Raw genomic sequence first — 52,316 nt, 5'->3', positions numbered from 1 at the left:
GTGTGCCGACCAAGTTCTTCGATTGAGATAGTGTCAGTCCAGCGTACTCTAATGATTCGACGTAGACAGGTATTGACTAAAGCTTGGAGCTTTTGGGTGAGAGTGAAATTACTTCACCTTGTGCTACTCTCATATAACAACACAGATAGAAAACTGGCGAAGAATAATCTCAACTTGATTTTAGACAGTGCATCGAAAGCGGATTTTGCGTTGTTAATGCGTCCGGCAACATCTGCCGCGCGAAAGAAACCAGGCTTTCGATAAAAAAAAGAAAAAATATCGGTGACAGGATGCAACTCTGGTGGACTCCGCTTTGGACTTCAAAATCCTCCGAGGTTTTACCTCGGTGCAATATGTGACATTTTCCGTCATTTTATGTCGCTCTGATGTTAGCTATTAGTTTTTCCGGAATGCCCCTCCTATGTAGAGCACTCCAAATACACTCCCTGTTCACGGTATCGAAAGCTTTCTCGAAATCGATGAAGAGCATATGCAACGAAGATCTAAATTCCGCGCACTGTTCGAAAATGATCCGTAGGGTGTTGATATAGTCGATGCAAGAGGGTCCGGAGCGGACTCTAGCTTGCTCTCTGTCGATCAAACTTTCGCGATGTTCTTTGATGCATTCGAGGATTACTTTAGCTATTATCTTTGCGACGGCAGGGAGCACGCAGATACCCCTCCAATTGTCACACTAAAAACGTTTGCCCTTTATGGAATCTTAATGATCACCCCTTTCTTCCACCCCCTGAGGTATCGAATTCCCGAGATTTTTGTACGAATGGAAGCAGCAGTTGTGCAGTAACTGCAGGTGCAACGATGAACTCTGCGTTAAGCGTTTTACTCCTTTTCTGAAATAAGGAAGATATTTCTGAATATTAAAGGGAATATCAAATATTCACACGAATCTCACAAATATTCAAAAAACTATGTGGAAAAAGTCAACAACCCACGAAAAAAATAAATAATAAATGAAATGATCTTCATAAGCAAGTACAAACCTAATGAACAATTTTTAAAGAAGGGAAATTCTATGAAATAGCACAATAACATACTTCTTTCGGACTTCGTAAGAAACCCAATTAGTGAAAATTAATAATCGGTATGCCAGAATTGTTTAAAATTGTTTTCAAAAAACCTTAACCGAGTTCAGAGAAAAACATTATAGCGATGACTCTTCTCCCCATAAAAAGTGCATAACAACGATAACGGCTAACAAGGAACAGTAAGGAAATGATTGATAGGCTGAACAACGTCATAGTTATATAGGACGCCGAACTGACTCTCTTTTTCAAGATAAGAGCGCTAATCCCAGGCGTATCAACAATTGGGACATTTATTTATTTGAATAAGTGAACAAGCACTTAAGAAGAAACAGCCGAATGTAAAGAAAAAACCAATCTACATAAAAAGTTGGCAATAAAGTATATAAGCAACAAATGGGATAAACATTGGCAACGCACTTTCGCAACTTCTGCGAATGAATTTTCGTAAAAAAGGTAGACAGCCAATTTCTAGGAAATGTATGCTCCCTAAATCTTGCGAACGGTGCGCAAACGACGCACAGTGATTCAAATGCTGTATTTAGCGCGAAGAAAATGAAAAAATCGATATATAGAAAATACATAAAATGTTAAGTTAATGAAACTGAAATGCCCACAGAAGGTAAAAGCACAAAAAAATGGTAAACTAAGCATGTTACGCGTGCCTAAAAGAAACCAGTTGGTATGCAGCTATTTTGCAGGTAGTTTTTTCGAAGTTTGTTACTGATAAAGACAATAAAAAATAAAAAAATCCACGCAATATTTAGTAAGGGCTTATATTGTTTGTTTTTTTTTTCAATCCCCTGCGTATGAAGAATTTCGCGTATCTATTTGATGCTGTTAGTGCCGTGTATGTGATGCATGGGATATGGAAAAACCCACAAAAAACCATGTAGTCGGCATCGACATACGCGCAAGTTACCCACCTCGTACCTAACCTGTGTATATGCAATGACATTCCATGCCGCCTAGAAACTCGATTTTCTCTCCTATATGTAGGTGAGACTAAATTCGAAATAGAAGGGTAGATACCAACAAGGGACACGGGAATTAAATGTTTCAGGATACATTTTTATTCTGGTCCCTCATACGTACATATGTATTGACTTACCAATATCTACCAAGATTTCCATAACAAATTGATTATTAACAAACAAATTGTAATTTGTTAGTTCCCAAAATATAATGCTTTGCGGAATATAGTGTTTTTAAATTATATTTAACTATTTATAATTTTTTCACACGTCAAATTTTGTGTAGTTCTTTTTTTCTTATTGGGAACTTAGAAAACATTTCTACATATTGGGCACGTTGATTTGCTACTTGTGGTGAACCATTTGTACTGAAAAAAAATCAAAATAATTATTTAATGTTTACATATTTTGAATAAAGAGATTTACCAGGCATGGACTGTGGAATTTCTTGCGACAAGTCTTGCAAGATAATTTTGGCAATTGGCACGTATCCTGATGTATAACACTGTAACAAACATAACATTCTTCGACTCCTTCGAATTTCTTGTCCAAATTCTTTTTCCATAAGGACAAAACATCAAAGATTGAGCCATTCTGCGGGTTTCATAAATTGGAATTCAAGTTACTATCTATCTACTAATCGGTTCTAATTATTATTTATTACCTGATGTGTCAGGAAAATAGTAAGTTGTCGAACCACCACTCGAGACTGTAGACGGCCACCTATCTGTTTTTCACTTTCAATTTTTGCCGATCCTAGTGGATGATTCGGAGCCAAGGAAATGACTAATTCCATTTTTGCTTCGTCGATACTGTATACGGCAATTACTTCTCGAGTCGAGTTGTGTACAGTTATCTAAATTGCAAATATCAGAAGAAAAGGATTATAACAAATATTAATCAGGTATAGAAAATGGTACGAAACCACTACAAAAATTGCTATTGAGTTCGACTGAAAAATTGCACTTATAGTGCACTTACTTATAAGTAAAAAACCCAAGGAAGCGTATTCACCTGAATGTTCCATATATTATTTTAAAAAGCGAAAAGGTGATAAATTTAATTTATTGGTATATGCAATATATCTCTAAAAAATGAATGCGTCAAGCTTTGAAGGTCAAAAATTCTATTCTATTTTTTGAAGCACTGTCCTAGATGGATATATACAGTCGAATCTCACTAAGTCTAAATTCCTCTAAGTCGAATTATTCTTTAACTCGAACTTTTCAGCCTTTCATTCGTGTTCCCGTCATTTTCCTTTATAAAATTCATTCTCTAAGTCGAAAAGCCCTCTTAGTCGAAGTATTTTTTCTTAAATTTTGTTGAAATATTTCATACATTAGGCCTAACTATGTTGTACTTAAGTCGTTTCAAAGTTTCTCCCACTGCTTGGGAATGTACCGAGCGAACTATGTTCAACTTTATTCGACTTTCGCTCAACGCTTTGTCTTCCGCTCAATCTTTAGCTCTCGTCTTTGGATGGTAGAATTTTAATGAAAGTGCGGTTATGTTGATTTGAAATTTTGAATTGTGTTGTGAGAGTAACACACGATGTTACTCTTTAATAATGGATAATTTAGGAATTTAGGGTAATCTTGCTATATTCGTGGAAACAGTGATTGAAGTGGAGAAACTGAAAACAGTTCGGGAAACCGGAAGCTGGACGCTTGAGGTACGAAAGGTTTTGTGTATTTCTTAGTACGTAGCACGTAATATATCCATATATTACCGTGAGAGTATCCACTTTCGGGTGATATTGACATTCATAGTCTTCAATTTTCAAAGAAGCAACAACTTTGACGTATTGTAGCTTTGTTAGTAATAATGCGATTTACACTAAACTTGGTAAGATCATGCTCTACATTATAGCCTACACCACTGCAAAATTTCGTGGAGCTAGGATGAATTTTCCAGTCAATTACAAAAAATTATAGTAATATACTATTATTAACTTTACCTCAAGAGATATCGGTAGGGAAGGTATTTCGGGGCCCAGGCACCATATAGTGGTAGCCTCCTGATTTTTTTCGGTTGGGTAGTTTCTGAGAATGGCCCCCTTAAAGAAATGATCACTTTCAACCCCCCGCACTCCCCATCTTTCCAACAAATGTGAAAACTAAGACAGGCTTCGAAAAGTACTAACCGATACCTTTAATTTGATATCCCACATGATCATATTTAATGAAAAAAAATGTAACACCCCCCTTTTGCATGTATGGGGACCCCCCCTTAAATCCAACGTAAAAGGATGTAACTCACTGTATGTGTGAGCCTTCACAGTTCCCACCTTTCTACCAAATTTGGTGTCAATCGCTATAACCGTCTCCGAGAAAAATGCGTGTGGCGGACAGACAAACAGACAGTAAACCGATTTTAAAAAGGTTTTATGTTTACACTTTTCTACGAAAATACGCCCGAATGACAAAGGTGCTGATAAAACCTATTATTAGATACAGAATCCCCCTTAGTACTTTATCTGCCATTTCGGCAGATTAAAGCAGCAGGTTTGGAAATGTTAGTTCTAGTGGAGGTATTAAAAGGACCGGAGCATGCAAATACCAAACAGTTGATAGAGCTGAGTGGTTCAGTTTAGGGAGGCGCAGTAATCACCAGACAGGTGAACCAATATCGAAAGAAAAGGCCCTAAGAGTGGCAAAAAGCTTGAATTGTCGTGCTTTCAGACCCTGCGGCGGTTAATTAAAGCCATTCAAAAACAGACTTGGGGGTTGAAGTTTTTAATAATAGGGAAGGGAGAAGTAACAAATCTCATTCTTTTCAACAAATAAATTACCTAAAAGTTCTGTAACAAGCGAAAATAAAAAAAAAATCATTCCGTACTCAAGATGCCATGCCTATCAGTAGCAGTTTTCGAGCAATTTGAGTGGAATGACTGCCAACGATACTGTACTGTGTCCAGATTGAAGACGATCCCTGATTGCTAACAATCTTGATAAACCTCAAATTCTGGAACACGTTTGCCAAATTGAAAGAAACGAGAGGGTGAGAATAATAACGGCGCTACAATAAAAACACCCGATAGGGGAACAATCAACCATTCTATCACTAATTTGCAAATTATTTTCTGGGTCGCCTTTAGACAAAAATAACAAATTACCTTCAAAATTTTTGAGATTATATAATACATACATACAAGTACACGTGATTGAAAGTTTTAATTTATTAAGGTGTTGCTGCAGTGTTAAACGTCTAAAACAGGGTGTCATTTTAATCACGTTATACAAAAGAAAAAAAAAACAGTAAAAGCTCAAATTCTTAGGATGAAAATTGCATGATTGGAAAAAACTAAATTGCGCCCGCAATATCGAGATATTACAGCATGAAAACACAAAGAGCTATCTCTAACGGGCTAGCTAACGGGCGAGGTAGTATCCAGATTTTCCAAGTGAAAATTAATTCAATAAAAATATCTCTTTAGTTTTGGTCATACATTTTGAAATTTGGCAGTTGGCAAGCTTTTGAACATAGCATTAACGATTTATGCCGCCGCTTCTTATTGGCAGTCTTCCTAAATTTCCAATACTGGATGTATTGGTCTAATTTTTGGTGGTTATGCCATAAATGTGTAAAATAGTCTGGATTAGATCGGTTCATTCGATTTTTTTGTGTAACCCAGCGCATCAAAAAAACATGTTTTGAAAAAAAACCTTTAGTATGATTTCTAGTAAGACTGACTAGTCTGACCCTGACCAATGTGCAAAGCCAAATAAAAGTACGGTCTAGGACAAGACGATGCCCCATCTTGCGTCCTCTTTAACCTAGCCCTGGAAAAGCTGATCAACGATGCCAATATTAATGCAAGAGGCACCATCCTCTTCATGTCCACCCATCTACTGGTCTAAGCTGATGATATTGATATAATGGGATGATATGACGATGAAATCCGCGCGCGGTCGTTGGCTGACATTAGTCTATTTCAGCTTACAAAAACTGTTTCGCTTGAAAGGTCTCACCATAGGGGCTTTGACCCCTTATTGTACAAGACTATGATCTTACCAGTCCTTATGTATTCCTCGGAAACCTGGGTTCTTAGCAAAAAAAATGCGAACTCTTGGCCGCGTTCGAGAGAAGGATCTTCCCAAAAATTTTTTGGCCCCTAAATGAGGATGGACTATTCCGTAGCCTACATTACAAGGAATCGATGTCACCCACAGGTTGCGGTGGGCGGGACAATTAATCCGTATGGATGAGGTTGATCCAGCCCGGAAAGTCTATAAGGACAATATCTATGGTAGAAAAAGAAGAAGTGACAGATCCTTCCTCAGATGGAGCGATGGTGTAGGTCAGGACGCCAGACAGCTTTTAGGGATATCGAATTGTTGGACTTTGGCGCAAAACCGCTATGTCTGGAGTTCCTTATTAAGGTAGGCCTACACCGGATACCAGTTGTTGCGCCGTTGATGATGATTTCTACTGGAAGGGGACTGCTTATAAACTTAAAACCAAAGTAGATCTCAACATGATATTTTACACATTTATTCTTGGACGTATTATCTATCAAAATATTTTAACACTAAAATAGCCCCATAAGTCGAAACCCCAATAACTCGAACAATTTTTCTTGGTAAATGAGAATTCGGATTAGAGAAATTTTACTGTATAGTCCTTTTTGGAAATAGTTTTCTCAAAAGAAACGCTCAGCACTGGGAGAACCAACTCACTTTACAGGTCGAAGAAATTATTATTTGTACTCAAAACGTGAATATTCGCCAAATGTGGTGATTAATCCATCAAAAATGGAAGTAGCGGCGACAAATTAATAAGCATAGCTAAGTGGATGTAGGGGCAATGCGCTAGCATTCCTTTACCGCAATAAAATCGAGAAACTATTACGTAATTGTTGCCGTGATACATGTTAAGGAGAAAAGAGTAGTTGGAGCCAATAATGTCTTAACTCAATACACCACACGATGAAATAGCTCACATATGGTCGTAAAGCTTCCGATCAATTCCGATCAGATTCCACTCACATTTACTAAAATAACTATTTACCGAGTAATGCGTAATGACCATTGTAGTTTTCAAGTGAAAGACAATCGCTAAGTTGGAGTTTTTACCACCTTCTATTATTTATCACTAAAAAGTTTCGGGATAGTATATTCTGTCAAAATGTGGAAAGAGCTGGCATACATATTACAAGGGCGGGTAATCACTTCGAGTGTGCATATATGCCAAGTCGCCAGCGAATACTTCGGAAGATTTAAACTTATCAAAAACGTATTGTGTTAAAAAAATTTTAAAAAATGTTTTATATTTGTTTTTTTGAAAAGAATAGTTTATATTTCAATAGTAGACTTACTTGCATGTTTTCATGTTTCTCCTTCTTATTTGTTATTGCACGAAGCTCTTCTTGGCATAATAAGTTCGATACATAGTTTGTTGTTAACTTATCAACAAATGTTTTCTGACGAACATTTGATTCATTCCACCATTTTCGTACAACTGCAGGCAAATGCCGCAACATCTGTGTATAAAGATGGCATGCATATCGTTCGAATAATAAATTTTTATCTGTAATTGAATAATAGCATTAGAATTATGAATTAAACAAGTTGAATTGAAGAACAAATTATAAACAGTAAGAACTTCCTTTGAGTATAATTGAGTATATTGTTATAATTGTTAAGAAATGTGAATTGCTGCCAAATATCGGTGTGTTTAAAATAAAATCAACCATCATCCTCTGGAAAAAGCATAGCGCGTCAACCATACCCACCCGCTGTTCCTAGCGGTTTCCGGAGATGTAATTTACCTCCTTTCAGACCCTCGAAAAGCATACACTCTTCCTATATTATTCTGTCCCAGGTGTTTCTATTGCGACCCACTTGTCGCACATGCTGAGATAGTGAATGATATTAGATAGCATAACCTGCAATGGAGCCCTTTCTTAAAGTGTGACTATACATTGCCATTTTCGCTTTCTAATCACCGCGTGCACCAGTATTTGGCCCGTACGCGAACGTAATTCTCCGTTCGTAATTGTATCGAGCCAGAGTACATTGATGGCACTTATTCACAGAGTACTAAGTATCAAAGTATCTAAATCGGATTAGAATAAAGCACATTTCAGCGGAAAAGAAGCAGGAACAAATAATTGACGTCATCTGCGAAAATCGATCACGGGCAGGCGAGGAAAGAGGGAACTCCAACGGAGGAAAAAACGGGATAAGTAATCATTCAGACATTCCGCAGGATCAGCGGGGGAAATAAGAATTGAGTAGAGAGATGTTGGGCCATCTTGTCGCAAAATTTCGTAATAATAGGTTCAGCCGTTTCCGAATATATCGAGTGTGACAGACAGACGGCCATTGAATTGATTTTAATTTGTTTTCGTTTTACACAAAACCGGTAAAATGCTAATAAATACACATAGAGAAATAACTTGGTCTAAACAAACCCAAAGTCAGTGTAACTGCTATTCTTTGGAATCACAATATCAGATAAACAAGCCGGAACACCGGAAGCTCGCGCTTCAGGTATAAAGGTTTTGTGTTCATCTTATGTAAGAAACTTCAACGCACATTTTTCTATCCGTATAAAGCTACAAATCCAACATATTCCTTCATATTTTTCCAAACCAAAGGACATACGTATATATTACAGCCATAAATATTATCATCACCCTAAACAAACTGCCTATTTCCGACTACTGTACATATATGGCCGTATATAAATTGATTGTACCCACGTGCTTCGTGCACAAAAGCATACATATGTACATATTTAGTACACATATTATTATAAATACGGCTGGTTTAATGAACAAATATATCTATTTTAATTAGACAATCCGCAAACTTCATTAGCACGCATATACTATATATCTACATACAAACATGTCTGTTTTGAGTAATTGATATTCATATACCAATGACTAAAAAACTAAGCCAAAATAATTTTTTGTGACCCCATTCTCAACTCACTTCGTTGTAGTATTGACGAATTGATATGAGATGATGACGTCATACACGTTGTAGAATGCACGAAATTCACAAAAACTGGTAAAGTTTCACCGTCTATAACTTTGTTAATAATAATTGGATTTTCTTCAAGCTTGACCAAATTGTGCATTAGATTATCCCTTACACCCATGCCAAATTTTGCACTTCTAAGATGGACATAAGGGGGGTTGCCGGGTAAATTTCTAAAATGTGGAAATATACTGTTCTTAACTTGTATGGATGTATCTTGAGGCCTAGATTTCGTAGAGATGCACTACTGTGATTTTTTTCAGATTTTTAAGTTGGATAGGTTCTGAGAACGAGACCTTTTACATTTATGAGCCTTCACTCCCCTATGTTTCACCTGATATCAAATATGGAACTAGTTTTGAAAAGCACTAATTGAGCCCTTTCATTCGATACCCCACATGGTCACATTTTATGAAAAAAATGGCACCCTCCATTCACATGTATGGGGAGTCCTCCCTTAAACTTAACACAAAATGACGTTACTTGATGTATGTAAAGGGAACAACAAGGGAACAACAATTTTCGTGACAATCGGTTCAGCCGTCTCCGAATAAATCGAGTGTGACAGACAGACAGACATTGATTCGATTCGATTAAAAATTGCCTGATCTTAATCTGGAAAAGTGATTAATTATTTAACTGTGTTCCCGGTACTATCACGATTGCAGTCCAGTCCAGATTGTAGTCCAACTCATGAACTATGTGGCCATACACTGTGACTTTGTAGAAACATTCTCAAGAAATACTCAAAAGATACAGGATCAATAGCAATTTGCAACGTTCAGGTAAGTGACGAGTCATGTCAAACTCAACAAAGATTGCTTGTGTAAGGAGCATATCGATACGGTCAAACTTAATAATGGATAATATAAACCAATACTTATGATTATTCCCTAATATAGAAACGGTAGTATAATTTTGTTTCACGTCATATTAACCTAAACTTCGTAACGACGAAAAAATTTATTGGACAAATTTGACACTTTCACACATTTCAAACATACTCAAAATATGCACTTTGATTGCCGTTTGGTTTTTCTAATTAGATATTGCACATAATAGAGGGCCTTGAACAAATATTATGAATATTGGCAACAAAAATCATCAGTTTTAAATCATGAGTGATGTAGAAAGCGAAAATTTCGAGAACGCAGATTTAATATCTTTGGTTAGTGTTGTTGAGCCCCCGAAACCTTCCATTCAAGATGAAATTGGTCGTGGGCAGAAAATTTACAGGAATCGTCGAGGTCTAAAGGAACAGTCAGCCGCAGAGAAGATCCTACCATTATATGAGAAACCTGGGCAAACGAAAAAGAAAAGCTATAAAACCAGACCTTCTTATTACTACAGGTTGATCTGTGAAGAATTAAAGGATGGTCGTCAACGATCTTACAAAGCTTGCAAACATTCTGGAAATTGTGTTTTAGACAGAGATATCCTTACAAGGCGGGAGCATGATACGTTTCTGGCGCAGCCGCGTCTGGTAGTTTACAAATTATTTCTCATAAAAATCAGTATAACACAACTATCCCGTTTTTCCTGTGTAGGTGCCAAAAACCAAAAATGTACGGCCGTATTGCTATTACGTAAAAAAACATTTTGTTCCTTGCACACACCGCATTGAACAGTTGGCTCTACCCAAAAAGCAAAGACTTGTAGCATTGTGGAACGAAAACGCACACAAAATATCAGCACAGCAATCCGAAAATATTGCACGAATGCTTATTGATGCCAATTTCACTAGCATTGAACGTGCCATGGAATTGTGCAACGACGAGAACCAGAAACATACCATTGCGAAAAGTAAAATTCGACGCGCTGCTTCCAAAGTCAAAAAGAAGATTATAAAAGAAAAGAAAATAATTGTTCGAAAAATAGCTTTAAATATATTTAAAGCAATGCAAGAGTTCTTATTAACCAACCAAGATGTCACGTTCAATCAACAAGCAAAAGCTATTTCTGATGTCATTGCCGACAAGATAATTCGGTTTGGAGGTATTATGCAAAATACAAATTTCGTTACCAAGTATTTTGAAATGAAATATTAATATTTGCACATGCAATCAAACTCCATTTATTTCATTATTTCAGGATATGATGCAGTTGAACGCAATTCTGATGATATTTTGGCAAAATGTATCTATGGACTTGCAGACAATCTTGCCATCTGGATGCAAAAAATTACTCAAGTTTGTAATTTTGGAAGTGTTATGGATGAAGCAGGCAAATTAGGACCTTCACCAGCCATCTGTCCGTGTGGACCACAACAAACAATTGTTCAGTATCCAATTGATGATTTCATAGAATATGAATCTTCCGAAGTGGAAACGGATTATGCTACTTCAGATATTGCACCAGATATTTCCGAGGCAAGATTCGAATTTGAAGGAGAAGAAGGCGAGTTAGATTTATCAGAAGTTGATAATGTTATAGCTGAAGGTGACACTGAACCTGCCCCTGAGGCAGAAGCTGAACTAGCAGATGAACCGGATGTTAAGCCAGCAATTGAGCCTGATGTTGAACCAGCTACTGAACCTGATGTTGATCCAGCAGCTGGACCTGGTGTTGATCCAGCAGCTGGACCTGATGTTGATCCAGCAGCTGGACCTGATGTTGAGCCAGCAGCTGAAGCTGATGCGGAGCCGCCTGTTGAACCTGATGTTGAGGCAGCCGGGGAGCCTGAGGCATAAAGAAACTGTGGCTAAACAATTTTTACATATCTTACCTTTAATTTGGTTCCAATCGAGTTGTTTGAATATGTCATTGTTTACTATTTTTGAGTCGTAATTCTTCAGTATTTCTATCGGCATTGAACGTATTAAAAATTGTAATATTGACTGTAATAGAAGGAAGAAAATTTCGTAACCTATGTAGTATCAATTATTTTTTACGAATATTTTTATTTATAGGCAACCGCAAATAAGATTTCCTTTAAGCATTAAAATATTGAAACCTACCTGTTCAAATTGGTGTATAGTTATCCACTGGGCATAGAACGATCTGAGTTCTGCTGACGCTTTCGAACACGCCAAGATCACACAATCCCATAAAAGCAAATATCCCATCATCACTTCATGTTCGACAGGTGATAACCCACAAACTTCGTTTAGCTTATAACTGAAATCAAGTTTCTTTCCATTAACAATTGTTCTGACATATCGAAATTCATGAATAAGTAAGAAAAGTTTTATGATTCTCAAATGTTTTTTACTTTTAAGTGGCTTTCGTTGAAGAGAAGAAACTAAATTCCTTTAAAAAACATACGTGATTAAACATACGTATTTAAACTATTAAATTAAGAGTTCATGTTCATTTTCAAAAATTGTTGTCAAACAATAAGAAAACTTTACACAGGAAGTGAAACTACTTAGGCAAGCCTTGAAGGAAAAAAAAATGGCGTCCGGTGGGTGGGGTTTTTCAACCAAGATCGCCGCTGTGTTGCGCGCATCTTTATTGGTATTGATTCTCATTTGTGTGATGGTGTTAGTGCACGAAGCTGCATTTATAATATAAATTTTACAGCTTGGCGCCAAATCAATCGTAGAGGGCGGCGATCCGAATAATAAATATTGTTGTGCCATTTCATCAATTTGCTTGTTTGGATTCGCACACGTAGAAGTGCTATAGAAGCAAGCCTCACAAAACCTTAATCGATACACAGAACGCACATTGGCATATTTATAAGAATGCTAACCGAAAAACAAAGAAGGTAATCGTTTTTACCCGAGCAGCGCAATACAAAGATCTCTATGATAAACTGGACACTCGAAATAGCGAAAAAACATCTGTATCGACTTGGCAAAAACCGACACTATCGCACATAGAACATCGAAAACTTTTCTTGTACTAATATAAAGAACGGTACATTTTTACCGACTGACGAACGGCTACGCATAGATGGCGGAAATACTTCCAGCAAATTTTATGGGAGAAATTTGTTCATCCACCACTTCCCGACATTTGGAGCATTTATTCTTTGCGATTGACTCGTCAACGAGCATCTCAATTACAAAATCAACCGCAGTGTCGCCCTAAAACCCTGGTTCCTAGTGATGACCGACTATTAAAAATAATGAACGGCACCTCGTGGTAGTGGAGAAAAAGATAACATGCGATAATAACGTCCGCGATTAATATGGGGTTGCACTCATGAAAAAATTGCGAGAGGTGATTTTGATAGTAGGGTCAGGTAACCTGCGCTGACGACAATTCACGAGCTAAAATTGGTCTGAAAATTTAGTTCGATGCCAAAGGCCCAAAAAGCAGACCGTAACGTTGATGGCTTCATACGCTAGATGGTGTCTACAGAGCCTTTCGGCTCCAACCGAACCAACACTATGACCGGGAAAAGTGGTGGATTCAATCTAGACGGGCCGACTGCACTACCGAACGGGACAAAAGCTAAAGAAAAAAACAGAAGGAAAGTATGTGGCCAGATCAAGAGGATACATGAAACTAGGGTAGCTAAATAATAATTCAATTTTAAAATAACTAACATGTATAAACTAACCTGAAATCTTGCAGATATTCATTCACCGCTTTCTCATATTTGCTCAAAAATGGATGCATTTTGCACAATAAATGCCAATTGTCGTCTTCTACTTTTTCTACAGTTTCGGATCGTTTATCTAACTTTTCACTGTCCTTTTTCACTAGATGTTTTAGTAGTTTACGAAAAATTCCCACAGCACTTATTCGAATATAATGCTTTTGGTTAAAGCATTTGTCCAACAGAAAATTGATGCAATCATCCAGAGATATCTGGAATCCTTTCTGGCAGGCCTGAAACGGAAAAAAAAACTACATAACGAAAACAATTTTTTTGTGATAATAAAAAAAAATTACGTCAAATATAAGACCATAATCCAATTGCTCCATTAGAGGACATACAGCATCATAGAAGATATTCTCACCAATAGAGGCTTTATCTGTAAAAACAAAATCAAATATTGTTTTAGGCGTATTGAATAGGAAACAAAGAGAAACTGTGAAGAAAAGAACACATAGATGGAGGGGAAAGTCGATTCTTTATATACAGTACTTTTGTGATTTTAATAACACAAATTCTAGGCAAGCATACGATCCAATTAAACCATACCAAGCAATATAATCCTCCTGTGTGGATTTCTCGAATATTTCATCGTATGGACGAGAGAATGTTCAGCCTATGCGTTATAAACATATAAATAGGCGCTATGAACATGCTTGTTAACAAAGTGCTTATCTGTGGATAATAATTGGTTATGGGAAGGATACCTACAGAAACAAACCAACAATGGACCAAAAGAATTCAAGTTTTTGACAGTTTCGGAAGTGTGCAAAGAGCTGTTGGCCAGTGATCACAAGGCGTCAGTAGATCGACATTAGATTAATATGGTATTCAATGCTGTAAAAGATATAGTGAAGTGGAAAGATCAAATTAACCTACCACTGACAGTGGACATCAGTAGGATTTTTCTTCGATCTTTGCTAGTGTCGAAAAATATGAACCGGTTCATGAAAACAGTACTGCGATCCAGGGACTAATTTGGAATCAAAATATGATGCTGCAGATTCATTTATATAAAAAATAAATACGATTGGAATTACCCACTGAAATAAGAATGGCTTGTCAGTACAAAGTTGTAGGTATATTGCTCTCAAATGTATGACGTTGGTCTATTGAAACTCCTCTCACAGAAAAAAATAATAACTTCTATGTGATACTTAAGACCCTGAAGAAGAAACCAGAGGCGAATCAACAATTTTAATTTGACGTCAGTTCAGTTACCATCCGTTGGAAGGAACTAGAAAGGACAGAGAAGCTCGTTTTACCTGAAGATGTGGTCAAGTTTACTGCCCGCAAAGAATAACACAGAAACAGTTCGCTCAATCCTTTAAAACCTTAGGAAACAAATTCATCACGTGGGAGATTTCAATGTCGAACATACCCACTACAATTTAAAGTTCTCCTAAAGATAGAGAACTACAATTTTAGACAGTAAGGTAGACTACGTATCGTCTGCCTACTTATTGGCCGAGTGAAATCAACAAGACATCAGCACTAATCGATTTAAGAGTGTCAGAATGTCAATGTAGAATGGGACAAATAGTCTACGAACTATCCTCATAAAATTCCACCATAATCATCATAGCATATAATAAGCTGCAATTCAATAGTCCACAAAATAGGTTGGCGAATAAATCTACAAATCAAGGAAACATTAAACCAGGAAATCACCAATGGCCATTTAATTTTGAAGCAAACCTGACATTGATGATTGAGTGGCTCAACGAGGTTATATTGGAAACCGCCTCTACAGCTCCACCAATATTTTCAAAGTACTTCTTTGAAATTCATCGATGATTTCAAAAATTTACGCATTAAAGATGATTTGCCCTCAAATTAAGTCTAACAAACCGCTTTCTTCTATACTTCTCTACTATATTGAAACAGTCCTCTCTTCTCATATGTAACGATGGCGTAGACCATGGCGCCAGACACCTTTTAGGGATATCGAATTGATGGACCTCCGCGCAAAACTGGGATGTCTGCAGTTCCTTACTAAGGAAGGCCTAGACCGGATGATGATCATTGAAACATTTCTGCTCCAGAAACTGTTGCCAATGCTAGGTAACAGGAACATTGTACCTGGTCGTCAGTTCGATTTTCTCAAAGAACTCGACTCCTTTATCCTACGAAATATCCCAGATAAGTTTATGTACCCCAAGATTTTCGTTAGTGGAAGTAATGCTACCCTATGCAGCTGGAGCACACAGCATCAAAGATCTGTTGTCTGATGTGTACATAGGTGGGGCATTCACATATAAAATGTTTCGTGAATTCCGCTTCCTCGTTACAGGAGAGACACGAATCATCATGTATAATTCCTGTTCTGAACATATGCGCAGTGTGTGAATTATGGTTATTCAGAATGCCCACAATACTCCTGCAAATATGCACAACACTCCTTGCAATATGTTTGTTAGGTTCTGGCAGGAACAGTTTTTTGTGACTAGCAGCATTTAGGTTCTGCGACCTGTCATTACAGGAAGCTTGTTTTCAATTATTGAAAACAGCGTTAGCCAATGCCTAACGCTCCAATTAGTGGTTCCGGTCTCCCTCGACGATTACCTACCTTGACGTGGTGAGGGAGCTCAGTAAGGAAGATCCTCCAGGAAACGGGAGGTGACACCTGAAGCCAAGCGGTAATCAAAACCCCAAACCAAGGTGTGACTACCGTGCCGAGGGCTGAATGGTCACAGGGATTAAGATGTGGCCGTAAACGGTGAACTCTGGGTACCAGGCGACCCCCAGTTTCAACTAGCCTTGTCTCGGCAAAAAGGGGCTCTGCCGAGATCGACTTACTTTCCCCGGAAAAATTGAGGCCATGGCAGCCAACTATGAAAAAACAAAAAAACAAAAACACAAACCTACTAAGCAAACACAATTAAATTTCGATCGTGACGATCCAACCCCGAGTGAAGGGGCAACCCTGAGCTCATCGATGGAGAACCTGAGTCTAGACTCAGATTCCCCACTTATTCCGGGCAAACCGGCTCCGGGCAACGCACAACCAAAGAGCTGTGCCAAGGTTGAGGGGAAAGGAGCGTTCAGGGCACCTGCGGCTAAGGGGAAACCGAAGCAGGCAGCAAAACAGGAGAGAGATCCGATAGGCCGGGAACTTTTCTCACTATCGGCGTTCCCGAACCTGATGTTAAGAAAGTTCGGGAAAAATCGGGTTGCCGGCTCTACTATGGGCTGGGGACCGTCACGTTACAAGTGTCGGCTCCTAAAACCATTGAAGGAGACATGCAGCCCCCGGCATCTACATCTGAAACGTAAATGAGATGCCACATTTCTCAAGTAAATTTGCAGCATTGTAAAGCGGCGACTGCACTTATCAGTCGTCGGATCAATAGCTGCAAGACATTTATATACCTCATACAAGAACCGTGGGTTGTTGGTGGGGCAGTCAGGGGCCTAAACTTCCAACATGCTGACCTATTGTATGCCAATGGAAGCGAATTACCCCGCAGCTGCATGGTAGTCTCCAAAGACTTCCAGGCTAACCTGGTTAACGATCTATGTGATGGCGACACCACATCGGCTAAGCTAACCATAAAAAGTCAACAGGGAGATAAAGAGATACTATGGTACTCTGCATACTTCCCCTACGACGCAGAAGACGTTCCCAGTGGAACATTCATCAGAGCTATCCAATATGCCAAAAGTAGAGGCATGGGGGTAATAGCAGGATGTGATGTCAACGCTCACCACATATGCTGGGGAAGTTCGAACATCAATGCAAGAGGATCGAGACTACTGGAGTATCTAGTAGGAACCGATTTGCAGATCCTAAATGTGGGTAATGAACCCACTTTCTTCAACGTGGTCAGGCGAGAGGTCATCGACATCACGGTGGCATATCCTGACATCGCGGCTCTGATCGGAGAGTGGAGAGTATCAAACGATATCACACTCTCGGATCACAGACGCATTGATTTCGTTATGGGCATGGATCTACCTCCACCCACTCCATTTCGGGATCCGAAGAACACAGATTGGGTAATGTATCAAACAGAATTGAACGCCCGAGTCACGATCCCTGGGAGGCGCATCAAATCCATTGCTGGAATTGAGAAGACAACCCAGATGATCACAACTAGCATGAGAGGAGCTTTCGAAGAAAGCTGTCCACTCAAGATGCCAAAGAAGGGTAAAACACCATGGTGGAACTCGGATTTGGCAAAACAGAGTCGAACGACAAGGATGCTCCTTAATCGTGCTCTGAAGGGCGAATCAAGCACTAGCTGGAATCGCTATAAAGAAGCACAGAAGGCTCTAAAGAAGAGCATAAGATCGGCCAAACGATCATCTTGGAGACGCTTTTGTGAAGAGACTAACTCTCTTGAGGCAACCTCAAAGCTGAAGCGGATTCTGGTCAAAGAGCGTAGCCAGAAACTGGGTTACTTACGTTTACAGAATGGGAAGTACACAGAAAGCGATGAAGAAACGGCAAATCATTTGCTTGAAGTACACTTCCCAGGCAGCATCCAAAATCTAATCTCGGGGCCAACAGGTGCATACAGCCCTCAACCGAGAGATTGGAATCTGGCATGCAAAGTAGTATCACTGGAGCGAGTGAAATGGGCATTTAACTCATTCCACAGATATAAGTCTGCAGGTCCGGATGGCATCATTCCTGCGCTAGTAATAGAAGGAATGGATGCCATGGGTCGACACATTCGGAATATATATCGGGCATGCCTAACACACGCTTATATTCCAATTATATGGCGGGATGTGAAGGTGTTGTTCATTCCCAAACCAGGAAAACCCACCTACACAGACGCAAAAAGCTTTCGACCGATCAGCCTAATGTCCTTTCTGCTAAAAGGACTAGAAAGATTAGTAGATCGGTTCATAAGGGATACACACATTCCTAAATGGCCACTTCACCATAGGCAACACGCCTACCAGAAAGGCAAATCCACGGAGACAGCACTCCATGAACTTACGGCAAAAATTGAAAAGGCGATGTCCGATAAAGAATACGCTTTAGGCGCATTCATGGACATCGAAGGTGCCTTCAATTATGCCTCATTTGCGGCAATTTGTGATGCGGCAAGACAGCATGGAATCGAACCGCTGCTAATCAGTTGGATCCTTCACATGCTAGAGTGGAGAAAAATCCACATATCGGTCGACCAGAAGTCTATTGAAGCAGGATGTCTCAGGGGCTGCCCACAGGGAGGGGTTCTCTCTCCACTGTTATGGCTCTTGGTGATGGATACCCTGCTGTGGCTCCTGGAGGACAAAAAAGTCTTCGCGCAAGCATTTGCGGACGACCTAGCCGTAATAATTACCGGCAAGTTTGCGGACACAGTATGTGACCGTTTGAATGCAACTCTCCATGTAATCCACAGCTGGTGCCTCCGCAATGGACTCACGGTGAACGCTAGAAAGACTGGACTAGTTATGTTCACTAGAAACGTCAGGTGGGGCAGCTATACGCTACCCACCTTAGCAGGGGCAGAAATCCAGCTGGCACAAACATTCAAGTACTTAGGAGTACATCTCGACTCCAAGTTAACGTGGAAGCATCATATCCAGGAACGATATCAGAAATCCTGCAGATTGCTCTGGTGCTGTAGGAATGCGATAGGTAAGACCTGGGGACTTTTACCTAAACGGATATATTGGATGTATACATCCATAATAAAACCCATTTTGATGTATGCATGCATCGTCTGGTGGCCAAGACTGAACTTTGCTAACAGCAGGAAGCTGCTAACAGATTCAGAGACTTGGTTGCCTTAGTATTGCGGGAGTAATGAGTACTACGCCGACTGCGGCACTTGAAGCCATCCTAAATTTACCCCCCATCCACTTGGAGGTGAAACGGAAAGCAGCCAACGACGCATATAGGCTCGATACCATTGGGGCGTGGAAAGGCGGCCAATCCAACGGGCATGCGTCTATATGGAAATTCCTTGAAAAACATCCGGTAGCCCTGATGCCGACCGATCATATGGTTTTCAGATTCGTCTTTGAAAAGACATACACTGTCGTAATCACCGAAAGAGAAGAATGGTCGACAAGTGGCCATGAGTCTTTTCAGATTACAGACCTAATAATCTTCACCGACGGGTCAGTCACGGAGGATGGATCGGGTGCAGGCGTGTTCTCGGAGAATCCGATTATAGAACTGGCCCGACCCCTCGGAAAAATGACGACCATATTCCAGGCGGAGATATATGCCATTTCATTGGCAGCAGAAGAATGTCTGCGACAAAAATGGAGGGGTCGCACCATTCGAATCTGTTCCGACAGTCGGGCGGCATTATCAGCACTAGATGGCAACAACATATCAAGCCAGTTGGTGTGGAGTTGTCATCAGGTGCTGCTGAAACTTGGCCGACTGAACGAAACATTCCTGATTTGGGTGCCGGGGCACTCTAACATCGCCGGTAATGAGGGGGCTGATAGACTGGCTCGCCGAGGGTCTGGATCCACAATGGTGGGCCCAGAACCAGCTCTTGGAATCCGACCATCTACTGTCAAGTCTACTCTGAAGGGTGAAATTGCAAGGATTCACGCAACCGAGTGGAGAAATTTTGACTCTTGCCGGCAAGCGAAAATCCTTGTGAAGGAGCCTAGGGCCACTAGAGCGGCATTTTTGTTGTCCCTTAAGAAGTGGGACATGAAAACCCTAGTAGGGCTTTTGACGGGACACTGCCCCTTAAACTACCATATGGAAAAGATTGGGGTAGTGGTTTCGGCTGTGTGCAGCCAATGTGAGGAGGAGGAGGAGACTGCCCTGCACTTTTTATGCAGCTGCCCGGCATCCTCAGATCTCAGACGAAGACACCTTGGCAAGGTTTTCTTCAATGAAGAATCTGCACACTCTCTGCCTCTTGAGAATGTTCTCAGATTCGCTAAAGCCTGCGAACACCGTAGGCGGGAAGCCATTGAATAGGCAACTTACGGGGATAGTACAATGGGCCTAATAATGGCCTGAGTGCTCGGAGCTGCGGCTCCCCCCATTTAACTAAACTAACTAACTAAATGGTTCCGGTCACGATATGGGGGATGCTAAGGCATCCAAGATTTCATTTGCTCCTACAGCATAGTGACCAGGTATCCAGAGCAGTTGTACCGTATTGAATTTAGAAATAGAGTTCAATCTGTTTCTTCATTACTAAATGATTTTCGAAGTGATCAACGGGCTACTCATTGATCTCAGTATCGCCTGGCTATCGCTGCAGATTGCGATACGCCTGCCCTTCATCTCATAACTTCATACCTTATACCAAACAGATGTATGGCGACCCGAGAATCAGAAGCCATTGTAAGAACTGGAATCAGTTTTCCCAACAACCCTTCCAATGCTCTGTTCCCCTCATTTTCGCCCTTTCCCAATAGATCTAATCGAATTGGTCTATGAGCTGCTCCCATTGCAGTGCTTTGAATATATATATATATCCAAGGACTGCAAATTGAGTAATGTATCATCATGTATGCATAAGCGAACGTCGGTCCAAAGATAGCAATATCCACATTACTACATTATATATACATACATGTACATACAAAGGTCCGCCTGCACAGCCTATATGCTGTGAGACCTGCTTTTATCATATGAATACAGGTAGAGTACCTGCAGCATGAAATGTTAGTGTCATGTTCATGTGAATGCTCTGACATTAAATTCATATACAGGGTGTCAAAAAATTCAACGATAATACTTAAAGGGCCGATAGAGTAACTCACAAGAATCCAGAAAAACATTAAATGCCCTTAGTAAAATGTTCATGGATTTGAGATATTGTAAATTCAATGGAATTCGTTAAAATCGGTCTCGTAGATCAGATTTTCGAATTTTTTTATCCATCATACATTTCTTGCAACATTCAGCTTTTGGGCTACATTACCACATATAAACCATCAACTTTTTACTAAGGGCATTTAATGTTTTCCTGAATCCATTTGAGTTGCTCTATCAGCCTTTTAAGTTGACTTTTCGGACACCCTGTGTATCATGACTTGCTAACTGTGTACAAATGAGAACGACATGTAATTATATGTATCATATATTACATGCATATGAAAAACACAAAGCCTTTGATACTTAAACCGACTTGTTTAAATTGGATATTTTTTGCACTCTCGATATGGACGTGAACTTCATTACGTTATATATGTGTATGCATCTAATGTCTCCGATTCAATGATAAATATTTTTAAATAATCAAATATATTACAGTTCCTGGAATAGGCTTTTGTATGCTGTAATAGAGAAAAACTACTGAATAAAAAAGTACACTCACCAGAGGATGACAGCAAAGAGTGAAAGGATTTGAAGAGTACAAGACTCGTTTCTAAAGCGAATAAGTTTTCCCATTCATCAATGACATTTGTTAACATAACAGTGGAACTTTTTTGTTTTTCCTCGACGAAAAATTGGAACATTGCAGTGTGCAGCTTATAAACAGCAGATATGAATACTGAAACCTTGTGAATACAAATTGTTAGAATCAAATACTGATGATATTATCAGAAGAATTTACCTGTGGTAATTTTACGGAATCGATAGCTTTCGAAATCATAAGAATCCAGGAGCTCAATGCTATACGAATAAAATCCCAATGAGGTACTGTCAGCTCCGTGGGGAAATTAGTCAATACCTCGGTCAATAATTTGGCTATTTCAGCTGCAATTAATACTTCCTCAAATGGTAGCTCGCTTACATTCCTTTTTTGGTGGAAGAAAAGCATATATTACTTACATAATATCCCGATTCGAGTGATTGCTTTTGCAAATTAAATTGAACTGTATTACTCTATTGCAATTTAAAATAACAGCTTTGCAGTTTTATTTATTGGGTTGGAGAAAAAGAGATGTCGTATTTTGTCAATAGATGGCGACACTTAAACATATCTTGTGTTGTACTTGTCGCATCGGGTCATACTATATGGCGATTTCAAGACGACAATCTGTGCTACAAGTGTCTCTTTGACAGTGATATGATCGTACGTTTCAGTCTCAAGTTATAGCGCGCCAAGATGCAGTCCACCAAGCAAGAAATTCGTCATATTTTACGTTTTTACAACCTGAGAGGTAAAAATGCAACTAAAGCGGCCGAAAAAATTTGTGAAGTTTATGGGCCCGATACTATAACGATTCACTCAGCACAGCGTTGATTCGATCGATTTCGTTCTGTGTGTCAATCGGCGTAGAAACCGATCAAATCGTCGAAATCATCCAAGTAGACCGGCATATGAGCACTCGCTCGATTGGTCAGGAACTGGGTATAAACCATAAAACCGTTTGGAACCATTTGCAGAAGATTGAATTCCAAAAAAAAGCTGGATGTTTGGGTGCGACAAGAGTTGACGCAAACAAATTTCTTGGACGCCTGCGATGCACTGCTAAAACGGAACGAGTTCGACCCATTTTCGAAGCGGATGGTGACTGGTGATAAAAAAGTGGATCACATACGATAACCTCAAACGAAAAAAATCATGGTCGAAGCACGGCGAGCCGGCCCAAACCAGCACCAAGCCCGGATTGAGGGCCAGGAAGGTTTTGCTGTGTGTATGGTGGGATTGAAAGGAAATCATCTACTATGAGCTGCTCATCTATGGCCAGACCCTCAATTCGGTCCTCTACTGTGAGCAACTCGACCGTTTGAAGCAGTCGATTGACCAGAAGCGGCCAGAATTTGTCAATAAGAATGTGTTGTGTTCCACCAGGACAACGCTCGGCCTCACAGATCTTTGATGACCCCCAGAAGCTACGAGGGCTCGGATGGGATATCCTATCGCACCTACCGTATAGTCCGGACCTGGCACCAAGTGATTACCATCTCTTCCGGTCCATGCAAGGCGCTCTTGGTGCTACTAAGTTGGCCTCAAAAGAGGCTTGCGAAAACTGGCTGTCTGATTTTTTTGCAAATAAGGAGGGGGTGTTTTATAAGGGGGGAGATAATGAAGTTGCATTCTAAATGGCAACAAGTTTTCGGACAAAATGGCGCATATTTGATTTAAATCGGATAATTCTAAGTATGTTAAATAAAGCGTCAAATTTTGATCACAAATACGACATTTCTTTTCCCCCAATCCAATATGATTGCAGAGCGGGAAGGTAAAATCGAATATGTTTTTGTAAATATGTATTTTTGAGAATAAACCTTCCAAATTCGGAAAGTATGCACTGTATAGAATTTCACTTCATATTAATTATTTCTTGTTCCTTTTTTCTTTAACGCAGATAGTTGATTTGAGTTAAAAAATATGCATATTAATTGTATTCAAATTCTATTGAATATATAGTTACTCACTTATTATATAATAAGAATTCACTGGATGATTTCTGTCGGGCAGCTATCTCTGATAGTAGGTCATGGCATAGTTCTATTACTTTTTTATCGGAGATGGCATTGTTTTCATTGGAAAAGTAGTTTTCAATATATGCTCGCAATGTTGCGACACGAGCCAGGATATCAACATCATCAGAAAAATATTCTATTTTCACGGGCAGGGATCGTACTGGTAGCGTTGGAAGAAGCGCCTGGAATTATACATGTAGGCATTATGTTTTTGAAAATTAAAAAGAAGATATTGTAAATAAAATGTTTGATGATTGTTGAAAGCCGTTGATATGAATTTAATTGAAGAGTTTACTATGAAAAGATGTTTCGTCAAAGGTGAAATGAATCTTTTATTGTTCAGTCATAAATTTAAAGTTTTCATCCTTGGTTATTACTTTATAATGCTGGATTATACTTGGCTTATGAGTGTGAATTTCATATAGGGTGAAGCACAATTCGAACCTTAGTAAACGAAAAAACATACACTTTTGAAGAGCATTCATAATAGTTCTTTAGTTAAGGGGGGACAGCGCTCTACGAGATCGAAAAAATCGAAAATTTCCACGTCAATTCTTAGTATATTTAAAAGTATACAAAGTTACACAGTCTAATATTTCTGTGTAAATACAAATGAAAAAGCTGAGTGTAAGGTATTTACGGTGCGACTGAATGCCCAGACTATAGCATGCTCAACTTTTTTTAAGTGTCTGGCCGAATAGTGCGATTTCCACCATACTTGGTAGGATCACGTTCTATGCTATAGACTATATTGTTACAACCACCACATTACGTGGTGCTAGAATGAACTTAAGGGGGTTTTGTAGCCAGTCACCAAAAATTATAGTAATATACTATTATTAACTTTATTTGAGTAGATATCGGTATGGAGAGCATTTCGTAGCCTAGGCATCATATAGTGGCAGCCTCTTGATATTTTTTCAGATTTTTTTGTTAGGTAGTTTCTGAGAATGTGTCCGTTAAAGAAGTGATCATTTTCGCATTCCGGGGCATTCCAGAGAAACTAACAGCCATTATCAAAGCGACATACGATGGCACAAAATGTCGCGTACTGTACCGAGGTAAAATCTGGGTTGATTTTGAGGTCCAAAGCCGAGTCCACCAGGGTTGCATCCTGTCACCGAGATGATTTCTTCTTGTCATCGGTGACGTTCCTCATGCTGCCCTGTCCGGAGGACGTTAAGGAATTCAATAGACGATGATACGTTTCTTCAAATACATCGTCTACGCTGATGATATCTGTTTGCTCTCTCACCAGGACATGGACCTTGGCCAAATGGCTCTAGAATTGGAAAAAGAGGCAAGTATAGTTGGACTGAAGATGAAAACGAACAAAACCAAGGTTCTTAGTCTGACGGGTCATCACATTTTCCCCATCTGCATTAATGGACAGAGCAGCGAAGTAGATGTTGCCCGATACATTAACAGCACTAGATCCGATTTCGCTGCCCTGCCTAAAATCTGCAAATGTTATCCCAACGCTAAGATCAAGTGGAAACTGTTCTGTGCTAGTATTCCTTCTGTGTTGCTATATGGGAGTAAGGCATATAAAGTGAACTCCACTCCGCGAGCAATGGCGCGTAGATGTGGTTGACACGCTAAAAGGCAACCATATTCCTCTCCAAAAGTGTGATACGAATTACTTCGAATCAAAACAACAGCAGTTAGCATCGATAGTTGGGATTGTTTGATATGTGCTGAAAATTTCTATGCCGGGGAGTATTTTAACTACGTATATATCAAGCTTTTGTAATCCTAAAATTGAAACCCGTCTGATTTGAACAATAATAGCAGATCAGGAAAAAAAATATAGCACGTGCACCTTTAACTATAGAACAAAGTGGTATTAATCATTTTGGTTGAACATGTTCCAATGATTACTACCGCTTAAGGACAACTTCACCTTAATGACACATCAATGGCCGATTGAAATGTTCTGAAGTTTCAGAGACGAACAAAATTTCGCAGACCCTTAGACCAAGATATGTTCTTGTCGTTCATACATATCACGATAAGGAGACTCAGCTAACCAACCGTTCTTGTATCATGTATACAGTGCGTGGTATAAAAACTTGACATTTATGCTATTTTGTTAAGATATCAGCAAGCGTCAAAGGCAAATACGCGATCAACTGATAAAGTGTTGTATAATTGTGTTTAATTTGTCACATTTACACCAAATGGAGCATTCGCAAACATTACTAATCTTTTGTTTTCATTTGTGAAAAACCCCTCATAAACGGTATCACTTACTTCAAAAGGCTTATGACAAGCATGCTCGATCGCACGATACGTATGAAGGATGGTTTCTAGATTTAAAAAGAGGTGATTTCGACAAGAACCAGGAAAAACTGAAATAGTTTGAAGATGTCCAATAATGCCTGCATGATTCACAAACACAAGGACAACCCGCAGAGCAATCGAGCGTAAGCCAACAAAATGTTTCCAACCATTCACGAAAGATGGGGAAGATTCAGAAGATCGCAGATGGGTGCTATATGACTTGAACAAGAGAGAAATGCAGAATCGAAAAAGCACCGGTGAAATTTTGCTCGTACGAAATGTGAATGTGAATGTGAATGAGTACCTGAGTCAAACCAGGGTAATAATCTCGGGCGAGCGCAATACTGACCATATTGCTTTCTACAGGGCACTGTAATCCTGTAGTGTGCCGTTACGGTGTTGAACGAAGTGCTCTAACACACTTGAAGGCCCTGATCTAATTGCCTTGTTGCGCCAACGATTGTTATTATTTGAATTTTTGGTTTGAGATTATTACAAATGGAGATATGCTTCTCCACATTGAAAACATTATATATTTTTGTTGTCAAAAAAAAACCTAAAAAGGGTTGAAATATCGAGCGTCGTGTAGGAAAACCTCATTGATGCGTACATAATACAGTAAATTAAATTCCCCTAAAATATGAAGTGGCTTTTATATTACCGCTTTTTAGATCGGACGTTCATGCACAACTATGATAGTTCATCTTTTCCAGAATGATCTGATACATAATATCTAATAAAAAGCACTTACCTGCAGGATGTGAACGTGCACTAAAGAATTCTGCACTGGCAAACTGTCTATAGATTTTCTATAGATCAGTACGGAGCTGTTCTCACTTTCAGTATACGGTTTACAATTCACAAAAAATGCAAGCAATTTAGCCGATAATTCATCTCCCGAAATTACGTTCGTCAAAACTTTTTTCTCCAAAGCAGTACGTTGTTCGTCCGCGATATCGTTAAGGAATACATCTGCAGTATCTACCATGCTTGAGATAATTGCTGCAACGTCACTGTTAACCTGTAAAGTCAAAATATATTTCCTTAAACATTGCAGAAGTATGATTCTCGGTAGAATAAAGTCGATCACCTCTCAACGGTACATACCAAATCATAGACGTTCGCCAATGATGATCCTACTGCTGTAATTTTCATCGCATTTAGAACGTACTCATATATTTCCTCCGACCAAATTTTTATCACCTTCTCTGTAACTTCTCTGTAATCATCTGCACTCTCTAAATCATCCTTAATACTGCCATCTTCATATTGGTCAACAAATTCTGATTTTATGTTTGGTTTTGTGTCACACGTCAGTAAAAACATGAGAGAAAGTCGGAAGTAGAAAATTGTAAATAGTGTCTTAATATCTTTGCAATCAAACTCTTCCAGGGCTTCAATATTTCTCGGAGTGAGTGTATCATGTAAACATTCCGTGTATAGGCAATAATTTTCTAATTTACGCACATTTTTCCCAATATCATACTGGAACATAATTCTCAAGAACGATATAACTTTTGCTTGTTTTTCTTCATCATTTTCACAAACTTCGTTTGAGCAGGAAAGTAAATGTGATGCCATCTTAGCAATGTGCAGTACATCTTCACTTAACAAATTGTCATTGACCAGTCGCTTATGAATTAAATCGGTGCACTTTGTAATAAGCTCATCATCAAGATCTATATCCTCACTCGATATAGCATCCTGCCAACATGTTGTGATTTCCCACAGGGTGTCTTCTGACAGTTGATTATTTTTGTTCATATTTATGCTGAATGCAAAGAGCTTCAAAAATACTTCACGTTGTAAATCACTGGTCGAGTTCTTGGAACAAATAACGGGCATAATTTGAGCAATGAAGCTTGCGCAGGTGTCCATCATGTCAATATAAGCTTCGTTGACCATGGGCTCTGATACAGTATTTATGATGCCACGGACAGTGTCTTTACTGATCAAAATATCTCCTGATTCATTTTGAAAGAAACATTTTTGCAATAAATTTAATTTCTCCTTCGAATTTTCAATTATTGTTTCCTTCGCGATTTCAAGAATAATATCCGAAACATATTTCTGTGAAAGTAGATTTCGAGTCTCCGCTTCAAGACATAATGGATATGACAAAAGGCGTTGCAGTGTCCACTGTTGTACCGAAGTACTGTTCACCTAATATAGGAAAGAAATGATTATGGTGAAAATGAATGCACGACCCAGGAACCCATGTTTTGATACATTCGTTTTCTAATGTGTGTTGCAAAATAAGTCAATTTAAGATAACAGTAAAATATACAAAAAGAAACACCCAACTTTACAAAAATTATAGTGCCCCAAAATCTATAAATGCCTTGATATCCATACCTTGAGTAAATCTCCGAGATAATTTGTTCGTCGATCTCCAGGTAAATGGTTCAAAATTCCGAAGATTATGTCAATTATTATTTCTGACGAATCGTCTCGTAGAAGCCAATCTTTCAGTATGTTCAAAGTTGAATACAAATCCTCCTTCGTCGAAATTTTTTCGTAGAATTCAATGTCGTTAAACATTTCACACAGACTTTTCAAATGAGTTATAAATTGGTTATTCCCATTTATAGTTCTACTAATAATAATTTTCGCCAGGTTCATGCAAATTGGTTTCAATTCTGCATGCAAAACAGAATTTTTGTTTGTATTGTTTTCCTTCTTATCCACGGCTGCCTCGTCTAGTAGAAATTTAACTCTGTTAGGAGCGGGTTTCTGTGAGCAAGCGGTCAGACAACCAATCAATTCTATTAGGCGATCAAGCTTCTTGTCTATTGCTTCCTGAGTTTCAAACGTTTGTACTAAAGTAGCTAAATTGTTCCAGAATGATTTCGTTAAAGCTGAAAATACTTTGGATGCATTTACATTTTGTGACCAGCTTGTCACACAATTCGAAATTTCGCCGTACAAATATTTCGATATTTGATTATCATTATTTACGTTCCATGTAATCAAGTCATTCACATAATCATCCAACAACTTTTGAGAATAAGCTACCTCTCGATCTCCATTTGATTTATTCATAGATTTCTTTTGTATCACATATCGCAGACATTCGAAAAATGCACTAACATTTGCCGAAATTTCAGATTTGCTTGTCAAATTTTGTTGTATTGACATAAGCCATGTTTTTATTGTCCCAAAGAAATCATCATAAAACTCTTCAAGTGAATAACCTTGAATATTTCCTTCTGATAGTTTCGAAATAAATGGCAAATAATGCGGACAAAGTGCAGTAGCATTTCCGAAACCTCCATTCTTCAGTAAAAGTGAAAATTTCGGCAAAATAACTTTTTTGAAATTTGCATAGTTGTACCTGAAGAAGAATATCTTAAGATGTGCAAACAAGAACGCTTTCACTTTCTTACCAATCATCGAACACTTCCTGGACTAACAACACACAGCTCCATACGTAAGGAAGAACACCGGGATCCGTGTCAGCTATATGTTGAAATACAACATCGATCGTCTGTTGCTTGTGATCCGCTAACAGCTCAGGCGCATTTTGTAAAAGAGAAGACAAACATTCATACCATGCAGCTCTAGAAAGAAGTAGTGATGGATATAAATTTAATTATAATTTAGTTTGAATAAACTTATAGTAATTAAAATGGATTGTAATCATTGATTATCGTACATCCTTATCCTAATATGGGGGGGATTGAAGGTACAATGTGCAACAGTTGCAACTGTTTTTTGAATTGTGGCAAAGACATTTTAAAGTTATCGCCAACAGAACTGGTTGGTTCCCTTCTCTTCTTCTAACCATATAAGACGTTACCAGTTTTAATAGATTCATTGATGTAATTGGAAGGTTATATGAGACACCGATTTGTTGTCGAAGGAAGAAAGGAGGGACACCTACTTTAATAATCATAAACCACCAATGCAAATAGAAAGAGCGTGATGGCTAGTACAACTGAGAACTTTGGTTTATGGTGGTGTTTATCTTCAGTTCGATTTGTGTCTGTCTTCTTGACTTAGTCGTAGACGTAGTCGAGGTATTTAAGAAAAGATGGCATCATCCACTGAATTCCTCCACGTACTCCAAGGTGATAACGAGAAACATCGGGCTCCGAGATTTTACCTCGATGCAGCATGTAACATTTTCCGCCGTCATATATCATTCTGATAATATTTATTATTTTCTCTGAAACGCCCGTCCTACGAAAATTATCATACATATAGATACATGCTGTGCAAACCTTTCTTGAAATTGATGAAGAGCAGGTGTTAATGTACGCTGCGAGAGGATCCACAGCAGAAACCAACATGACCATTCCATGTTGCTTTCAGATAATATTTTCGCGAAAGCAGAAAGCTCAAGACAAGTGCCTTTCTTTGGGATCTTAACGATGGTCCCTCATCACTCCTAGGAAAAGATCTCAGATTTCCAACATCTACGAATGAATGGAAGTAACACTTCTGCATAGACTGCAAAGGGCGCACCGAATATATCCGCAGGGAAATCGTCGGCGACTTTACTTTCTTTGAAATCATTAATAGGAAAGATAATTTCGTTCCTATATGGAGGAGCAGTCCGTATCCGCATGAAGTGGTGGCTTGTCATATCATCCAGAAAAGGTTATGTGATTAAGAACCGCAGTGAAGTGCTCTCTCCACCTCTTCATCTGTACATCAGCCTACCAGTAACATCCATTATAAGTTAAGTTTTTAATGATATGGTATTCGTTCTTATTTGCCACAATTTCTGCTTCCCTCGCCAAATGGTGAACTTCGTTTTGTAACGGTATTCGCAAAGTAGCCACAGCCAAGGCTGTCGCGCGATTCAAATTCCCCTGGTGGCAGTGGGAATTGTATCGTGATTTGACGTCGGATACCAGTCGACTCAGCTGAGAATGAGTAACTGAGTCAAATCAGGGTAATAATCTCGGGCGAGCGCAATACTGACCAGATTGCCTCCTACAGGCTATCGTGTAGTGCACGCTCTTGCATGAAGTGGTTTAACACACTTGCCCTGATCCAATATGGATTCTTACGGCAACGAATATTATTATTATACTTTGTGCAAAAGTATTCAAAGTTGCAAGATTGCTTGTTTAAAAGTTAAATTATGGAAGAAAGTTTTTGTCTAAAAGAAGAGAATCCGCGTACATAAAATTAAATTACGGGAAAAATCATCATCATTTGTATCCACAATTTCGAAATTACCCAGATAAATTTTATGAATATGCCAGAATGTCTCCTGAAACGTTTGATTACATACTAACTATTGAAGGAGATATTAGAAAGCTGAAAACAAAGAAAAAAATAAGCGGAATCATCAAAAGAAGCCCAAGAAGAGTGTTATGATGCAGGTGTTGAGGCCTGTTCTGAATGCATTAATATCAAATTTCGCATACGTAGTTTTTGTATTTGTGTAAATTGCTTCATAAAAGTAAATTTATTTTGGAAAACAAACGGTCTTCATTTCGCTCTCTCATTTCCAATACTCTTACTTTTTTATCTTCCAAACGAATCATCTCCTCAGTATCCCTATCTCTGGTGCTCTTTAATCGCTTTCCAACTTTTGGTATTCTTTTCCCAGTCGCCTTAGCACCAAATTGAATTCCAGTTTGAATTTCAGATAATTCTTATCGCTCATGTCCCAGACGGCACTTATTAATACTTCGCAATCCACCTTCACTTCTAATCAAATCAATCACGATTGCCACTTTCTACGAGTTTAAAAATGCAAACCAAGCGGTCGTTCAAATTACGCTCATCTGCCTAACGCTACGCTACGTTTGTGATATGCGCAGTATCAAAGAAACAATGAATTTGAAAAAACGCCCACTTACGTTACGCTCTTAATTTGCGCTCGCCCTTAGGCCTTTGTTCAGAGGTTGTATCGTTGGGGCAGTAAGAAAGTTTTCCCGCTGTTAGACGATAACCGCATGGAGGAAATAGTCACTTTTGGATTTGTGAGGTCGACATTATGTTCCTCTGCGAGCAGACGCGGTATCAATACGCAAGCGAAGATGGTTTATAAGAAATTTTATGTAGTTTCCGAAAATGGTATCAAATCTGGGATTAAATGATTGAGGGAGAGGGAAATTGCGATTTTTAGAGAATGTCAGGCTTTTTGAAACTATCAACGAAAAACGCTTTAACTCTGTAACGGTAGAAGATAGAGTACCCATTCAATAGACCAATCTTCCTCAAACAAGTGGTACTATCCACCATTAAAATCGTCGTTAGTGCATAGCGCAGCACACTTGTAATGCTCTTTATCCTGGACCGATGTTTCACAGTAAAACATGTTAGTGATGTGGTGCCCGGAAGCCAACACTGGATTCGCCTGTGCGTGAGTATATAAGTAGAACAGAGAGGAGTACTCTCAAGAGTCGCACCATCTCGCTTTGTTCAGGAAAGAAGGACCAGAATGTCCAGATTGTTAAAATATATATCCTCACAATTTTCGCACCGGAAGCAGGCATTCTCGAGACCGTCTATATAGTTGACTAGGAAAATGCACCCATTGCAGAAATCAATCATAAACCGTAATTATGAGGTCCTTATCTTTGTTAGTGAAAATCTTCCGAAATTTACAGATTTGTTTTGTACTGCAACCATGACCCTTGGGACTTTTTCCCCTGTGCAGAATAAATATTGTTTTGCTAGATCTTTGGAGTATTATGAATATACGAGTAATGTCCATTCTCATCTGTGTTTGACACGAGACGTTAATTTGTCTCTGTTCCTAGGGGGTACTTTTTGACTGTTTTTTAAAAAAACAAAAACCCGTCGTAACAGAAGTACACAATCTGTAGTAATAGTATATTTTCTCCATTATTGGTTGTATCCTGGAACCCCCGGTTAGTGACCACTAGAAATCTATCGGACGAAAACGTTGTATATTAAAAAACAAAACATCGCCGCTAATTTTCTGCTGGTGTGCGCGTAGATGAGCATGTTAATGCAATGAGTCTCTCTTTCAACTTCTTTTTTCCTCGCGTAGTTTTCATCGTATCGAAAACCATTTTTGTAATTCCTTATACGATCGGCGCCAAGAAAATTGTTGTTACTTTGTTATGAAGTCTATGCCGAGACTCCGCTTCGCTCCTTCTTGTATGATGTGCGCTATTGCGCTTCAATTATATTTATTTGTGAAAATCTTCCGGTCGCCATTATTTTACGCTTTTTTACACACTCTTTTTTAATACGTCGAGACCAAATTGAGAGTAAATAAAAAAGGCGTATATAAAGAGAATTCGCAACGAGTCGATGGAATGACAATGTAACTAGTTAAATATAGTGGCGACCAATTATATCAAGCAACAGTTCACCAGCTGATGCTTAAGGTTCGGGTGGCAACGGAATATTATTTGTCCCATATATAAGAAAAGCAATGCAGCATTTATAGAGGTATCACGATCATAAGCACCAACTAAAAGATATTTTTTGGTATCTTGTTATCCTTAGATAACCCATAAGCGCAGAACATCCTCCGCCCATACCAAGGGGACTCCCCTCAGGGCAAGTGAACAACAGATTAAATTTCCTCTTCGTGGTTATGAAAAAAAATCGATATCTCGACAAAACTTGGCACGAAAAGCACAAATGATAACTATAAGGAAATCCGCCCACAGTTGTTTTCGGCTAGTAGGAGGCATTTCAGCTGACAAAACCGGTTTCCCCGAAATTTCACCAAAACCCCGTATAGGAGAATGTATGGTTTATTCCCCAGCTTAAGTAACGGTAAATTTTAAAAGCAACCGCTTTGATGAGATCTAGTAGATGGATAATCTAATATGTAAATGTAAAGATAATTCAGTCTGGAAAGTCTACAAGGACAATATCTATGACGGAAAAATTGATAATGAAAATAATGAAATGCAGAAAAGACAGTTTGGAGGAAAATTTAAACAATTCAGCTGCTATCACATGCCAAAAAAGATTACTGGACTTTTGCTTCCGCAACATCTTTAAAATTAACGATAACTGAAAGGTTTTTGTTAAAAACTAAGGCACCGAACGACGCAATCCACACAATCCGCACCGCCCAGCGGCTCATCGGATATCAGTTGTGAAACAGAGCTCTCTCTACATTGCATTGGCTTCCTTTAGAGGAGGCATTTTACTGCATTCCATGCAAGCTCATCTGATATGCACTGCAACAATATATAGTGGCAGCAGCCTGCTGAATTAAATTGTTCTACCGGAATTCTAAAAACAAAATTCGAAATGTGACGCATTGCGGCTCCTTCTATCTATACCATCTCTCTGTCCATCATATGACCTAATTTCTAGCACGCTACATATTGCTATGTGCAGATAGCTTGGCTGTCTTGTAAAGATGATCATTGACATAATTTGTAAATGAGGATACCTGCAGCCATCATTGCGTCACATCCATCACTAAAAAGTTATAAGAGAAGCACTTTAATTGGTACGTGTTATTCTGACTAGTGATAATTTTTTGGTTGATATGCGCTTGACAAATAAAGTTAGTGGAAAAATACTCAAAAATCCAGTTGAGTTAACTCCATTAACAACTAGAAAAGTACTGAAACAAGTCGGAATACCGGAAGCTGCAGCTTCGGGTATAAAGGTATTTTGTTCATCTTATGTGAGAAACTCTCTACGCATTTGTACATAGTTAAAAACCCAAAATAGTCCTTCATACTTTTTTCAAACTACAAGAAATACGTAGATATAATGCTCATCCTAAACAAACAAACATTGCATATTACCAAATACTATACTTATATATGCACGTATATAAATTGATCGTACACAGATTTCGGATTTACTTTACTTTGTGTGGTATTGACGAATTCGTATTTGATAATGACTAGAACGTGTATGACGTTCTAGAATGAACAAAATTCACACAAAATGTAAGTTTCACCTTCATAATTTAATATGCGCTTGCTCTTGCGCTTGATCAAAAGAGTGACAGCGGAATTTCAGCCCAGAACCATATTTTGCAGGAATATAGGGTGCAAACTTACGGGAGACATGAAGCAGATAAAAAATCAATAGGCACAATATTTTGAAGAACTATTCAATGCCACAACCCAATATTTGCACAACGAAAGAGCAGAGGCCTTACAGGTACCTCTCCTACCATCTACTTTCGAAAATATCAAAGTTACATTAAAAGTGCTAACAAATAACAAAGCGCCGGCTGTAAATGGAATATTTACGGAGCTACTAACCGTAAGAAGTGTGAATATGGCGACCATGCTGGGAAAACTATAGAGAGATATCTTTGTCTCATACATATAAGAAAGTGCTGTCAAAAATAATCGAAAGAGGATTCGGGGTCTTCCCATAAAATATCGTTAGTGAATACTAGAAGGGATTTCAGATATTCTCAGTAAAGCGATATAGATTCCGGATTAACACAAGGCAATGGGCTGGCCTCACCATTGTTTAGCGCCTCTTTGGGTATATAATCTAAAAATTGAGTGTGGATACAAATGGTACGTTTCTGTATAAGTTATTCCAGATGTTGTCCTATGGCGGAGATATAAATATCTTGGAACGATTAAAAGAGAACGTAAAGGAGATTCTGGGGAAGCTTGACGAAATAGCAATAGGAATTTGGCGAAACGAGGAAAATACCAAAATCATGACACAAACCAGAAGAAAGAGAAATAAGAGAAAATACGGCAATAAATGATTACAACTTCGAACAAGTCGATAGTTTTGTGTAGTTAGGTGCAACTCTGGCAGAGGACAGGTGTGACAAAGCAGAAACATACCGACAGGCAGACAGATATTGAATCGGTTATAATAAGATTTTGTTTCGCATAAAACCTCAAAAATGTATACAAAAAAGTATACAATATACAAAACGAAAAACCTGGAAACAATTGAAAAGACTCAGTGCTCAATACAAGTTAAACACGGGCGCGGTTGCTCGATCAAGGATAAATACGAAGACTTCGGGAGGCTAAAGACCGACATCGACTGTAGCATTGAAGCAGAAAAAAAGAATTTGAAAGTAAAATCGATTGACAATAACTAGAATGCAAAACTTTGAAAAGGCGATAAAGATTCGGGGGAGAAAACAATACACAGTGCATCGTCGAAATAACGAGCCCCCAAATAGCGAACGCCTGCTTCTTAGCATTAGGTATTTTAAATAGTGAAATGACTCACTTTAAAGAGCGAACACAATTTTTAGGACTTTGACAATGCGCCATCAATGGTATCCTTCAACAGAATGGCCTGAGGATATCCAGTCAGGGAGGGAACCTCGAACGCCGCGTCTCTAACATTTGAGGTAGGGTTAAAGCTCGCGTGATGTTATTTCCGGATCTGATACGGACCCACGCATCGGAAAGGACCCGTGATTTTTTGTAAAATCTTACATGAGGGATCGAAGTGTTCGAAGGAAACCGAATTATCAATAAGTTGTTTCACTTACCTTACATTTGCATCATCATGCTTAGCGAAATTCCAAAATTTCTTGCTTTGAAGAATGTCTTGATGCTTGGCTTTGACCTCCAAGGCTTTGATCTGCTCTATCTTCGTCAGGTACAGTGCGTACCCGCGAAGATTCGAACTAACTACTCTTTCGTATTTGCTTTCGATTTCTTTCTCTGTCAAGACCTTTGAATTGCACAAAGTTGCGGCTGTGTGTACCACCAGGTTCCTCACTAGATAATCCATTATCTCTGCCTGACAAAACGCGAACACTTCCTTTTGCTTGTTCGGTGGGAAAGCATTCTTGAAAGACTGCGACGCCAAGTTTGCCGCTGGAGGGTAAGCATCGAATTGGCTGGTGATCCATACTGGCACTAACTGCTTCAGGACTGGTGCGATGTTTTTCCCGGCAACTTCCACCACTGCCAGTTGAGCCTGCTGCGATGCCTCGCGAACTCTGTGCTCAATGTCATTTGCCACGCTATGGTAGAACTTTGGCCACAGTGGGAGGATCGCTTTCACTGTCGCGATGTCGGAGCTTTTGACTAATTCAACAAATTCTTGAAGCGCTTTGGTTTTTGTCACTGGATCTTTCTTGGACATTTTGCGCAAGACCACCTGAAACTGAGGGTCGATGTTTGAGTCGAAATTATCTGGAAGTGGCTCCAGGAGAAATCCAGGGGCCACAGGCACGATGCCCAGTCCTGAATGTGCAGAGAAGCCAACGAATGATGGCACTGTTGATCCTAAGAGTTCTGCGCTCCGTCCACTGTTCGACGGCTGCAAGTAAGAAAAGGTCGGTAATCTCGTTTAACACTTGATATAAGCAATTGCGCGTATACCCTCGCATTGTTCTTAGTGCGCTGCGTTTGCTTCGCCTTGCCACCCATGGTTTCTAAATAATCGTAGCAATAAATTAGGAAAAAAATCTGACGAAACACAACCCCAAACACCGAAAATAACTGCAAGAGTGGCAGCTGTCAGAGCAAGTCCGTATTTGTGCAGCTCAACCGAGGTTTTATGCAAACAAGCAAGGGAAGCAACTTAACCTAGAACTTGATTGTCAACGTCAATTTGAGTGAGTGCTGAATTGAAAGGAGTATGGAATATCTGCTTTTGCATCCTTTCGACGAAAAAATTTAATAAATAACAAAAATTTCAAATGCCACTTCGAGACTGGTTTACTGTTACGCCATCTGCAGTTCAATAGTGATTCAAATAGTTTATTTGTCAGTTTGACATCATCGAACGCCGAGCCCATTTTCAGAACAGTCGCACTTGATTTCGGTGTGCAATCTGGTTTCTTGTGTTGGCTGGGACTTTGAGGCGGTTGCCTTGGCAGTACTGACTTGTGATATTGGAGAGGTGGCCGCACAATGGTTACTGATTAGAAATTGTCGAAGAAAACAATTGTGTCATCGATTCCGCGTCTAATTTTTCATGCACTTTAAACTATACGCTTAATGTTCGTTGGTTGCCGCACTACGTCGTCCATAATTTGAATGTGTTGAGAGGTTTGCAAGTCGATCTAGAAAATGGCCAAAACATATGATTATTTGTTTAAACTGCTGCTAATTGGGGATTCGGGAGTCGGGAAAACTTGTATCTTATTTCGTTTCTCGGAAGATGCCTTCAACACCACCTTCATCTCAACAATCGGTAAGACATTTGAAGAATTTGGCAAGGTTTTCACTTCGCAGCCACTGTGAGGAGTGTGTACTTATGAATCATCCGTACTTGAACTTTTATGTAAAAGCAATGTCGAATGTTGTGTCGGGAACAGTCACTCGGTCGAGATGAAAATAACCTAAGTGGAATCTTGGGGTTTGGGCACGGCGACTGCTGGATGGCCGTGGTTTTTTCCAGGAGCGCTCCCTTTGTTCGCGCCGGGCCCGTCTGTGCACGGGCATTGGAAACGGGTTCCGTGGAGGTGTTTGGACATTTGGAGTTGCGTGCTGAGTGGTCCGGTGAAATGCGAGATGGGAAATGTCATTCAACTCTGCCTCCCTAGACAAAAATGAAAGTACCGCTGCAGGCTCGCTGGGGACACGCCAGGCCTCGCATAATTTATTTAGGGGGCACGGCCAATGCTATCATCTCTAAATTAGGCCCAAGTCGAAGTTTTTAGTTTACTTAATTTACTCTCGGTATTGATCCCAATTCCCAGACACGCAACAAACATTCGAAAGCAGGTGGAGTTGTTGATGCTTAGGTTTGAGAAAGTAGTTTTGTGTTCACAAAAACAACTAAAATGTATGGTTCCTATTTCATTGACGGTTTCCACTGTCCTAATCTTTCATGCACTATTGAAGGGAGTGCGGAGGAGCATCAGATGCCCAATAATTCTAAAACCATTACTTCATTCGTTTATATGCAAAGTAATGTGAAAATGTGGACCGAGGATTCAGCGCTTCAATCAATATATCAACTTTTTTGTTCCGTCATTGGGATGAGAAATGATTAATCGAATGTGGACGAAAGGAACTATGGAAATGAATTGTGTTCTGAGTTTTGGGCGGTTGGCGACGACAGCTCAGGTCAAATGCACAACCATAAATCCAAAATGACCGTTTTGTCGGTCGCTATATTATTTGAGTGGTAAATTAATTTGAATGACATCATAAGGCGTAATTTTATCAGGTTATCCCGACATGTTGCGGCAGGACTTTTATGGGCGTCTACGTAAAATATTTTTCACGAATTAAAAGTACTGGATGGATGTAATTATCGTCTTTAATTTATGAAGTAATTTTTCACTAAACTTCGGATTTTAACGCCCCCGAAAAGTTAAAATTGAAGCTGATTGGGTTGGAGATAGTCTGATTTGTAGGATCCTTAAGATCCGTCAATACCTACACTCTTGCACTGCTGAAAGTAACGAAAGCTCATTAATTCTTGTAAAATTATTAGTTTGCTAATAATTGTTAGCTATGTAGAAAAAGGACTGTGCATTAAGTCGTGAAATATCAATAAATTGCCGGGTTAGAGCGATGAACGTATTCTAAAATCTGCAAGCAAATCATAACTAATGAACCGCACACCCACTTCCCTTACGAACGCTGAAGGCGCACCATGGATTTGATATTTAAATATTTTTTAATGATTGATATAATACATAAAAATATGTTCTTCGAATGTGAAATGTAAAGATTCCTCAATTCAAGCAGCTCTTGAAAATTGATCAATTGAATGTAACGCTTGACAGTGATTAGGTGTATTCCATCCACTAATATTAACCATCAAACAAAATAGACATAGGAGAGAACCTTTGTTCAGTGCAAATGTTCTGAAACCTAGCCATGTGATATTCTTAATTCAAGAATATCAGGGAAGCACTATTGCATTACTGTAAGTTGCAGCATATTAAGGAGATATCCGTAAATATGCCCCTGCTCCAGGAAAAGGCCAACTTTTTCGCTAGGCGTTTGAAATCTTGATATTGTCCTCGGTACAATTGCCGAAGAATCCTTGCTGCTTTAACAGAAGGATATGAGAGAGTGACCAACAAAAGTTCGGCCTTAATTTGCGCATGCAACTTCTATGTCTCCTGTTCATTCCTTTGTGGAGTTTTCTCTCCTCAATTTTAAGTATGTCTGCTTCATTTTCATTATTATCATACTTATGGTGTACGAATGATAAGTACATAACAGTCATTATTTTACAACTGACATAAGATCAGACCCCTCCACACCCAAAAATGTACGGTCGTTGGGAATAGTTCATAAGAGCAACCGCAAGTGGTTCCTCGCTCGAAATCGAGAACTACTGAAAAACCAAAATAAAAATCTCCAGCATATCTATAGTGATTTGAGAAGCATAACTTTTCTTTTTCGTCCCAACAAAACGTCGGTATCCAATTCCAGCCTCGATATCAAACGTTCGCAGAAACCTCATTGTGAAAATTGACAAAAGTCTTGATATAAATGAAGATGCCAGCGCCAAGCACCCAAAGATTATGGTGTCCAATGTTATTCTAATAATTTACGATGTCTGGAACAAATTTTCATCGACAACATAAACTGTTCGCGTACCTCAATTTCAACTAAAATCGAATAGGATGACGTCACGTTCCTCGTTTGGGGAAGAGTTCATGATAATCAACCATTGAGATATATGCTTCCCAATATCGCCCGAATGGGGCATAGGGAATCGACTACATTTATGTGCCATCGTTGCCGGTTTGCCGAAAAGTGCTTCAATTCTCTCTAGGTCTTCACGAAGAACTCACATTTTTCCTCTACTGTTCTGCTGCTAGCTGTGCCATGTCCACGAGTGGATCGCCTAAGAAACACTTCACTTCTAAGACGATCCATTCGCCGGCATGGCAAAACTAGCAATGGAGTTGTCATTCTTTCTTAAGATATGACCTATCGACTGCTATTTTCCCTTTCTAATCAATTTGCCTATTACTATCTTGCACGTGTGCCGACGTAGCTCTTCTTTTGAAATAGCGACAGGCCAGAATACAGAAATGACATAACGGAGATAATTATTAACGGAGGCTCGAGTCTTTCCATGGGCTGCTCATATAACATGCATGAGAGACCATTGGCGCAGAACAACCTAAAGTTGACGTTATTCGTGTTAAGAAATCTGCATTTTCAAAGAATACGTATTTAGCGCTGTTTGTGCGTCGTAACATTAGGCTCGGTGCTACCTTCAGCCAAAACGACGCAACCAAAGGAAACAAATTGATGAACGCCTTAGATGTTTTTTCCATTAATTTAAATAGGAAAAGTCAGACTAAGGACCTTGGTTATATTAGTAATTATTTTGAGTCCAAATCTGGTTGCTTCCATTTCTCTCGAATGCTCTGCCCCTGAAAGTAGCGGCTCTATAAAGATTGCAGGAACTGCAAAGAACGTTGCAAAAGCAGACAGTGCAGTTCGTATCCGAATATTATAGTGGCTAAACATTTCATCCACGAAAAGTAGAACTGTATCAGATGTAATACGGTCGATAAAAATGATGGAATATTCTTTCCATCTCTTAAGCTGCAACTACCTGTGTGCTCCCTCGTAATGCATTATATTGTAACGTAACTATTATTTACGGCAGCTTCTGCGTTTCTTATCATCCCAATTACAAATTCCTTTTTACCACGGTACACGCTACGCTGCATTTCTCAAGATTTGGTTCGGTATAGGGATTCAAGTACATTTCGTTCGCTCACATTCGCAGCGGCGTAAGAGCCTTAAGTTTCGCACGCTCTTCGATCCGCTTCCAAGTTTTAGCATTAAGTAGAAACTCAAGTTATCCTATGGCAGGTTCGAACAAAATGCCATCAATGACAAGGCGATGGAAGTTGTGCGAAGCGATAAACGTTAGAAAATTGTCATTACGTCCCCAAGCCCGTGTTTCCCCATCACATATTCGAGCATGGTGTTATCAGAACCAACCTTAATATTCAGATAGCACGATAGCAATGTCGCCTTTAGCATGTCTCTGCTGGATTGTATTCCGTTGCTGATAGAAAACCAGCTTCTGCTCTACATTGGAAATCTTAATTGATGCCAAACATTATGCTATTGAAATGTTCTTCTTTCTAAATCTGAAGTTGATACTGGCTCCCAAGGTATAGGGACACGCTTAGCGGATGTGGTAGGCATTAATGCGAAACGTCACGCTTCGCAGACCTCTCGGTGTATAATAGCATACGTGGGAGGGGTCAGAATGTGTAGCCTGTATCAATGAAATACTCTCTGAAGTTGGAACAAGCGAGCATTCTGGAAGCGTTTGCACATTTCAGAATCTAATCATAAACCGTTGTCGAAAATAAAAGTTCATTGCTGAAATATATGTCTGTTTCCGTGGCTTGATAGCTATTTCAATTAAAAAGGATTGCAATTTGCAGGTTATTCCTTTTACTCGTCTTTTACAACAAGCAGCACATATTTTGAGTGAATTCTAAACCCCCTAGCTCATAGAGGTAGTGATTTCAATAGGGTAGTGACTTCTCGCCTTAATAGTTAATACTATTAGTTTGGGTGGAGTTTATCTCATCTACTCCGTAAGACACTCATGTGTTACACGACCTTTCAGACAACAGTGATGACTCCCTGATTCTCAACGATAATAATAATAGCTATATTGAATTGAATTGTTAGTCATCATCATCAACGGCGCAACAACCGGTATCCGGTCTAGGCCTGCCTTAATAAGGAACTCCAGACATCTCGGTTTTGCGCCGAGGTCCACCGATTCGATATCCCCAAAAGCTGTCTGGCGTCCTGGCCTACGCCGTCGCTTCATCTTAGGCAGGGTCTGCCTCGTCTTCTTTTTCTACCATAGATATTGCCCTTACAGACTTTCCGGGTTGGATCATCCTCATCCATACGGACTAAGTTACCCGCCCACCGTAACCTATTGAGCCGGATTTTATCCACAACCGGGCGGTCATGGTATAGCTCATAGATTTCGTCATTGTGTAGGCTACGGAATCGTCCATCCTCATGTAGGGGGCCAAGTTCTTCGGAGGATTCTTCTCTCGAACGCCGCCAAGAGTTCGCAATTTTTCTTGCTAAGAACCCAAGTTTCCGAGGAATACATGAGGACTGGCAAGATCATGTGATCATATAGTAAGAGCTTTGACCCTATGATGAGACGTTTCGAGCGGAACAGTTTTTGTAAGCTGAAATAGGCTCTGTTGGCTGACAACAACCGTACGCGGATTTCATCATCGTAGCTGTTATCGGTTGTGATTTTCGACCCTAGATAGAAGAAATTACCAACGGTCTCAAAGTTGTATTCTCCTATCTTTATTCTTCCTGTTTGACCAGTGCGGTTTAATGTTGTTGGCTGGTTGGTTTTTGGTGCTGACGTTGCCACCATATATTTTGTTTTGCCTTCATTGATGTGCAGCCCAAGATCTCTCACCGCCTGCTCGATCTAGATGAAGGTAGATTGTACGTCTCGGGTGGTTCTTCCTATGATGTCGATATCGTCAGCATAGGCCCAGTAGTTGGGTGGACTTAAAGAGGATCGTACCTTTTGCATTTACCTCAGCATCACGGATCACTCTCGAGGGCGAGGTTAAAGAGGACGCATGATAGGCCACCGTTGTTTATGTGGAATGGTCTCGAGAGTGATCCTGCTGCATTTATCTGTCCTCGCACATTGGTCAGGGTCAGCCTAGTATTATTAATTTCGTCGGGATACCGAATTCTCTCATGGCCGTGTACAGTTTTACCCTGGCTATGCTATCATAGACGGCTTGAATTGTTAGTACAAAGTAATATTGGGGTGAAATAAACGTTTTAAGTTTTAACAAAACTTTCAACACAAATAAAGTTATTATTTTCGTTCATTATTATGAACAAGTAGCAAAGTAGAGATAATTCGAATTTGTCCCTTAACTTAAATGCTGTGATAGTTGAGCAAATAATCTGATGATGATTGATTTAAAAAATGGCATATCTCGACAGATAGACAGCCTCTCTTGGCATATCAAAGACTGCAATTAAATCGATTTTCCATTAATATTTAGATGGGGAAAAGATCTGCATTTGACTGAACCTCAAACCTCGTTTCTTTTCCACTTTTTGAAAAACTTAAAAGACAAGAGTCAACCACGTTAAGATTGGTTCTTTCATTCGTTTGATAGTATGTGGTTTTGTATTGCACTGGTGCAATCGCGTTTGACTACCAATTCCACTACTTCCCTGGGGTTCGATCGCTGGTTTTGGTCGCCCGAAATTAATGAAAAAAGTTCACTTTTCATCGCACGCTAGAATTCATCAAGTTTCAGCATGTATCGTTATGATTTTAAGCTTGTATGTAAGATAGTTTACGTTTGCTGATTGTCGAGTTGAAGGAAAATCTGCTATTGCCGATCGATGGGTTTCCCTTGACAGCGATTCGTAAAGCTTAGATATCCAGGGTAGTTGATCGACTTGAATGTAGCTGATTCTTGAGTCCATCTTCGTCTCTCTTGAACTGCCATTGATATTAATGTCCTACTTTACCAACGACTACTTTTTCGTCCCTCACTCGACACTGTTTCTGTCGTCTCAGTTGCTTTGAAGTCTTTTCCAATAATGATCCAAAAAAATGCGAATTTCGTAGTTTCCCTTTCTTTCTAGGATGATATACAAAAAACTAAATAAAATATGGAAGACCACAAAAATGCTGCAAAATAATACATAAGTTACTGCAAGAAAAACAAAAAGGAATTTTTGGCTCATCTCTAACATAGTCCTTTCGCTTATATCCACACTATGTATAAGACAATGTATAGTGAGGAACAAAATTATGGAAATATTTTTATCTTTTGTAGATCTTCAATACGTAGTTAAAAATTTTCAGCAATTTAAAGATGCATGCTTTGTATTACATAATAATAATCTTTGACGTGACAATCCAATTGAATAAGGGCCTTGAAGTGTATTAGAGCAGTTCATTCAAAACCGTACCGGTACACTACAGAACACTATAGGAGGGAATGTGGTCAACATTGCGCTCGTCTGTGATTAATACCATGGTTTGACTGAGGTAATCATTCACAGCTGAGTCGACTGGTATCCGGCATTCAGTCACAACACAACATTGCCACCAATGGAATTTGTACCGCGTTTTTCCGCTAAGACAATCTAGCGCTCTAACCACTAAGCCTTCCGAATACACACAAGCTAAGAATAGTTTCACTTTAAACTGCTCACTGATTTGAACCCCGACATTCTGCTACTTTGGTCTAGCGCTCTAACCACTGAGTCACCCAGACACTTGTACTTATGGTTATGTTTAATTTAATGGATAATATAAAGTATCGCATAGTGAGACGTGAATTACATGGAGTTGGACTTATGGGATTTCTGACTTCAAAGAAAAAACGGGAGGCCATAATTTTATTTGCTTAAAGACTCTTGAATTGGACTTCTCAAAATTAGAATATTATCCTTTGAAGTGACGAACATAAATCCAATATTTTTTATTTTTACGGTAGATTATATCTGGTAGGACCATTGGGAAAAAGACAAAATATAACGTTTCATTAGCTTTAAAACGAGGCAATTATACCTAATTATGCGATCTATACATTTAGTATAAGGGGAAGATCCCCTTATGGTTGTCGTTTTTAATTAGAGGACATGTCATCATTTATTCATGAATTTTTATCCTCCGAAATCACTTGGTCATAATTGTGATTATTATGCTTTTTTTTGCCAATTCCAACAGTGGATTTGTCAACTTTCATTCAACTGTGGCCCACCCACTGTCACTTCCGTCTTTTAATCAACACGTCTACGGATTCGCGATTGTGTCGGGTTAGAATATATCAATGGTTACAGGTGTTAACGAAGACTTGGCGCCTTCTGAATTACCAGATTTTAGGCAAAACCCCAAAGCGGATCTATTGAGAAAGGGCCACAATTGCATTGCTTTTACTAATTTTTTGTATGACAGAGTGATTCGGATAAATTCGATGTGTCGATTTAATCTAGTGAAATGAATCATGTTATAATATTTAAATTAACGTGTTTGCATTTAGTAAAATCTGAATAAATGGTCTTTTTTCCGTTTCAGGAATTGATTTCAAAATCAGAACAATAGAACTGGATGGAAAGAAAATCAAATTACAAATATGGTAAGATAACAATTGTTCAATATATATTTTTTCAGTAAGAAGAGCAAAATGCAACACAGCACAGCTAGAAAATTAATTATTGATGAACCTGTTATCACTAGATAACTCCATAAAGAAATTTAGAACAAATTTGAAGAAAAAAAATATAGTTGATATTAATCATCGCTTCATATTAATCTTTGTCTGGCCGGTATATTAGCTCATATCAAATAATATTTATTGTAATTTACAGCACATTTAATGGTATTCACTAGTTCCATTAATGTGCGTAATTATCAATTGCCTTAAGAAACAAGTCGAAAGCTATTCTAATACAAAGAAAGCACTCAGATGAAATTTCTGATCAGAGAAAATACTAATGAGATAAGAGAATACAAAAGACAAATCCGTTTATTCTTTACTAGAAGTATTCTAGGTTCAGAAAAAATTTGCAAAGAAAAACCATGCTCCAAGCTATGATAAATATGAAACGAACATTGTTCACACCGAGACTCGTATTTAGAATATACATACTTTCTTCAGGTTTTTCACTGGCCTATTTGCAGACCTTACGTGATTTATATTTTTCAATCGCCTGTCTCGTCAACTATTTCCCTTTTAGATTGCATTCTTCTACAATTTTTATTTAGATTGTTATGTAACTTCGGCTAGGAATAAGTTAGAATTTTGATTTGCTTCGGTGCATTTTCTGTAACTGGAATTGTGTTTCCAATTGAGTTTCATCGAGCAAAATATCAAACACAATCTTGATTTACATATATTCAAACCCCGGGCCTGGGGAACTGGAACAAATTTAAGGGGATATTCTAGTATTATCAAAATTCTTTTTTAATTTTTGATTCTATGTATATATTCCGGAGCACGATCATAGAGAGTTCGCTCTTTACTAGGTAATTGGCGCGGTTCAGCAGTCACTACATCAGAAGCAATATACCTCAGCTGCTGTATATAGAGCGAGTATTGAACAACGTCAGTACGAAAGCCCTCTGTAGCATGCAGCGCAGGTCGACTACCTGAGTCTGAATGTTGGAGAGGGAAGTTTTACGGTCTCTCTCTGTGCATTCTCAATGGACTACGCCACACGCAAAACGAACTTCAAGAGGAACTTGGGTGTGAATGGAAAGTCGGTGACTTGTTGCAAGGTTACGATATGTTGTTGAGTCGGTATGCAAATTTCTTGGATGCAGACAGTTTATGCGAGATTCGCTAGTGCATTCCAGGCGATATTGGAAGCTTTTCGTTGGGTTGGGCATGATCCGAGCCGAATCGAAACATTGTCGTAGTGACCGACAGCCAGGCGGCCTTATATATGTATATATGGATGAATCTTTGTACTCGATGGCGACATCGAACCAAGCTGTTAGAGCAGTGCAGGGCCACGCTAAACAGTCTGGGCAGCACATCTAAACCCTCTTGTGTACTTCCGGTAGGAAACTCGAGATGAATGAGTGGGCTGACAGACGGGGCTGTGATCTTTGCAGTCCCTCAGTGGGCACAGTCAGCGTCCCGCTGGCGACTGTCAAGAATCGAATCTACTAGCACTATTTAACAGCGTCGACTTCAGATGGTGAAAGCCCACCACACACTGCGGCAAATAGAGGAAGATTCGGTCCTCCCTGTTTGCACTGGACTATAGAGGACCTTGCCGCCAGATTCTTTATACCCTACAATTCGCATCGCTGAAGTTGCGGAGATTAGGCGGAAGTCTCAGGCACTTCCTTTATGATTCCCTAGGTCCATTTAGAGCCAGGCAGGCGGACACTAGGAAAATAATTCATAAACACTACAGGCTGGTTCTGAAGATCTGAGCTCATTAGATTCTACAGTACACTGTAGGAGGCAATGTGGTCAGCATTGCGCTCGACCGAGATTATTACCCTGATTTGACTCAGGTACTCATTCACAGCTGAGTCGACTGGTATCCGACGTCAAATCACGATACAAATCCCACTGCCACCAGCGAGATTTGAACCGCGACCTTCCGTACGACAGCCTTGCGCTCTAACCACTCAGCTATCCGGACACATACGTTTTTTTAATGAACCGATTTAATTAAAAAAAAATGTTTACAAGTTTTTAGCATTGTTAGCGATTACACACCTAAAATTAGAAAAAAGTATTGAATGAGGGTAATTTTTAACACTTTTCCCAATAAAAATGTAGTTCTTATCGCCTGGTGGAATTTTCTATGAATTTGAAGAAGGCAACTGTTTACCGTTGTCTAAGGACGCTTTCAATAATATTCGATATGGAAACATCTTGTCTGCTTACATTGCTTTTGATCCAAGCGATGTTGAGTCGCAGGCCGCGCAGACCTACCACATGATTTTTAATTGGAACAATGCCATTTTATCGGAATTAATTGCATATGAAGAGTTAGGTTTTGCCGTAGTTGATTTTATGCTCCAGGACTAGCATAGTAGCTGGTTGAATCCACGAGATAATGTTCGCTAGTCTTTGCTGCTCGGTTTGTGACTAGAAATAAATAAAAAGATATCAGCAAAATGGATGAATTCCAAGTCAGACATTATACATTGTGGACACAGAAAGGATCCTATTGAGTTGCTGATGTCACAAAGTACAAGTCCGAGAATTTGAAGTCCCGATCCTGGAAAAAACTTATCACAAGCTTAATAAAAATGGCTTCTTTGATTTACCATTATTGTCAACAATTTGGAGCAATTCCAAGTAGTTATCGAAAACTGCAAGAAAAAGAAGCAAATTTTTGAGCCCCAATTTAGCAATCTGATTGATCATCTCCTTGCTCCCAGTTTGAATCCCTGTTAATCATCCATGTTTGTGTTTGCCTTTGTGCTTGTCTTGTTGCTATAAGCCTATCTATTCCACTGAAACACATTGAAAATGAAATATTTGAAAAAGACTGTGGATGCTATAACAAGAAATATATAATCTCCTTGTGACCTGTAGGTTTCTTGTCCCTGCAGGGCTCAACTATCGAACCTGTTCTAGACGCAATAAAGTTCGGTGATAAATCGGTTTAGAAGAAAGATAAGAGCGCGAGAATGTGGAGATTCAGAGGCTACATGATCTCTATTGATTTACGTAATTGTGGAAGGCCTGAAGCCTAGACTTGAGTTTTTTTTTAATGTATTACAAATAGTTGTTGATTGTTCTTTGTTAGAACGAAGTTGTGGAATTTGTTCTTACATTTCAAAATATGTAAGTCTTATGTGGGCTAACTTCCGTGATCATTCGTTATTTCTGGCCAACCTTATATTTCACATTGATTTTGATCCCATGTCTACGAAAATTCATTTTCAGGTTCCTTCTCCTCTCTTTCGTGCATTGCATGTGGACATTTCGGGTAGCAACTACCTTAAGGTTAGATAACGGATGCGTGGAACTCTTTTTATTTCTCTTTCGTTCTTCCCTTCATTTCCAATTCATTTCACCGCTAATCCTCATGTTTCGAGGAAGGCTTTTAGTCCACTGTCTTCGAGAGGATGGGAGGTGTTCTAATTTTGCAAGTACAGGTGGAAATTACTTCGGCATGATTTTCACTAGTAGTACATGAAATTCTTCCATAACACTTACCTGGCCTTTCGTAGAATTCGCTCTCGACGTGTGTATCACTCTTCACGATGATCTTGATGGACGGCATTGCATTTATTCCCGCTATTGTTCCTAAAACCTCTGCCATGCCTGGGGGACCTATTAATTTTCTTGTTGCTGCTTCAGCTGTCGGTGCCGTAGTGGATGGAGCCGTCAATGTCAGCGCCATTGGTGTTACAGCATTGCAAAAGTGCGCTACATAGCATGTAATTCAGCTTATCCCATAATTGCCGTAATATCTACTTTTGGGCTTCCAGCTCTTCTATCACGGCTTCATTCGGCGCCATAAACTTAATTTTTGTGGCCCGAATCTCCCTACTCCGAATCGTTGGTCTTTGAGCTCTTCATATTCTATAAGTATTTAGTGTGACAGTTATTATCTTAGTCATTTTTTTTTCAATAATCTCGGATGGTATGGCCTCAAGAAGAGGAATCCGTTAATATGCTCATGTGTTTCACTTCCTTAGTGCCGTAAACTATCTAGATTTCAATGAGGCCATCAACAAATGGATCAATTCAAACGGGACACCATTCGTCCCAGAATTTATTAACAATTTGAACTATTTTTTTAATATTTTGGTAATAAATAATTCGAAGGTTTTCATTCTTCAAGCATTTTCTAATCTGGTTTTGCAGGGATACAGCAGGTCAGGAACGATTCAGGACAATAACAACTGCCTATTATAGAGGAGCTATGGGTATAATGTTAGTATATGATATAACACAGGAAAAATCGTTCGAAAACATAAAAAACTGGATAAGAAATATCGAGGAGAATGCTTCAGCTGACGTTGAAAAGATGTTACTCGGGAACAAATGCGAATTGAATGACAAACGACAGGTACTATTTTATTTGTTATACTAACTGCTCTGTTGTGTAATGTTTTCGCCTATGTGGCATAAATGTTTCCGTTTATCATTGGAACATAACTTTAGTGCATTTAATTGTTTTGACAGGTGTCGAGGGAACGGGGTGAGCAGTTGGCTGTTGAATATGGTATTAAATTCATGGAGACCTCCGCGAAAGCTAGCATTAATGTAGAAGAAGCCTTTTTGACGCTCGCTAGTGATATAAAAGCTAAAATGGAGAAACGCTTGGTAAGTTGTGCATTCATATGAAAGCCCTTTAAATGTCGGAAGCAAAATTTTTGTTTGGAACTTTTTGACGAGTGTGTATTACATTCACAGGAAGCCAATAACCCACCTAAAGGCGGACATCAATTAAAAGCAATAGAACCTACTAGAAAATCAGATAGCTGGTTATCAAGATGCAGCTTACTTTGACCTAGTAGCTTATTCGCTACGAATATTTATGTATAAGGAACTTTTTAATAATTCTATACAGAATAAAATACTGTCAATATATAATTACGATAGTTGTATGCAGAATACTTTTATTTAGTGAATGGAGGAGAGTAAATCGAGAACAGGGAAATTTGTTCTGCAAAGTATAACTTATGTTGTAAATTTACAAGTAAAGTGCACATATTTTTTTGTATCTTTATATCTTATGAAAATGAGTTTTGTTTCGCATTATTTAAAAAGGAAAAACATTTCTTTGATATCCAGTGTATATTTATCCAATTTTATATTTGTTCCTTTTCCAATCTAACGGTTCCACAACTTTCTAGCTCCTTACAAGAAAGTTGATAAAGTAGCGACAATATATATGGAGTTTTGATTTCATTCGTTTCAGTTTATTTCGGAACTTGGAAGGAAATAGTTTAGAATATCTGCAATAGAAGAGTAATGATTTACTTACTAAATCGCTGAGATTTAATGGAGGAAACTTAACTGCTAACATTGTAGTTGCGATTTAAAATATGTTTTGGAGTTTTCATAAATGACAATAATCGTTAAGTTTGAAATTTCTTCCATGAAATTGGCTGAGATGTATAGCTTTCGCCGAGTCACCCAATAATTTTCAACTTTTATACCGAGATTTTCCCTTACAGAGAAATTTAACGAGTGTTTGTCGAATTCATCTTCAATTTTAATCTTTTAATTTACATTATCGCGACTTATTTTTAATTTTATATACAGGACATTTGTCTTCTTATCAAAGCGCACAGCAAGCAATTAAAAATATCTATCTAATGACAAAGCCACGCCAATTCAAGCGGATCATGAATGTACTTAGTGTAAAACACTTTATCGGTTTTTCAGTAATTTTAACGCGCATCCCCAGACACGTCTGTTGCAGGAATGTGTTCAATCTCATCTACTTACATTTCTTAAATAGTGCGTGCTCATAATTTCGAGAGCAGCATGAGCTACTGTTATGTGAATACTGGAAAAAACATGCATGAAAAAGTTATTTGAATGCAGTTATTGGACTAAACGAATAGTTAGCAAACTAATTTCTAAACAGCTTTTTCGTTAATAAATTTTGCAGAGGCCTAGCGATAATCAAGTTTCCGGGCGCACGTTTTATTCGAGTTAGTTTTCTGAATAGCTGGCATTCTTCAAAAAATTATGATTCAATTGTGTATCACAGTTAATTTTAACTGCAATATAATCAGGCCTGCTATCCACAAATTTTATTTTCGTTTTATTATGTATTTATTTTAATAATAATCGTTGGCCCAACAGTCCATATT

At 39.0% G+C, this 52,316-nt stretch overlaps 3 protein-coding genes across 3 annotated transcripts; 2 read left to right on the top strand and 1 right to left on the bottom strand.

Moving 5' to 3' along the window:
* Positions 1–2,241: 2,241 nt before the first annotated feature.
* On the bottom strand, positions 2,242–37,747 carry LOC119650235 (E3 ubiquitin-protein ligase listerin). The gene is made up of 17 exons (XM_038052815.1): positions 37,403–37,747; positions 36,562–37,340; positions 29,549–29,722; positions 28,518–29,496; positions 27,270–28,325; positions 26,914–27,183; positions 23,832–24,061; positions 22,060–22,243; positions 21,820–22,003; positions 13,852–13,934; positions 13,517–13,788; positions 11,964–12,123; positions 11,732–11,843; positions 7,335–7,546; positions 2,682–2,873; positions 2,444–2,611; positions 2,242–2,385 (listed from the first exon to the last, which is right to left on the bottom strand). The coding sequence occupies exons 1-17, from the start codon at positions 37,448–37,450 to the stop codon at positions 2,326–2,328; spliced, it is 5,163 nt and encodes a 1,720-aa protein (XP_037908743.1). The 5' UTR covers positions 37,451–37,747; the 3' UTR covers positions 2,242–2,325.
* On the top strand, positions 10,076–11,777 carry LOC119650236. The gene is made up of 3 exons (XM_038052816.1): positions 10,076–10,489; positions 10,554–11,001; positions 11,098–11,777. Exons 1-3 carry the CDS (start codon positions 10,124–10,126, stop codon positions 11,694–11,696), a joined length of 1,413 nt encoding a protein of 470 aa, XP_037908744.1. The 5' UTR covers positions 10,076–10,123; the 3' UTR covers positions 11,697–11,777.
* Positions 37,748–37,909: 162 nt separating the features above from the next.
* LOC119650237 (ras-related protein Rab-8A) lies at positions 37,910–51,402 on the top strand. The gene is made up of 5 exons (XM_038052817.1): positions 37,910–38,219; positions 46,083–46,143; positions 50,353–50,557; positions 50,674–50,814; positions 50,905–51,402. Exons 1-5 carry the CDS (start codon positions 38,096–38,098, stop codon positions 50,998–51,000), a joined length of 627 nt encoding a protein of 208 aa, XP_037908745.1. The 5' UTR covers positions 37,910–38,095; the 3' UTR covers positions 51,001–51,402.
* The last annotated feature ends 914 nt before the right edge of the window (positions 51,403–52,316 follow it).

Source organism: Hermetia illucens, chromosome 2, assembly GCF_905115235.1.
Source record: "Hermetia illucens chromosome 2, iHerIll2.2.curated.20191125, whole genome shotgun sequence".
Taxonomy (NCBI): Eukaryota; Metazoa; Arthropoda; class Insecta; order Diptera; family Stratiomyidae; genus Hermetia; species Hermetia illucens.
Note: the sequence above shows the minus strand (reverse complement) of the source record. Positions and strands in the feature narration are given on the sequence as shown.

Excerpts from the sequence above, each read along its gene's own strand:
- LOC119650236 (XM_038052816.1), top strand. The coding sequence starts at position 10,124 with ATGAGTGATGTAGAAAGCGAAAATTTCGAGAACGCAGATTTAATATCT. Across the intron at positions 10,490-10,553 it reads TTCTGGCGCAGCCGCGTCTG|GTGCCAAAAACCAAAAATGT; the intron begins GTAGTTTACAAA and ends TTTCCTGTGTAG. Across the intron at positions 11,002-11,097 it reads CAAGATAATTCGGTTTGGAG|GATATGATGCAGTTGAACGC; the intron begins GTATTATGCAAA and ends TCATTATTTCAG.
- LOC119650235 (XM_038052815.1), bottom strand. The coding sequence starts at position 37,450 with ATGGGTGGCAAGGCGAAGCAAACGCAGCGCACTAAGAACAATGCGAGG. Across the intron at positions 29,497-29,548 it reads CAGGAAGTGTTCGATGATTG|GTACAACTATGCAAATTTCA; the intron begins GTAAGAAAGTGA and ends ATTCTTCTTCAG. Across the intron at positions 2,386-2,443 it reads AATTCCACAGTCCATGCCTG|TACAAATGGTTCACCACAAG; the intron begins GTAAATCTCTTT and ends ATTTTTTTTCAG.
- LOC119650237 (XM_038052817.1), top strand. The coding sequence starts at position 38,096 with ATGGCCAAAACATATGATTATTTGTTTAAACTGCTGCTAATTGGGGAT. Across the intron at positions 46,144-50,352 it reads AAAATCAAATTACAAATATG|GGATACAGCAGGTCAGGAAC; the intron begins GTAAGATAACAA and ends CTGGTTTTGCAG. Across the intron at positions 50,815-50,904 it reads CTAAAATGGAGAAACGCTTG|GAAGCCAATAACCCACCTAA; the intron begins GTAAGTTGTGCA and ends TTACATTCACAG.